Source organism: Cornus florida, unplaced genomic scaffold (genome assembly GCF_030987335.1).
Source record: "Cornus florida cultivar Cherokee Brave unplaced genomic scaffold, ASM3098733v1 CherokeeBrave_3.0.0_Hap2_Chr04, whole genome shotgun sequence".
Classification (NCBI taxonomy): domain Eukaryota; kingdom Viridiplantae; phylum Streptophyta; class Magnoliopsida; order Cornales; family Cornaceae; genus Cornus; species Cornus florida.
In genome coordinates, this window is record NW_026775574.1 from 91,708,824 (window position 1) to 91,780,912 (window position 72,089).

Consider the following 72,089-nt stretch of genomic DNA (forward strand, 5'->3'; position numbering starts at 1 on the left):
TTCAGGACATCTCTCTCTTGTTCAGTTTTTTCAAGCCGAGCCAGTACCTCGGTATTCTTGATGGCGAGAAGGTCGTTTTATTTATTAGCCACCTCCAGGCTATCAGAAAACTTACGAGCCCTGGCGTTCCCCATCTCCACCTGCTTCTGCATAGCCATCATTCCGAACAATGTCTGCATAGATGTACATTAATAACGGTTAAGCCAATAGTCAGGTCGGGCGAAGGCAAGACCAAATAATATGAGAGAATTCATGAGTTGGAAAATAAAAGTCACCTCCATAGCAGATTGGGGAAAGCGGCTGAACACATCCTTCTGGGATTGGCCCTTTGCCGCCTCAAGGTCTTTCGGAGTCCACATGCTCCTATAGTACGCCATGGCGGTCTGGCCATCCTTCAGCATGGTCTCGTTCGGTTTCACGAACGTCCCATCCGTTCGGGTGTACCGAGGGGCCCATGGCGGTAAGGTGGGGATAGAAGGGGGGCCTGAAGCAGAAGCAGAGGCACCAGCTGCAGTAGGCCCGGAGGGAGCAGGAGCTCTGATCGCACGATGCAAGAGAGCACCCGGCCCGGAGACCCGGGTCCTTCTTATGAGAGGTTCCTCCTCAGGATCGACTCCACTGTCAGGATGAGGCCTTTTGCCTCGTTCTTTGTCCCGAACGCCCCCCGCGGCAGCAGGAGTTGTGGTAGTTTGGGGAGACGCGCTCGGGTTGGCAGCAGGGGTGCTGACAACGGAGTTAATAGCCACTGTGCTCTGGATAGTGTCAGAGATGGTGGCTGAGGAAGAGGCTGATGCTGGAGAGGAGGTCGCCCCAGCAGCAGGAGTGGCTGGGGGAGTATTTTTCTTCCTGCCAAAAGAAGGAATCTGAAGCCTGCTCATGTTGTAGCCGAGTGATGAGAGCGCTAAGAGGTTGTCTGAAGTGAGGAGATCTGAGCAGGAATGAATATCGTTCAGAACGTATTTCTTCAAGTAATTACTCCTATCCCTGCAAACACTGTAGCTCAAGTCATCACAAGGTATTCCTAAGGAACGGCATAAGAAAGTACAAAAACGGGGAACGCATGTTTCGCAGGGGCAATCATGTTTATGAGATTTGAATTTCTTATAGGAGGAAACAGAACAGACACCAAAGGCGCTCGGGAATGGGTAACCCTCTGCAGCCGGCGAAGACCAAGCCCCACTAATGCCCACGATGCTATCCCTCCAACCCTTTTCAGATTTTATTGTGTCCGTACATATGGACATCTTCTCGAACGGGTAGAGGTGGTAGAAGGGTTCGTTAGTACGGATCTTACTGACCTTATAACACAGAAGAAGATCTATGAGGTCAAGGTCCAGATTTCTGTCACGCATCAACAGGAGCATAACGGATATGATTCTAAAGAAATTGGGGTTTACCTGCAGGGGGGATATCCCCAATCTATTGAAGACATAACTAAAGAAAGGGTGCAGAGGGAACCTAACGACATTCAATTGAAGGTTCGTGAATAAGACTTCGCCGGGCAGGAGGCCGGCACCGGTCATAATGTTAACGTCCTTAGGGCAAACCCTAACTTCGATGTTGTCAGGAAGTCTAAGTCTCATACGAAGAACATCCAGATCTACAACCATGGTGGAAGTGCTTGAAGGATCTAAAAGGGGGTAAATAGAAGCCTGCCGAAAGTAAAAAGGAACAAAACTAACCTCTGAGGACTGCAAGATCGCTGGAAGAATGACTCTTGAAGGATTTCACCAGAAAAAGCTTAGCACTGTTCTAAAAAGAGAGAGATTTGACTGATGATGGAGACGGTAAAAAGACGTGAAGTGGTATTCTAGAGCCTTATAAAGGCGAGGGGGGCCCGAGGGCCGAAGCGTCAGGAAGGCGAGAAATTCATCGAGCCCCGGAACATTGATTCTGGATCTGACCGTCCGTTCCCCCACGTGGTTTTCTCGAGCCGTCAACGTCATGATGAGACGCCATCAATAATTACCCCCTTATTAAATAAGGGGCAATTATGGGGGCAGTTGAGGAGGCCCAGGACGACATGGGCCGGATCTGACTTGCAAGCATGACATCCGGTCCGTACAGCTGGGTCGGCCCATAAAAAGACACTGCCATATGGGCCGAACGCGAATAAGCCCATCAAAGGTGACCAGGACTTATGGAGGAACAGGCCCAGATCCAGCAATCCGTCAATATTTGTAAATATCTTGTAAATATCTATAAATAGAAGAAGGAATGGAAAGAATGAGGGAATCTTTTTGTTGAAATGTAAGAATTCTAGAGAGAGAAAAGGAGTATGAATTTCTTGCATCTTCAATTGGCGGATTGCTGAATCTGGGCCTGTTCCTCCATAAGTCCTGGTCACCTTTGATGGGCTTATTCGCGTTCGGCCCATATGGCAGTGTCTTTTTATGGGCCGACCCAGCTGTACGGACCGGATGTCGTGCTTGCAAGTCAGATCCGGCCCATGTCGTCCTGGGCCTCCTCAGTAGAGTTTATGTAAACAAATCTAATAGACCTTTTTTTAAAAAAAAAAAGAAGAAGGGAGCTTATGACAACTCTAATGATTGGATTTTTGGTCGAGAAAGGAAGTTCTCACTCTAAATAAAAATAGACGTAATAGGATTACTCCATGGAATCTATCTGCAGTTTGCAGTTTGCAGTTTGGATCTTTATCTCAAAAAGCCCATCCAAAAGTTCATGGACCAAGTCCCCTTATACTAAAGGACCTTTTTTTTTGGGCCAATAATTTCACAGACGAGCCCAACTTCCTATCTTGTGGGCTACCAGGTATCTATCTCCAACTTTGGAAAAAAATAATAAAAAACTCAATTTAAAAATTAAAAAAAAAAAAAAAACTTATTTTTAGAGAACTCAAAAAAGTGTGATCTAAAAATAATTCTTTTTAATGACAAAGAAAACGTATCCTATTTTTTTCTAATTTATTTTGAATATGGTGATTCTGTGTTTCCAAAAGCAACTGTAGTCTTTTCTGTTCTTTTCTTTGTTTTTTTTTTTGGGCCAAACGAATTACAGTTTTAAAGAAAAAGTACAGTTGCTTTTGGAAACATAGAAACAAGCTTTGAATGACATAAAGTCAGTCTCGGATCTGAAATTTTTTTAGATAGCAAATGGGTTAACGGGTACAATCCATCTAAAAACCCAAATTTTCTCTCTCCTCGCTCACTTATTCTCTTTACCCTAACCCTAAAGCCAAACAAGCCGGCACTGCTTCTCCCTCAAACCCACCACCAATCCCTAGCCTCTCCGCCCCATAATTATTTCTCCTCGCTCACCCCAAATTCTCTCTCCACTCTCTTTCGCTCTCTACTCTCTTTCCTCAATCGAAACCAAAAACGCAAACGCTCGCAACGAGTTGACGACCTTCCTCGCAACCACATCCCCAAACACAAATGAGCAACGTTGATGACCTTCCTCGAGCCGTCGCCGACGATGACCACCACCCGCCACTTTAAACAGCTGCGTCGATCTCTACCTCCTCGAAGCATTCGAGAGATCCTATAACACCATCGAAGTCGTCGACCACGCTAAAGGTATTTGCCTGACCATGGAGGCCTCGCTAGGCAAATACCTTCCAGAGTGCTCCCTCGTGTGTGTAAAGCCCTAAAATCTTCATTATCTTCTTTGCTTCTTCAAGGGTTCGGGTTCTTCGGAAATACGCAGTCAGATCGTTATTTTCTCGCGCTAAAGACACAGAGCCATCGCCGGCGATAGCGAAGGAGACCGATGACAGCTTGAAGCAGGTTAGTCTCTCTCACCGTTTCTAGTTAGATCTCTCCCTTGAGGCTGAAACGAAACCCTAGATCTAGGTTTGCTCTTTCTACTGGTTCAAATGTTATGTGGTTGCCGAGTTAGGATTTTGTAACTCATTCAACACTCAGACCAGATCTGTTGACCAGATCTCTAGCACACTTCTTTTGTTGATCTTATGTAGCCTTGTAATATGCTGAATTGAAGAACAATTTTCAATTAGCCAGTATCCATATATATGTGTATCAGTTAATTTTACTACTGATATGGATAAATTATTTTATATATTTTTTACAAGATAATTAGATCCCGTTTAAAGTCAATTTTTATAGTCAATTGTCTGAGGTGGCAATAGCTACATGTTCATTAGATCTCGTATTTAAATTCCAATTTTCTTTTCATTGATCTTATTTTATTATTATTATTTTTTATCTTGTTTCCGGATACTTTTACTTTTGTATATCTAGTCCATTGAATAATCTAGTGTTTATGTATCAATTTAGGATTCAACCTTCATAGATGTGTGCATTTCCTTACCGGATTTGTTGATTAGGTGGCATGTTGGTTGCTTTGTTGATCATCTATTTGTCTTCAGAACTGTTTGCAGACTAATATTGTGCCTTGACCTTACACAAGATGATTATGTGTCTAATTTTTTAGATGGTAAAAGAAGGCCAATGCTCTTTTATAAGGGTTAGAAATCACATTATTGAGGAACTCATATTCATCGTCTTTTGTACTTATGTACACTTATTAACATATTATTGCTCAGCGATTACGTGATTATGGACCCTTAGCTAGACAAAGTATAAACAATATACATGTTATTAGCTAGCACTCAGATATTTTTGTAAATGTGTGTGTATATATATGTGTGTGAATAAAATAAACTAATAAATAATGCTTTAGTTTAAGGTTATTTGCAACGAGTTTTAATTTATTTTCTTCTATCCCACAATTTGAAATTTGAAAGTCGGGGTTTGACATCTATTCTCCATTTACTAAAAATTGATTTTTTTTTTTTTTTTTTCAAGTTAATTGACTATTCTTTGTATCTGCCCTTATTTATTTAATAAATGTGAGATTAAGTAGTTCAGATTGTTAGGCCCAATTTACTAAAAATTGATTGTTTTGTTTTTTTGAAGTTAATTGACTACCCTGAACTGTTTTCTATTCTTGTTTATTTATATGTGAGATCAAGTAGTTCGATTCTATAAGATTGTCTTAACCTACGTCTATTTTTTTAGATAGTAAAAGAAGGCCAATGCTCTTTTATAAGGGTTAGAAATGACATTATTGAGGAATTCAGATTCATAGTCTTCTGTACGAATTCAGATTCATCGTCTTCTGTACTTATGTACACTTTTGTTCGGCTTCTGTACTTATGTACACTTTTGTTCGGACTTATTTGAAATCATGTGAGTAAAGAATCAAAGAAAGTGAGGGGAAACTTGTAGAGATTGAGGACCTTTTCCGGGGATGTACACGAGCTCAGATTGTATATGCTCCAAATCTGAAATTTGCTGCACGCATTGCATTCGAACAAATGTTCAGAACTGAGAAGATTCCCATTCATGGTGGGTTTGGATTTAATCATTGTGTACGATTTTAGTAATATTGGACTGTTTAGTAATGTGAAGAATTTGAATAACCAGTGCAATCATGTAGTTAATATTTTAATGCAGTGTGTTTTTTTCTTCTAGAGTATCAAGCCCGAAGGGTTTTTTTTCAATGAATTGTTTCTGGTTTAGTTTCATGAAAATAATTAGGGCTGTAGTTAAATGTATGCTTCCAGCAGTTGTTGGCAGGGACATAACTCGACGGACATAACTCGAAGAAACTTTGTTCTGCGTTCCAGAGGCTGGATATTCCGAGCGTACGAGTAAATAAACACTTTTTGTAATCTGTGATCAAGCCCGACGCTGAAGATGGATTGCGTGGATATAAACACAGTATCTTGTGGAACTCCGAAAAATGTTGAAAAAAAAGGAGGCATGCCTATAATTTGAGGGCTGTCTAGGGGAGTGGGACACCCTTGAGAAAGGGTCTTTTTTTCAATGAATTGTTTCTGATTTAGTTTCATGAAAATGATTAGGGTTATAGTTAAATGTATGCTTCCAGCAGTTGTTGGTTCTGAGAGTACGAGTAAATGTTTTAGCATCTTAAAATTTCAATTATTTTCAAACAAGGATTTCATTTCAAATACTTAACCCTATGTTAGGGAGTATCAAATCGTTTAAACTATGGTTTGTATCGGTTATTTTTTTGAGTTCAATTAATCTATATCAGTTAGTTTATGCTGGTTTTGTTTTGAATATGTTACATCGCGACCAATACTGCTAATCATGATTTGTAACACGATTGATATTGCGAAACTATACTGCAACTAACACATCATCAATTTAAATATTAATAATTGAGTACATAATTTTCAAAACTAATTTTTGCAATTACAGGCATGACAATGAGAATGATCTAATCACCCAAAGTGAGAAGTAGTACCACATGGGTAAGCTTAATAAATACTACGTACAACCTTTCTATTGCCAATTTAAATCACTAGTTTATGCTAAATTTTTTTACTGATTTATAAATTAAAAAAAATATAAAAAATAAAAAATAAACGTGCCCTTTTTGACTCAATTTGTATAGCATATAATAGCAATATATTGTAAATAGTATATTCGGTTCCGTTTAGTAAAAAATGTACTTTACAAACATCACAACTATTACAGGTTGTTCCACTAAAAGAAATTCGAGTAAATTTTTCTTTACGTACATGGACAGCCGTGCCAACTCATTGAGAAACAATATTGTCGTAGGGGACACTAAAAGGAAGTATCTCTTTCATTTATGTGTCCGTAACTCAAAAATAAATTTCATTATTTTAGACTAAAACAAGTCTTGTGTAACACATTGCATATATGTAAAAAAAAAGTCATCCCCAACAAATTTTGAAATGGGATCAACATATCTAAAAAGATGCAATTGACACTTTTTAGTATTGGACAAGAATATAATTGTAACTAAAAATATATAATAGGTAATTAGCAAAAACATTGTATATATGTAAATGTTAAAATGTTAAGGATATATGTTGTTTCTTAATTGCCTAGCATTCTATCCTGTAAAAAACAATTGGTCTATTAGTTGATCTATAAAACTTGTCTTTCAATCTTAGCTGGATTTACAGATCAAACAAAATACTAAATGCATTGGTTGTGACCCTCTCATGCCTTTCTTTATGGAACTACTATAACACATTAAAATAAAATAAAATAACATATTCCGTTAATACAAATTGAGATTTAGTTATTAAGCAACGACCACTATATATTTCAATTGTAATATGCTTTTTATTTTTCGGTTATGTCTTTCAACTTCAAGTAGATATATGATACACTGTTATTTAAATGATGGATCCTACACAGATTTTTATTTTTATTTTTATTTTTTAATGACTTCCAATTATATAGATTACTACAATTTTAACTGAAAAATTTAAAAACTTCAAATAAAGAAGACCATTATCAAATGCAAGTGACTTCTATCCATGGCCATTGCTGAGCGTAGGGGTGGCAATTTGTGTTCGTGGGTCGTGTCGATGTAAAGGTATTATACTAAATAGGTAAACCAAAATCTAAACTATTTAATAATCGTGTCAAGAATCTCAATACGAACCCAACCCATTTATTAAACAGGTAATCGTGTTAACCCGTTTAATAACCTATTTATTAAAACGAGACATTTAATATTTAATTAAATACTAAATAATAGAAAAATATTGTCATAATTTACCAGATATTCAAAATAAAAAGAAAAATCATAAGGCATAGACAAGGTTTATGTTGCAATGACTTAACTGTTCATAGTAATTGGGTTTAAATAGGTAATATATTATATAGGTTATATTCATGATTATAACATGTTAAGTTAAATGGGTCTTAAACGGGTTACACGGGTTGAACCCTTCAACCCTAACCCGACACGGTTAAGTAAACGGGTTAATCGTGTAGGCCCTTTTATGACCCAAATTCGTTTATGCCAAACCCAAACCCTTTTAACTCGTGTCGTATTCATGTCGGGATGTCGTGTCGTGTCATAATTTGCCACCCCTAACTGAGAGAGGAAGATACGAGAAATAATTATCCAGTGTCATTATACAAAACATCTATATAAAAAAAATTTATAATTACCTGCAATTTAAATTTATGCAGCAAAGGTGATCCATTTATCAAGGTAGTCCAAACGAGAAGTTTTGAAAAATAATCTGCTACAAGTTGCAATGTCAAGTGCTTGAGCTTGCTAAATTCAGGAAGTTGTTCGAATGCTGCATTAGCCTGAAAAGCATGAGTTAATATTAATAAAAATTTTAAAAATTCACTACCTAGTGTTGGGGTTAAGTGTGATGTGGGGAGGATGGACTCGATCAAGATTCAAGACCTAACATTTGGTATAATTTTGTACAAAAAATATCTGCAGTCAGACTCAAACCAATTTTCTAGAGCTCTCTTTGCTATCGGGACTCAATCCATAGTAACATGGTTCCAAGTCCACCTCAAGCCTTTGAACTCTCTTTGCTATCGCGAACTCAATCCATCTATCAATCACACAACTAGAAGATCTATTCAAACAAAAAGAAACCCTAAGCTCATCTATGGTTGAACCACGATGCGACTCCGTGACTTTGTTCACCCAACTTATGTACCTACATCTTTCTACTTTCAGTAACTTTGGATTCGATTCAAGATCAAAAATTGTTTGTGAAGCATCAAAATTCCCAGAAGACAGAGAACTGAAACAGTAATTTCATCCGGCAGCCGACTGATCCCATCCTCAATGTAGTTCTGACTCTGATGAACCAAAATAATTTTAAAAATAAAAAAATGAAAAAGAATGCTTCTGCAAAAACAACATGCTAATCCAATTGGCGGAAAAAAAAAAAAAAAGAGAGACAGAGAGAGACCGAATATAAATTTTGAAAGATTTATATGCATATAAAATATAAAATATTGTACCTCGTGCTTTTGCGTTCTTTTACTCATAATTTCTAGCTAATAATCTCTGCATAGGCTACCCAAAAAAAACACAATTACCGATTAAAGGAGCTTGACAACTCTAAATTTAATAGAAATTTTTGTAAAGTAGAGTTTATGAAAACAAATCTAATAGACCTTTCAAAAAACTAAAACTAAAACTAAAACAAAGGAGCTTATGACAACTCTAAATTTAATAGAAATTTATGTAAAGAAGAAAAGAATTTATGAAAACAAATCTAATAGGAATTATTGTGAAGAAGAAAACACAGAAATCACGTCTAAAGCAGAAAAAGAGTTACCTCAAAGTGTGAGATTGAATATGAGCACTAGTTTCTTCATGGGACAAACAAAGATTGGATTTTTTGTTTTAAAGATTGGATTTTTGGTCGAGAAAGGAAGTTCTAACTCTAAATAAAAATAGACGCAATAGGATTACTCCATGGAATCTCTATCTGCAGTCCTGCAGTTTGGATCTTTTTCTTAAAAAGCCCATCCAAATGTTTATGGACCAAGCCCCCTCATGCTAAAGGACCATTTTGTTTGGGCCAATTATTTGACAGACGAGACCAACGTCCTATCTTGTGGGCTACCAGGTATCTATCTCCAACTTTGGAAAAAAATAATAAAAAACTCAATTTAAAAATTTTTAAAAAAAAAAACTTATATTCAGAGAACTCTAAAAACCGTGATCTAAAAATAATTCTTTTTAATGACAAAGAAAAAAATAATTCTTTTTAATTTTTTTTATTTAAAAATTAAAAAAAACTTAATTCTTTTTTTTTTGTTTTTTGTTTTTTTTTTTTTTTTTTGCGGCCAAACGAATTACAGTATTAAAGAAAAAGTAACCCTAACAAGCCGCCACTGCTTCTCCCTCAAACCCACCACCAATCCCTAACCTCTCCGCCCCATAATTATTTCTTCTCGCTCACCTCAAATTCTCTCTCCACTCACTTACGCTCTCTACTCTCTTTCCTCAATCGAAACCAAAAACGCAAACGCTCGCAACGAGTTGACGACCTTCCTCGCAACCACATCCCCAATCACAAATGAGCCTCCACCGACAACATTGATGACCTTCCTCGAGCCGTCGCCGACGATGGCCGTCGCCGACACTTTAAACAGCGGCGTCGATCTCTACCTCCTCGAAGCATTCGAGAGATCCTAGAACACCATCGAAGTCGTCGACCACGCTAAAGGTATTCGCCTTACGATGGAGGCCTCGCTAGGCAAATGCCTTCCAGAGTGCTCCCTCGTGTGTGTAAAGCCCTAAAATCTTCATTATCTTCTTTGCTTCTTCAAGGGTTATTCGGAAATACTCAGTCAGATCGTCATTTTCTCGCGCTAAAGACACAGAGCCATCGCCGGCGATAGCGAAGGAGACCGATGACAGCTTGAAGCAGGTTAGTCTCTCTCACCGTTTCTAGTTAGATCTCTCCCTTGAGGCTGAAACGAAACCCTAGATCTAGGTTTTCTCTTTCTACTGGTTCATATGTTATGTAGACCCCTCGATCCAGTGGGTTCTCCAAATTTTGTAACTCATTCAACACTCAGACCAGATCTCTATCACACTCCTTTTGTTGATCTTATGTAGCCTTGTAATATGCTGAATTGAACAGCAATTTTCAATTAGCCAGTATCCATATTTATGTGTATCAGTTAATTTTAATTTTACTACTGATATGGAAATACTTATTTTATATATTTTTTACAAGATAATTAGATCCCGATTAAAGTCAATTTTTATAGTCAATTGTCTGAGGTGGCAATAGCTACATGTTCATTAGATCTCGTATTTAAATTCCAATTTTCTTTTCATTGATCTTATTTTACCATTATTTTTTTTTATCTTGTTTCCGGATACTTTTGTACTTGTCTAGTCCATTGAATAATCTAGTGTTTATGTATCAATTTAGGATTCAACCTTCATAGATAAATTGTTGTGTGCATTTCCTTACTGAATGTGTTGAATAGGTTGCCCGTTGGTTGCTTTGATGATCATCTATTTGTCTTCGGAACTGTTTGCAGACTAATATTGTGCCTTGACCTTACACAAGATGATTATGTGTCTAATTTTTTTAGATAGAAAAAGAAGGCCAACCCTCATTTGTAAGGGTTAGGAATGAATTGGGGAACTCAGATTCATTGTCTTTTGTACTTATGTACACTTATTAACATATTATTGCTCACTAATAAATAAGGCTTTAGTTTAAGGTTATTTGCAATGAGTTTTAATTTATTTTCTTCTTATCCCACAATTTGGAATTTGAAAGTCGGGGTTTGACATCTATTCTACAAGATCGTTATGCTCCATTTACTAAATATTGATTGTTTTTTTTGTAAGTTAATTGACTGTTCTTTCTATCTGCCCTTATGTAATAAATGTGAGATCAAGTAGTTCTATTCTACAAAATTGTTATGCCCAATGCCCCAATTTACTAAAAATTGATTGTTTTTTTTTTGGAAGTTAATTGACTACCTGAACTGTTTTCTATTCTTGTTTATTTATATGTGAGATCAAGTAGTTCTATTCTATAAGATTGTCTTGAAGGCCAATACTCTTAGAAATGACATTATTGAGGAACTCAGATTCATCGTCTTTTGTACTTATGTACACTTATTAACATATTATTGCTCATCGATTGCGTGATTTTGGACCCTTAGCTAGACAAAATATGAACGATGTACATATTATTAACTAGTACCCAGATATTTTTGGAAATGTATATATATATATATGAATAAAATAAACTAAAAAATGAGGCTCAAGTTTAAAGTTATTTGCAATGATTTTTAATTTATTTTCTTCTTATTTTCCCACATTTTGGAATTTGAAAGTTAGGATTTGACATCTATTCTATAAGATTGTTATGCCCCATTCGCTAAAAATTGATTGTTTTTTTTTAATAAGTTAATTGAGTGTTCTATGTATCTGCCCTTATTTAATAAATGTGAGATCGAAGTAGTTCTATTCTACAAGATTGTTATGTCCCATTTACTAAAAATTGATTTTTTTTTTTTTTTTGTAAGTTAATAGACTACCCTAGATTGTTTTCTATTCTTGTTTATTTATATGTGAGATCAAGTAGTTTTATTCTATAAGATTGTTATGCCGCATTTATTAAAAATTGATTGTTTTTTTTTTATTTTATTATTATTATTTTTTTATGTTAATTGGCTGTTGGACTGTTTTCTATACTTGTTTCTCAGATAACATTATTGATACGTTGAATGAAATTAATATGTTGCTAGGGCATAACCTTTGCTTATAATGCTCTGATCAATTATTATTCTCAGCAGAATGGAACGAAAGAAGATGAATATGCTATCACTTTGTAAGCTATGCCGGTACATTGATCTCACCGATGAGATGAAGCGTCTGAAGGAGTTAAAGGATGAGCTTGAGATATGATCGATTTGAAATCCTATGAACAAAGAATCAAAGAAAGTGAGGGGAAACTTGTAGAGATTGGGGTCCTTTTCCGGGGATGTACGCTATCTTTGTTTCAACACCAGATGAGGACTTTTTCAGGGGACCTTTTCCGGGAAATGTTTCCCATCTCTGTTTCAACACCACATGAGCTCGCATATTCCCACCACCCCTCATGTGGATCAGCTCAAAGGCACACACCAACTCATGGTGTACATCCCCGGAAAAGGTCCTCAATCTCTACAAGTTTCCCCTCACTTTCTGTGATTCTTTGCTCACATGCTTTCAAATCAGTCCGAACACTTGCCAATTCCAAACGGGTCATCGCCTCCTTGATCTCAAACCCATCCCTAACAGGCGAATTTGGCATGTGTTCGGACTGATTTGAAAAGCATGTGAGCAAAGAATCAAAGAAAGTGGGGGAAACTTGTAGAGATTGAGGACCTTTTCCGGGGATGTACACCATCTCTGTTTCAACACCAGATGAGTTGGTGTGTGCCTCTGAGCTGATCCACATGAGGGGTGTGGGAGGTGGGAAGATGTGAGCTCAGATTGTATATGCTCCAAATCTGAAATTTGCTGTGCGCACTGCACTCGAACAAATGTCTAGCAGTGAGAAGATTCCCATTCATGGTGAGTTCGGATTTAATCATTGTGTACAATTTTAGTAATATTGGACTGTTTAGTAATATTGGTGGTATGAAAATTAGATCCAGATAAAGAGTAGTCACTACTCAAAATTTGAGGACAGTTAGAATAGGCAGCTAAATAAGAGTGCAATTTTTTGTATTGTCAAAAAGTTTTGGTAAAAAATAAAGAGGATTTGAGACCAGAGGATTATATCCATTGTTAGTACTAGGCTAGAATAAGAAAAAGTATAGCTGGATTACAGTTGTGGAGGGTAATCTACTTATATGATTAAAGATGGTATTACAGTTGTGATGGTTGTCAGAATTTGAATAAGCAGTGCAATCATGTAATTAATATTTTAATGCAGTGTGGTTTTTTTCTTGTAGGGTATCAAGCCCGACGCAGAAGATGGATTGTGCGGATGTAAACACTTTTTGTAATCTTGTAAACTCTCCAATGTGTGGTAATCTGTGTTGATCTTGTAAACTCTCCAATGTCTGGTATGGAACGCTGAAAAAATGTTAAAAACAGGTGGCATGCCTATAATTTGAGGGCTGTCTAAGGGAGTGGGACACCCTTCGTGAGAAAGGGGTCTTTTTTTCAATGAATTGTTTCTGATTTAGTTTCATGAAAATGGTAAGGGCTGTAGTTAAACGTATGCTTCCAGCAGTTGTTGGCAGGGACATAACTCAGAAGAAACTTTGTTCTGCATTTGATTTAGCCAGAGGCTGGATATTCTGAGCCTGCTAACTGAGCCCACAGCTTCAGATGGACGAGTAAATATTTTAGCATCTTAAAATTTCAATTATTTTCAAACAAGGATTTCATTTCAAATACCTTAAAGTTATGTTTGGGAGTATCAAATCGTTCAAACCATGGTTCGTTGTATGGTTTGGTAGGGGACATTTTTTCAAGTTCGATGTGTAACATTTATTGGTCAATTTATACGAATTTTGTTCGAATATGTTATTATGAACTATGGTTTTTAACGTGATGGATGTTGCGAAACATAATTCAAACTAACGCATCATCAATTTTTTTGACCTTTTGAAATTCAATTTCCAGATGTATTTGACTCTTGACAAAGTGTTGGACTGGCATGACAATGAGAATGATACGAAGAATAGTAAAACTGATGCAATTTAATTATTAATAATTGAGTATATAATTTTCAAAACTAATTTGCTAAATGCCAGTTTGTCAGTTGGCATGAGAATAATCACGAGGTCTGCCGATTTAGTTCAGGGATTTGTGTTTGTGTGTGTGTGTGTGTGTGTGTGTGTGTGGTAGAGAGACCGTGCGGTGTTAAATTGTTAATATAACTGCATGCATGTTTCACTACATATTGGATAAAAATATAAGGTTGTAAGTAAGTAAGTAAGTACGAAATGATAATATTTGTCTTAGAGCATGTAAGGATGTGGCCTAATAAAAGATTGATATGGGTTTAAAAATATGTAATATTTTTTTAAAAATTTGTAATATTTAAAAATAAAAAATTAAAAAATAATAATAATAAAAAAATTGAGTGAAGCCCATTTTCATATGTGATATGTTAATCCAACTAGTATGTATATGTATAAGAGATGCATATAAAGATGGATTATAGATTGAAGAGAATTTTATTTCAAAAACCCTAATCAGCGCCGCTGCTCGCCTCTCTTCTTCTTATTAGAATTGAATTAAGGTTGACTCATTAGAGTATTATAGAAAATGAAAAAAGAATTATAGATATCTTCTCTTATTCTTCCTCGCCGCTCGGTTAGAACTATAAGATTGTGATTGACGAGTATGAAATTTTTATTAGAAACTTTTTTTTGGGGCCAAATACGGTACCATAGAGAGGGGAGACTGCTTTGACGTGAGTAAAAAAAGAACACAAATGATATAATTATGAAGATGTTGATGTTGGGTAATGTAAATGAATAATTTTATATATGAAATATGAATTCTATCTTTGCTGAGCGTTTTATTGTCCCTTGTGAAATTCTAAAGGACAATTTGTTTCAAATTTTGTTATGGCCTGTTTGGTTAGTTAGAAATTGATGATAAAAAGTGAAAGAAAAAGAAAGTGAAGTGAAAAAAAAAAAAAAAAAAAAATTAAGTTTTATCAGGCATTTGGTTAGCATTAATTTTTTTAAAAGAAATTGATGATAAAAAGTAAAAAAAAGAAAAAAAAAAAAAAAAGGAAAGAGGGTGAAAAGAAAAATAATTTTACATACAAAACGTATCTTTATGGATTCGAATTCAATACTAAGTAATATATACTATGCAATAAATATAGTAATAAAATAACAAATACAATTGGTTAATAAATATATATGTGTGTGTGCGCGCGTGCCATTTATCTTTTTAGATAATTCACGCTAACCAAATTAACTCAGTAAAAACTAAAAAGTCCAATTATATATTTTTAGAGTGATTTATATATATATATATTTATTTATTTATTTATTTTTAACAAAAGTCAGGCGCAAATATGATTTTTTTTTATAAAAAGTTTAGAATGGTTCTTGTCTCGCCACAAACTGACACGGGTCCTACAACTTTCCTTTTCAACGTTTGATGACATTATTATACCTCTAAGGTGCGCAACACCAGATCGTTCAATAACCCTAGTATATATATATATATATGGCAAAAAAGCATAAAACCCCCTTCAAGTTTTAGAAATCAGCATTTTACCCATCTGAACTACAAAATTGAGCAAGTCAGTCCCTCAACTATCAGAAATGATCAGTTTCACCCCCTGACAGTCCTTTCCGGCTCATTTCCTGTACCGGCGTTGTACATTTACAAAAATGTCCATTATAATTAACATTTTAAAAAAAGCAAATAAGATTAAAATTGTGAAATACTATCAATATCCTCACAGTTATATACGACTTATATTGGTAAAGTTCCTAAGTGTAAACTCGAGATAGTGACCGAGTGGTTTTCAGTTCTTAGAGAAGAGAAGAGGAAAGGTCGTGATACTAGGGTTTGTGAGACTGCGGTGCTGGTGCTGGTGCGTATATCAGACCCTTATTCCCATTTGTAACAACCACAACAAATGATTAAAACTTCGGTACAACTCTAGACAGTTGATTGTTCGACAGTTAAACCTGCGTTAAGCCTGCCATTCTGGTTAGATATGCTGGAATCTCACTCGAGAATCTGTTGTTGGAGAGATCCAGAACTTCTAATCTAGTCAATTGAAAAAGATTAGGCGGGATGGGTCCTTCAAAGAGGTTGTGCTGAGATTCAAAGCAATTTGCAAAATTGTTGGCAGTGATGTGATATTCCCACGTAGCCCGCAAAGTTTCTATGCAAGCCTTGCTCTAAAGCATGCAAAAAACGTATGCGTCATAGGTTTTTTTATTTTTGAAAAATGAAGCAAATATATATATATATATATATATATATTTTGTTAAATGGGTAAGCTTATGAAGCAAATATATTGACAAAGAGCTATTTACAGAAAAGGGCCTTCGGCCCAAACCTAAACATGTTTGGGTAACAAAGCTTCCAATAAGCCCAAATAATTGAAAGCATAGTACAAGGCCAAGCTGAGTAAGGAATGACTCAAAATAATATAAAAGTCATTACAACTCTTAGTTTAAAAATTACAAATGAATTAAAATTTTACAATATTAGTATATAAATAAAAATTTATATTTTTTTAAAAATTTGACGTGTCAATATATTTGTGTCATGTGTATCTGTGTCCATATTACATAATACACATCTTATAATGCAATTGCATATTTATCGTGTTGTTGGTGTATAGAAATAAAAATAAAAAATATTTTCATTTTGTTTTTTCAATATATATATATATATATATATATATATATATATATATATACACACACACACACACACACACATATATATTTATTTAAAAGAGAGAAAATAAAATACCACTAGACCGGTGGTGTATAAAAATTACTAAAAAAAAATTCGAAGTTATTTTAGAATTTGGCTCAAATATTCTTTTGTTTTCAGTTTTGTGGCCAACGTGTTGAAAAAACTCATACCATTCGAAAAATTGATAGGTGGACGTTTCTTTTTAAAGTATTATATATGGATTTTTTTGTTTCTTCTTGTCCGCTGTTCACCGAATCCCAAAACTTCATATATATTCATTTTTCCCTTAAATTTCAAAACCTAAAAATGTTTTGAAAAATAAATAAATAAATAAAAATTCAACTTTGTAAATGAATCGAATAGGCACACAGTATAATATGGCACATCCACTCTTTGCGCACACAATATCAACGAGTTATCACTAAACACCAAATATTAAAGTTCAAACCATTATGAATTTAAAATTAACAGTTCTACTTTCAATAACAGCTTATAAAACATTAGGAGAATTTTTATTTATTACTTCAGCAAGTAACTCCACACTCACTCTACGTCCCTCAAATTTTTTCAAACAGCAGCTAATTCTCGGGGGACAAGAACCAAGCTCCGACGAAATAAACGAACTCAAACTCCGAGAAATCTACCTGTCCTTCCCCAGCTAGAAAAAGGCGCGGACTAGATGTTGTAGTAGTAATAGTTAGAGTCACGAAACTCTCTTAGAAGTACAAACAAATTGCCAATAATCAACTTATTATCTTAGAACTACGAACAAACTAAACATCAAGCAGCAACGAAATGTAGTTGAGCAAGATTAAATAATTTCCATTTTTATTCTTGAAGGTAGACTTTTTTGGAGTTCCATAGCACGCTGTTTTGCATTGTTTCTCCTTGGTTTCCTCAAACAGCCACGGGCTTGGTCTGCTAGCACGAATTGTACAATGACGATCAATTATAATCTTCTCCAATGTGACGGCATTCTTAATCAAGTAGTGGGCAAACTCGAGGTCAATAACTCGGCCAACAAACCCAGCCAATTCCACCTCCTTTAGGCTTTGATGGGGGCAATTGCCACCTTCAAGCATTTTTCTTTCATATCGCTTCTCACGAGGTCCCAAATATTCTATCTGTGAAACAGAAAAGTGGTGAATCATGCTCTTTTAAAATATGAGTAACGCTATTTAAACTTATTTGTCTAGCCGAGGAGTATAACCGAAGGAGATACATACATATATACATACATATATATATAATTGAATGTATGAAACTTTTAACACTACCAAAAGGCATAAAATAAAGACTTGGAATAGACATATATATATATATATATATATATATATATATATATATTTCCCTGCAGGTTTAGAAGAAATGGTAATGCACAAAAATAAGGCATTTCAAACTCAAGGAAATATACCAGCCAAATCAAAAGCTGTCCCAACGCATAGTGATACTCAACAACGAAAACAGGGGCATACCACGAAGTATTGATGGAACAGTTATGACATCCAAACAAGCACTTCATTAAAGATTAACAACTTACAATAATTAAATTTAGTTATAGCAGAGTGCTGATTTACATTAAAGCAGTATGTTAAAGTTTCCATGTACAAAAAAATTATGCTCCTCACACTAAAAATAGTGGTAAACGAGTCTATAAAGTCTTTCTTCAACCCCGCACCAAAAAAAGAGAGGAGATATTAGAAATGGAACTTCTGTGGCTGAAGTTTAACTATCGTACTAGAACTATCATTAATAATTTATCAGCATCTAGCCATTAGCAAAGAAACTTAATCAGTATTTAAAAAACTAGGATAATACCCTACATATTTGCTCAATCAAGTTGTAATCGAAATAGGACGTTGATTCCAGAATCCGAGCAAGGCTAAATTGATTTTAAAAATGTACCAAACACTTCACATAGTGTAATTACGTACATGGACAGCCGTGCCAACTCATTGAAAAACAATATTGTCGTAGGGGACACTAAAAGGAAGTATCTCTTTCATTTATGTGTCCGTAACTCAAAATTAAATTTCATTATTTTAAGACTAAAACAATTCTTGTGTACCACATTGCATATATGTAAAAAAAAAAGTCATCCCCAACAAATTTTGAAACAGGATCAACATATCTAAAAAGATGCAATTGACACTTTTTAGTATTGGACAAGAATATAATTGTAACTAAAAATATATAATAGGTAATTAGCAAAAACATTGCATATATGTAAATGTTAAGGATATATGTTGTTTCTTAATTGCCTAGCATTCTATCCAGTAAAAAAAAATTGGTCTATTAGTTGCTCTATAAAACTTGTCTTTCAATCTTAGCTAGATTTACAGATCAAACAAAACACTAAAGAACTACCCCACTCAACTTATCTTGCCCTGATTACATCCAATATGCATTGGTTGTGACCCTCTCGTGCCTTTCTTTATGGAACTGCTATAACAGATTAAAATAAAATAAAATAAAACAACATACTCCGTTAGTACAAATTGAGATTTAGTTACTAAGCAACGACCAATATATATTTCAATTGTAATATGCTTTTTATTTTTCGGTTATGTCTTTCAACTTCAAGTAGATATATGATACACTGTTATTTACATGATGGATCCTACACAGATTTTTATTTTTATTTTTATTTTTTAATGACTTCCAATTACATAGATTACTACAATTTTAACTGAAAAATTTAAAAACTTCATATAAAGAAGACCATTATCAAATGCAAGTGACTTCTATCCATGGCCATTGCTGAGACTGAGAGAGGAAGACACGAGAAATAATTATCCAGTGTCATTATACAAAACATCTATATAAAAAAAATTTATAATTACCTGCAATTTAAATTTATGCAGCAAAGGTGATCCATTTATCAAGGTAGTCCAAACGAGAAGTTTTGAAAAATAATCTGCTACAAGTTGCAATGTCAAGTGCTTGAGCTTGCTAAATTCAGGAAGTTGTTCGAATGCTGCATTAGCCTGAAAAGCATGAGTTAATATTAATAAAAATTTTAAAAATTCACTACCTAGTGTTGGGGTTAAGTGTGATGTGGGGAGGATGGACTCGATCAAGATTCAAGACCTAACATTTGGTATAATTTTGTACAAAAAATATCTGCAGTCAGACTCAAACCAATTTTCTAGAGCTCTCTTTGCTATCGGGACTCAATCCATAGTAACATGGTTCCAAGTCCACCTCAAGCCTTTGAACTCTCTTTGCTATCGCGAACTCAATCCATCTATCAATCACACAACTAGAAGATCTATTCAAACAAAAAGAAACCCTAAACTCATCTATGGTTGAACCACGATGCGACTCCGTGACTTTGTTCACCCAACTTATGTACCTACATCTTTCTACTTTCAGTAACTTTGGATTCGATTCAAGATCAAAAATTGTTTGTGAAGCATCAAAATTCCCAGAAGACAGAGAACTGAAACAGTAATTTCATCCGGCAGCCGACTGATCCCATCCTCAATGTAGTTCTGACTCTGATGAACCAAAATAATTTTAAAAATAAAAAAATGAAAAAGAATGCTTCTGCAAAAACAACATGCTAATCCAATTGGCGGAAAAAAAAAAAAAAAAGAGAGACAGAGAGAGACCGAATATAAATTTTGAAAGATTTATATGCATATAAAATATAAAATATTGTACCTCGTGCTTTTGCGTTCTTTTACTCATAATTTCTAGCTAATAATCTCTGCATAGGCTACCCAAAAAAAACACAATTACCGATTAAAGGAGCTTGACAACTCTAAATTTAATAGAAATTTTTGTAAAGTAGAGTTTATGAAAACAAATCTAATAGACCTTTCAAAAAACTAAAACTAAAACTAAAACAAAGGAGCTTATGACAACTCTAAATTTAATAGAAATTTATGTAAAGAAGAAAAGAATTTATGAAAACAAATCTAATAGGAATTATTGTGAAGAAGAAAACACAGAAATCACGTCTAAAGCAGAAGAAGAGTTACCACAAAGTGTGAGATTGAATATGAGCACTAGTTTCTTCATGGGACAAACAAAGATTGGATTTTTTGTTTTAAAGATTGGATTTTTGGTCGAGAAAGGAAGTTCTCACTCTAAATAAAAATAGACGCAATAGGATTACTCCATGGAATCTCTATCTGCAGTCCTGCAGTTTGGATCTTTTTCTTAAAAAGCCCATCCAAATGTTTATGGACCAAGCCCCCTCATGCTAAAGGACCATTTTGTTTGGGCCAATTATTTGACAGACGAGACCAACGTCCTATCTTGTGGGCTACCAGGTATCTATCTCCAACTTTGGAAAAAAATAATAAAAAACTCAATTTAAAAATTTTTAAAAAAAAAAACTTATATTCAGAGAACTCTAAAAACCGTGATCTAAAAATAATTCTTTTTAATGACAAAGAAAAAAATAATTCTTTTTAATTTTTTTTATTTAAAAATTAAAAAAAACTTAATTCTTTTTTTTTTGTTTTTTGTTTTTTTTTTTTTTTTTGCGGCCAAACGAATTACAGTATTAAAGAAAAAGTAACCCTAACAAGCCGCCACTGCTTCTCCCTCAAACCCACCACCAATCCCTAACCTCTCCGCCCCATAATTATTTCTTCTCGCTCACCTCAAATTCTCTCTCCACTCACTTACGCTCTCTACTCTCTTTCCTCAATCGAAACCAAAAACGCAAACGCTCGCAACGAGTTGACGACCTTCCTCGCAACCACATCCCCAATCACAAATGAGCCTCCACCGACAACATTGATGACCTTCCTCGAGCCGTCGCCGACGATGGCCGTCGCCGACACTTTAAACAGCGGCGTCGATCTCTACCTCCTCGAAGCATTCGAGAGATCCTAGAACACCATCGAAGTCGTCGACCACGCTAAAGGTATTCGCCTTACGATGGAGGCCTCGCTAGGCAAATGCCTTCCAGAGTGCTCCCTCGTGTGTGTAAAGCCCTAAAATCTTCATTATCTTCTTTGCTTCTTCAAGGGTTATTCGGAAATACTCAGTCAGATCGTCATTTTCTCGCGCTAAAGACACAGAGCCATCGCCGGCGATAGCGAAGGAGACCGATGACAGCTTGAAGCAGGTTAGTCTCTCCCACCGTTTCTAGTTAGATCTCTCCCTTGAGGCTGAAACGAAACCCTAGATCTAGGTTTTCTCTTTCTACTGGTTCATATGTTATGTAGACCCCTCGATCCAGTGGGTTCTCCAAATTTTGTAACTCATTCAACACTCAGACCAGATCTCTATCACACTCCTTTTGTTGATCTTATGTAGCCTTGTAATATGCTGAATTGAACAGCAATTTTCAATTAGCCAGTATCCATATTTATGTGTATCAGTTAATTTTAATTTTACTACTGATATGGAAATACTTATTTTATATATTTTTTACAAGATAATTAGATCCCGATTAAAGTCAATTTTTATAGTCAATTGTCTGAGGTGGCAATAGCTACATGTTCATTAGATCTCGTATTTAAATTCCAATTTTCTTTTCATTGATCTTATTTTACCATTATTTTTTTTTATCTTGTTTCCGGATACTTTTGTACTTGTCTAGTCCATTGAATAATCTAGTGTTTATGTATCAATTTAGGATTCAACCTTCATAGATAAATTGTTGTGTGCATTTCCTTACTGAATGTGTTGAATAGGTTGCACGTTGGTTGCTTTGATGATCATCTATTTGTCTTCGGAACTGTTTGCAGACTAATATTGTGCCTTGACCTTACACAAGATGATTATGTGTCTAATTTTTTTAGATAGAAAAAGAAGGCCAACCCTCATTTGTAAGGGTTAGGAATGAATTGGGGAACTCAGATTCATTGTCTTTTGTACTTATGTACACTTATTAACATATTATTGCTCACTAATAAATAAGGCTTTAGTTTAAGGTTATTTGCAATGAGTTTTAATTTATTTTCTTCTTATCCCACAATTTGGAATTTGAAAGTCGGGGTTTGACATCTATTCTACAAGATCGTTATGCTCCATTTACTAAATATTGATTGTTTTTTTTGTAAGTTAATTGACTGTTCTTTCTATCTGCCCTTATGTAATAAATGTGAGATCAAGTAGTTCTATTCTACAAAATTGTTATGCCCAATGCCCCAATTTACTAAAAATTGATTGTTTTTTTTTTGGAAGTTAATTGACTACCTGAACTGTTTTCTATTCTTGTTTATTTATATGTGAGATCAAGTAGTTCTATTCTATAAGATTGTCTTGAAGGCCAATACTCTTAGAAATGACATTATTGAGGAACTCAGATTCATCGTCTTTTGTACTTATGTACACTTATTAACATATTATTGCTCATCGATTGCGTGATTTTGGACCCTTAGCTAGACAAAATATGAACGATGTACATATTATTAACTAGTACCCAGATATTTTTGGAAATGTATATATATATATATGAATAAAATAAACTAAAAAATGAGGCTCAAGTTTAAAGTTATTTGCAATGATTTTTAATTTATTTTCTTCTTATTTTCCCACATTTTGGAATTTGAAAGTTAGGATTTGACATCTATTCTATAAGATTGTTATGCCCCATTCGCTAAAAATTGATTGTTTTTTTTTAATAAGTTAATTGAGTGTTCTATGTATCTGCCCTTATTTAATAAATGTGAGATCGAAGTAGTTCTATTCTACAAGATTGTTATGTCCCATTTACTAAAAATTGATTTTTTTTTTTTTTTGTAAGTTAATAGACTACCCTAGATTGTTTTCTATTCTTGTTTATTTATATGTGAGATCAAGTAGTTTTATTCTATAAGATTGTTATGCCGCATTTATTAAAAATTGATTGTTTTTTTTTTATTTTATTATTATTATTTTTTTATGTTAATTGGCTGTTGGACTGTTTTCTATACTTGTTTCTCAGATAACATTATTGATACGTTGAATGAAATTAATATGTTGCTAGGGCATAACCTTTGCTTATAATGCTCTGATCAATTATTATTCTCAGCAGAATGGAACGAAAGAAGATGAATATGCTATCACTTTGTAAGCTATGCCGGTACATTGATCTCACCGATGAGATGAAGCGTCTGAAGGAGTTAAAGGATGAGCTTGAGATATGATCGATTTGAAATCCTATGAACAAAGAATCAAAGAAAGTGAGGGGAAACTTGTAGAGATTGGGGTCCTTTTCCGGGGATGTACGCTATCTTTGTTTCAACACCAGATGAGGACTTTTTCAGGGGACCTTTTCCGGGAAATGTTTCCCATCTCTGTTTCAACACCACATGAGCTCGCATATTCCCACCACCCCTCATGTGGATCAGCTCAAAGGCACACACCAACTCATGGTGTACATCCCCGGAAAAGGTCCTCAATCTCTACAAGTTTCCCCTCACTTTCTGTGATTCTTTGCTCACATGCTTTCAAATCAGTCCGAACACTTGCCAATTCCAAACGGGTCATCGCCTACTTGATCTCAAACCCATCCCTAACAGGCGAATTTGGCATGTGTTCGGACTGATTTGAAAAGCATGTGAGCAAAGAATCAAAGAAAGTGGGGGAAACTTGTAGAGATTGAGGACCTTTTCCGGGGATGTACACCATCTCTGTTTCAACACCAGATGAGTTGGTGTGTGCCTCTGAGCTGATCCACATGAGGGGTGTGGGAGGTGGGAAGATGTGAGCTCAGATTGTATATGCTCCAAATCTGAAATTTGCTGTGCGCACTGCACTCGAACAAATGTCTAGCAGTGAGAAGATTCCCATTCATGGTGAGTTCGGATTTAATCATTGTGTACAATTTTAGTAATATTGGACTGTTTAGTAATATTGGTGGTATGAAAATTAGATCCAGATAAAGAGTAGTCACTACTCAAAATTTGAGGACAGTTAGAATAGGCAGCTAAATAAGAGTGCAATTTTTTGTATTGTCAAAAAGTTTTGGTAAAAAATAAAGAGGATTTGAGACCAGAGGATTATATCCATTGTTAGTACTAGGCTAGAATAAGAAAAAGTATAGCTGGATTACAGTTGTGGAGGGTAATCTACTTATATGATTAAAGATGGTATTACAGTTGTGATGGTTGTCAGAATTTGAATAAGCAGTGCAATCATGTAATTAATATTTTAATGCAGTGTGGTTTTTTTCTTGTAGAGTATCAAGCCCGACGCAGAAGATGGATTGTGCGGATGTAGACACTTTTTGTAATCTTGTAAACTCTCCAATGTGTGGTAATCTGTGTTGATCTTGTAAACTCTCCAATGTCTGGTATGGAACGCTGAAAAAATGTTAAAAACAGGTGGCATGCCTATAATTTGAGGGCTGTCTAAGGGAGTGGGACACCCTTCGTGAGAAAGGGGTCTTTTTTTCAATGAATTGTTTCTGATTTAGTTTCATGAAAATGGTAAGGGCTGTAGTTAAACGTATGCTTCCAGCAGTTGTTGGCAGGGACATAACTCGAAGAAACTTTGTTCTGCATTTGATTTAGCCAGAGGCTGGATATTCTGAGCCTGCTAACTGAGCCCACAGCTTCAGATGGACGAGTAAATATTTTAGCATCTTAAAATTTCAATTATTTTCAAACAAGGATTTCATTTCAAATACCTTAAAGCTATGTTTGGGAGTATCAAATCGTTCAAACCATGGTTCGTTGTATGGTTTGGTAGGGGACATTTTTTCAAGTTCGATGTGTAACATTTATTGGTCAATTTATACGAATTTTGTTCGAATATGTTATTATGAACTATGGTTTTTAACGTGATGGATGTTGCGAAACATAATTCAAACTAACGCATCATCAATTTCTTTACCTTCTGAAATTCAATTTCCAAATGTATTTGACTCTTGACAAAGTGTTGGACTGGCATGACAATGAGAATGATACGAAGAATAGTAAAATTGAAAGTCCATAGGTGATTTGTTATGCAATTTAATTATTAATAATTGAGTATATAATTTTCAAAACTAATTTGCTAAATGCCAGTTTGTTAGTTGGCATGAGAATAATCACGAGGTCTGCCGATTTAGTTCAGGGATTTGTGTTTGTGTGTGTGTGTGTGTGGTAGAGAGACCGTGCGGTGTTAAATTGTTAATATAACCGCATGCCTGTTTCACTACATATTGGATAAAAATATAAGGTTGTAAGTAAGTAAGTAAGTACGAAATGATAATATTTGTCTTAGAGCATGTAAGGATGTGGCCTAATAAAAGATTGATATGTGTTTAAAAATATGTAATATTTTTTAAAAAATTTGTAATATTTAAAAATAAAAAATTAAAAAATAATAATAATAAAAAAATTGAGTGAAGCCCATTTTCATATGTGATATGTTAATCCAACTAGTATGTATATGTATAAGAGATGCATATAAAGATGGATTATAGAATGAAGAGAATTTTATTTCAAAAACCCTAATCAGCGCCGCTGCTCGCCTCTCTTCTTCTTATTAGAATTGAATTAAGGTTGACTCATTAGAGTATTATAGAAAATGAAAAAAGAATTATAGATATCTTCTCTTATTCTTCCTCGCCGCTCGGTTAGAACTATAAGATTGTGATTGACGAGTATGAAATTTTTATTAGAAACTTTTTTTTGGGGCCAAATACGGTACCATAGAGAGGGGAGACCGCTTTGACGTGAGTAAAAAAAGAACACAAATGATATAATTATGAAGATGTTGATGTTGGGTAATGTAAATGAATAATTTTATATATGAAATATGAATTCTATCTTTGCTGAGCGTTTTATTGTCCCTTGTGAAATTCTAAAGGACAATTTGTTTCAAATTTTGTTATGGCCTGTTTGGTTAGTTAGAAATTGACGATAAAAAGTGAAAGAAAAAGGAAGTGAAGTGAAAAAAAAAAAAAAAAAAATTAAGTTTTATCAGGCATTTGGTTAGCATTAATTTTTTTAAAAGAAATTGATGATAAAAAGTTAAAAAAAAAAGAAGAAAAAAATAAAGAAAAAAGGAAAGAGAGTGAAAAGAAAAATAATTTTACATACAAAACGTATCTTTATGGATTCGAATTCAATACTAAGTAATATATACTATGCAATAAATATAGTAATAAAATAACAAATACAATTGGTTAATAAATATATATGTGTGTGTGTGCGCGTGCCATTTATCTTTTTAGATAATTCACGCTAACCAAATTAACTCAGTAAAAACTAAAAAGTCCAATTATATATTTTTAGAGTGATTTATATATATATATATATATATATATTTATTTATTTTTAACAAAAGTCAGGTGCAAATGTGATTTTTTTTTTTTTTAAAGTTTAGAATGGTTCTTGTCTCGCCACAAACTGACACGGGTCCTACAACTTTCCTTTTCAACGTTTGATGACATTATTATACCTCTAAGGTGCGCAACACCAGATCGTTCAATAACCCTAGTATATATATATATATATATATATATATATATATATATATATATATATATAAATATGGCAAAAAAGCATAAAACCCCCTTCAAGTTTTAGAAATCAGCATTTTACCCCTCTGAACTACAAAATCGAGCAAGTCAGTTCCTCAACTATCAGAAATGATCAGTTTCACCCCCTGACAGTCCTTTCCGGCTCATTTCCTGTACCGGCGTTGTACATTTACAAAAATGTCCATTATAATTAACATTTTAAAAAAAGCAAATAAAATTAAAATTGTGAAATACTATCAATATCCTCACAGTTATATACGACTTATATTGGTAAAGTTCCTAAGTGTAAACTCGAGATAGTGACCGAGTGGTTTTCAGTTCTTAGAGAAGAGAAAAGGAAAGGTCGTAATGCTAGGGTTTGTAAGACTGCGGTGTTGGTGCTGGTGCGTATATCAGACCCTTATTCCCATTTGTAACAACCACAACAAATGATTAAAACTTCGGTATAACTCTAGACAGTTGATTGTTCGACAGTTAAACCTGCGTTAAGCCTGCCATTCTGGTCAGATATGCTGGAATCTCACTCGAGAATCTGTTGTTGGAGAGATCCAGAACTTCTAATCTAGTCAATTGAAAAAGATTTGGCGGGATGGGTCCTTCAAAGAGGTTGTGCTGAGATTCAAAGCAATTTGCAAAATTGTTGGCAGTGATGTGATATTCCCACGTAGCCCGCAAAGTTTCTATGCAAGCCTTGCTCTAAAGCATGCAAAAAGCGTATGCGTCATAGGTTTTTTTATTTTTGAAAAATGAAGCAAATATATATATATATATATATATATATATATATATATATATATTGTTAAATGGGTAAGCTTATGAAGCAAATATATTGACAAAGAGCTATTTACAGAAAAGGGCCTTCGGCCCAATCCTAAACATGTTTGGGTAACAAAGCTTCCAATAAGCCCAAAACATGTTTGGGTAACAAAGCTTCAAATCAGTCCGAACACTTGCCAATTGGCCCGTTTAGAATTGGCAAGTGTTCGGACTGATTTAAAATCATGTGAGCAAAGAATCAAAGAAAGTGGGGGAAACTTGTAGAGATTGAGGACCTTTTCCGGGGATGTACACCATCTCTGTTTCAACACCAGATGAGTTGGTGTGTGCCTCTGAGCTGATCCGCACGAGGGGTGTGGGAGGTGGGAAGATGTGATCTATATGCTCCAAATCTGAAATTTACTGCGCGCACTGCACTCGAACAAATGTCCAGCAGTGAGAAGATTCCCATTCATGGTGAGTTCGGATTTAATCATTGTGTACAATTTTAGTAATATTGGACTGTTTAGTAATATTGGTGGTATGAAAAATTAGATCCAGATAGAGAGTAGTCACTACTCAAAATTTGAGGACAGTTAGAATAGGCAGCTAAATAAGAGTGCAATTTTTTGTATTGTCAAAAAGTTTTAAAGAGGATTTGAGACGAGGATAATATCCATTGTTAGTACTAGGCTAGATAAGAAAAAGTGTAGCTGATTATAGTTGTGGAGGGTAATCTACTTATATGATTAAAGATGGTATTACAGTTGTGATGGTTGTAAGAATTTGAATAACCAGTGCAATCATGTAATTAATATTCTAATGCAGTGTGTTTTTTCTTGTAGAGTATCAAGCCCAACGCAGAAGATGGATTGCGCGGATGTATACACTTTTTGTAATCTGTGTTGATCTTGTAAACTCTCCAATGTCTGGTATGGAACTCCGAAAAAATGTTAAAAACAGGTGGCATGCCTATAATTTGAGGGCTGTCTAAGGGAGTGAGACACCCTTAATGAGAAAGGGGTCTTTAGTTTCATGAAAATGGTAAGGGCTGTATTTAAACGTATGCTTCCAGCGGTTGTTGGCAGAGACATAACTCGAAGAAACTTTGTTCTGCATTTGATTTAGCCAGAGGCTGGATATTCTGTGAGCTTGCTAACTGAGCCCACAGCTTCAGATGGACGAGTAAATATTTTAGCATCTTAAAATTTCAATTATTTTCAAACAAGGATTTCATTTCAAAGACTTTAAAGCTATGTTTGGGAGTATCAAATCGTTCAAACCATGGTGGTCTGATCGGGAACATTTTTGAAGTTCGATATGCAACATGTATTGGTCAGTTTATATTGATTGTTCGAATATGTTACTACAAACTATGGTTTTTAACGCGATGGATGTTGCGAAACATAATTCAAACTAACGCATCATCAATTTCTTTACCTTGTGAAATTCAATTTCCAAATGTATTTGACTCTTGACAAAGTGTTGGACTAGGCATGACAATGAGAATGATATGAAGAATAGTAAAACTGAAAGTCCATAGGTGATTTGTTATGCAATTTAATTATTAATAATTGAGTATATAATTTTCAAAACTAATTTGCTAAATGCCAGTTTGTTAGTTGGCATGACAATGATCACGAGGTCTGCATATTTAGTTCAGGGATTTGTGTTTGTGTGTGTGTGTGTGGGGTAGAGAGACCGTGCTGTGTTAAATTGTTAATATAACCGCATGCATGTTTCACTACATATTTTTATTGTGCCAATTAACTAGTACATGGTATTTAAAGGCATTACCTCAAGTTAGAATTTGGATAAAAATATAAGGTTGTAAGTACGAAATGATAATATTTGTCTTAGAGCATGTAAGGATGTGGCCTAAGAAAAGATTGATATGTGTTTAAAAAATATGTAATATTTTTTTTTTAATTTTTAATATTTTAAAATAATAATAATAATAATTGAGTGAAGCCCATTTTCATATGTGATATGTTAATCCAACTAGTATGTATATGTATAAGAGATGCATATAAAGATGGATTATAGATTGAAGAGAATTTCATTTCAAAAACCCTAATCAGCCCCGCCACTGCTCGCCTCTCTTCTTCTTATTAGAATTGAATTAAGGTTGACTCATTAGAGTATTATAGAAAATGAAAAAAGAATTATAGATATCTTCTCTTATTCTTCATCGTCACTCCGTTAGAACTGTAAGATTGTGATTGACGAGTATGAAATTTTTATTAGAAACTTTTTTGGGGCCAAATACGGTACCATAGAGAGGGGAGACCGCTTTGACGAGGGTAAAAAAGGAACACAAATGATATAATTATGAAGATGTTGATGTTGGGTAATGTAAATGAATAATTTTATATATGAAATATGAATTCTATCTTTGCTGAGCGTTTTATTGTCCCTTGTGAAATTCTAAAGGACAATTTTTTCAAATTTCGTTATGGCCTGTTTGGTTAGTTAGAAATTGATGATAAAAAGTGAAAGAAAAAGGAAGTGAAGCGAAAAACAAAAAAAAAAAAAAAAAAGTTTTTATCAGGCATTTGGTTAGCATTAATTTTTTTAAAAGAAATTGATGATAAAAAGTTAAAAAAGAAAAAGAAAAAAAAGGAAAGAGAGTGAAAAGAAAAATAATTTTACATACAAAACGTATCTTTATGGATTCGAATTCAATACTAGGTAATATATACTATGCAATAAATATAGTAATAAAATAACAAATACAATTGGTTAATAAATATATATGTGTGTGTGCACGTGCGTGCCATTTATTTTCCTTTTTAGATAATTCACGCTAACCAAATTAACTCAGTAAAAACTAAAAGGTCCAATTATATATTTTTAGATCGATTTATATATATATATATATATATATATATATATACACACACACACACTAGGAAAAGGCACGTGCGATGCACGTGATAAATATTTTGTCACTTATAAAATTTTTATCTTCATATTGATTAATAAAAATTTATTTTATATTAATAAATAAATACTGAAATATTTTGAAATTGGTGATAGATTTTAAGTTTCGTAAATTAATAAATTCTTTTATGTTTTTATATTAATACTGAAATATGTATATTTTATTTTTTATTAAATAATATTTTTTATTTTAATAGTGAAATATTTGAGTTTTGCGAAGTAACAAATTTTTTTAGGTAATTTGTAATTTGAATTTTATTAGATAATTTGAAATTTAGTATAATTTTTAATTTACAATAGAAATTCAATTATATTAATTTTTAATTAAATTTTAAAATAGAAATTCAATTATACTAATTATATATTAGATTGAAATTGATATAAAAATTTATTATATGGAGTTTGTGATTTTTGGAAGACCCTAGGTTATATTTTATTTTTTTTTAAATATGTAATTTGTGGTAGAATTTTATAGAAATTATTTTATTTTATTTAGATATATCTTTGTAAAATTAGATTTTCTTTTATTAAAAAACTCATAAAAAATAGATAAATACAAGAGTTATATACTTATATGTGATAGAGTTCTCTTTTTGTATTAATTAATAAATATTTTTTATATTAAAAAATAAATACTGAAATGTTCAAATTCTTTAACATTTATATTTTATATATATGTATTATTATATTATTATATATTTTCTTTAAATATATCCTTGTCTAATGTAATAGAGTTATAGAAATTGTTTTATTTTTTAAAAATATATCCTTATTTAATTAGATTTTATTTTATTAGAAAACTCATAATAAATAGATAAATATATATGTTACATGTGATAGAGTTTTAAAGAAAATAAAATACTTAATTTGTGGTAAAGTTTTGGTAATTTATGTTAGAGTTTTATAAAAACTATTTAAATATATCCTTATCTAATGTGATAGAGTTTCTTTGTAAATAAAATTGATAATTTGTGTTAGAATTTTATATAAATTATTTATTTTCTTTAAATATATACATCCTTGTCTAATTAGATTTTTTTATTAAAAAACTCATAATAAAAGATAATTTGTGGTAGAGTTTTAGAAAAATTATTTTATTTTTTATACCAATTATTAAATATTTTTTATATTAATAATTCTTGTCTAGTTATATTATATTTTATTAAAAAATTCATAATAAATACATAAATAGGTAATTTTTATTAGAATTTTATATAAACTCTTTTTAAAAAATATTTTATTTTCTTTAAATATATCATTGTCTAATTAGATTTCCTTCATAAAAAAATTCACAATAAATAGATAAAAATAAGTTATATGTGATAGAATTTTAAAGAAAATAAAATAGATAATTTGTGGTAGAGTTTTATAGAAATTATTATTCTGAAAATCTATTTCTAGTAAATAAATAAATAGGTAATTTGTGTTACAGTTTAATAGAAATTCTTTAAAAAACACTTTTTATATCAACTAATAAATATTCTTTTATATTAATAATTCTTGTCTAATTAAATTTCATTTTATTTAAAAAAACTCATAATAAATAGATAAATAGGTAATTTGTATTAGAGTTTTATAAAAACTCTTTTCAAACCTCTTTTTATATTTATTAATTAATAAATATTTTTTTATCTTAATAATGCTTGTCTAATTAGATTTTCTTTTATTAAAAAAACTCATAATAAATAGATAAATAGGTAATTTGTGATATAGTTTTATAAAAACTCTTTTAAAAACTCTTTTTAGAACAATTAATAAATAATTATTTATATTAATAATACTTGTCTAATTAGATCTCCTTTTATTAAAAAACACGTAATAAATATATAAATAGAAAATTCGAGTTAAATTTTTTTAAAAACTCTTTAAATATTATATCTTTGTCTACTGTGATAGAGTTTTATTGAAAATATAATTTGTGATCTGTAGTAGAGTTTTAGAAAAATTATTTTATTTTATATATTAATTAATAAATATTTTTTATATTAATAATTATAGTCTAATTAGATTTTCTTTTATTAAAAAATTCATAATAATAAATAGGTTAATTTAAATTTTATTAGGTAGATTTTAGAGTTTTATAGAAGTTTTTTTCTATAAAAACTATTTTCATATCAATTAATGAATATTTTTTTATATAAATAAATAAATACTGAAATACTGAAACTCTTTCCACATTTAATAAATATTTTTTAAATAAATACTAAAACTTTAGATTTACTTTATTAAAAAATTCATAATAATAAATAGATAAATAGGTTAATTTGAATTTTATTTGGTAGATTTTAGAGTTTTATTAAGTTTCTTTTTTCTATTATTATTATTTTTTTTTATAAAAACTCTTTTCATATTAATTAATAAATATTTTTTATATAAATAAATAAATACTAAAATACTGAAACTCTTTGCACATTTAATATTTTTTTTTTCTTTAAATATATCCTTGTTTAATTAATTTTTAATTTTATTAAGAAACTCATAATAAAAGTGAATTTGTGATAGAGTTTTAGAAAAATTATTTTATTTTATATATCAATTAATAAGTATTTTTTATATTAATAATTCTTGTCTAATTCAATTTTCTTTTATTAAAAAATTCATGATAATAAATAGATAAATAGGTTAATTTAAATTTTATTAGATAGATTTTAGAGTTTGATAGAGTTTTTTTTTTTTTTTTAAAAATATTTTTCATATCAATTAATAAATATATTTTTTTATAAATAGATACTTAAATACTGAAACTCTTTGCACATTTAATAGTAGTATAGATAAAATCTTTTCTTATATTAATTAATAAATATTTTTTTATATAATTAAATAAATACTGAAACATACATATGAGAGTATTATAGAAAATATTTTTAAACTCTTTTTACATGAATTAATAAATATTTTTATATTTTAATAATTCCTATCTAATTAGATTAGCTTTTATTAAAAAAAAAACTCATAATAAAAGGTAATTTGTGGTGGAATTTTAGAAAAATTATTTTATTTTTGATATCAATTAAAAATATTTTTTATATTAGTAATTCTTGTCTACTAAGATTTTCTTTTATTAAGAAACTTATAATAAATAAATAGGTAATTTGTGTTAGAGTTTATTATAAACTCTTTTTATATCAATTAATAAATATTTTTTATTTTAATAATTATTGTCTAATTGCATTTAATTTCATTAAAAAACTAATAATGAATAGATAAATTGGTAATTTGTGTTAGAATTTTTTAAAAACTCTTTTAAAACCTCTTTTTGTATCAGTTAATAAATCATTTTTTATATTAATAATGCTTGTTTAATTAGGTTTCTTTTTATTAAAAAATTTATAATAAATAGATAAACAGGTAATTTGTGTTATAATTTTATAGAAACTCTGTTGATAGAGTTTTATGGAAAATAAAATAGGTAATTTGTAATAGAGTTTTATAGAAATTATTTTATTTTCTTTAAATATATACTTGTCTAATTAGATTTAATTTTATTAAGAAACTCATAGTAGAGTTCTATAAAATTTATTTTCTTTTATATATCAATTAATAAATATTTTTTATATTAATAATTTTTGTCTAATTAGATTTATTTTTTTAAAAAATTGATAATAATAAATAGATAAATGGGTGAACTTAAATTTTATTATGTAGATTTTAGTGTTTTATCATATTATTTAATTAATATTTTTTTACATAAATAAATACTGAAACTAGTTTCTGTATTTTACTCTGAAATTCAACTCTTTTTATATCAATTAATAAATATTTTTTTATATAAATAAATAAATACTAAAACTCTTTGGCAGGACTTCTGTATTTTACTCTAGAATTCTCAATTTCTGTATCCCTTCCTCCTTCCTCCATCCCTCTATTTATAAACTTCTTGGATGAATAGGATAATGACATGTATCCTTTTTGATAATGACATAATCATAACTAGGCCGGGCCGGTTATATTGTGATAATTATCCATAAAAAATAACTAAAGATAAGAGTTTTATATAGAATATGATTGATTTTTTTTGGTAATTTTTAAATTTTTATAAAAACTATAATTATCCATAAAAAAAAACTAAAAATAAGAGTTTTATATATAATGTGATTGGTTTTATTAGGTAAATTAGATTTTCTTTTATTAAAAAACTTGTAATAAATAAATAAATAGGTAATTGTGTTAGAGTTTAATATAAACTCTTTTAAAAACTCTTTTTATATCAATTAATAAATATTTTTTATTTTAATAATTCTTGTCTAATTAGATTTACTTTTATTAAAAAAACTCAAAATAAACAGTTAAATAAGTAATTTGTGTTTTAAAAACTCTTTAAAAACCTCATTTTGTATCAGTTAATAAATAATTTTTTATATTAATAATACTTGTCTAATTAGGTTTCATTTTATTAAAAAACTCATGATAAATTGATAAATTGGTAATTTGTGTTAGAGTTTTATACAAACTCTTTAAATATATCTTTGTTGATTGAGTTTTATTAATAATAAAATAGGTAATTTGTAATAGAGTTTTATTGAAATTATTTTATTTTCTTTAAATATATACTTGTCTAATTAGTTTTAATTTTATTAAAATACGCATAATAAAAGTTAATTTGTGGTAGAGTTTTATAAAAATTATTTTATTTTATATATCAATTAATAAATATTTTATATATTAATAAATCTTGTCTAATTAGATTTTCTTTTATTAAAAATGGATAATAATAAATAGATAAATAGGTTAATTTAAATTTTATTATGTAGATTTTACTGTTTTATAGATTTTTTTTTTTTTTTTTTTTTTTTTTTTTTTTTTTTTTTTAGTAAAAACTCTTTTCATATCATTTAATAAATATATTTTTTATATAAATAAATAATGAAACTCTTTACACATCTAATAATTATATAGTTAAAAACTCTTTTTATATCAATTAATAAATATTTTTTTATATAAATAAATAAATACTGAAAACTCTTGACAGAGTTTTTGTATTTTATTCTGAACTGAAATACTGAAACTCTTTGGCATAGTTTCTGTATTTTACTCTAGAATTATGGATTTCTAAAATTCTCAATTTCTGTACCCCTTCCTCCTTCCTCCATGCCTCTATTTATAGGCTTATTGGATGAATAGGATGATGCCATGTGTCATTTTCTGATAATGACATAATCATAATTGGGCTGAGCCGGTTATATTGTGATAATTATTTATAAAAAATAACTAAAAATAAGAGTTTTATATAGAATGTGATTGATTTTATTTGGTAATTTTTAGAGTTTTATAGAAATTATAATTATCCATAAAAAATAACTCAAAATAAGAGTTTTATATAGAATGTGATTGATTTTATTAGGTAATTTTTAAAGTTTTATAGAAACTATTTTTACAAAAACTATTTTTATATCAATTAATAAATATTTTTTTATATAAATAAATAAATACTGAAATACTGAAACACTGAAATAGTTTGCACATTTAATAATAATATAGATATAAATATATATATAGTATATATTTATTTATTTTTAACGAAAGTCAAGTGCAAATGTGAAATTTTATTTTATTTTATTTTTTTATTATTTTTTTTAAGTTTAGAATGGTTCTTGTTTCGCCACAAACTGACACGGGTCCTACAACTTTCCTTTTCAACGTTTGATGACATCAACGGTTACGAGACATCATTATACCTGTAAGGTGCGCAACACCAGATCGTTCAATAACCCTAGTATATATTTATATATAAATATGGCAAAAAAACATAAAACCCCCTTCAAGTTTCAGAAATCAACATTTTACCCCCCTGAACTACAAAATAGAGCAAGTCAGTCCCTCAACTATCTGAAATGATCAGTTTCACCCCTTGATAGTCCTTTCCGGCTCATTTTCGGTACCGGCATTGTACATTTACAAAAATGTCCATTATAATTAACATTTTAAAAAAAACAAATAAAATTAAAATTGTGAAATACTATCAACACCCTCACAGTTATATACGACTTATATTGGTAAAGTTCATAAGTGTAAACTCAAGATAGTGACAGAGTGGTTTTCAGTTCTTAGAGAAGAGAAGATGAAAGGTCGTGATGCTAGGGTTTGTGAGACTACTGGTGCTGGTGCTGGTGCGTATATCAGACCTTTATTCCCATTTGTAACAACCACAACAAATGATTGAAACTTCAGTACAACTCCAGACAGTTGATTGTTCGAGAGTAAAACCTGCGTTAAGCCTGCCATTCTAGTCAGATATGCTGGAATCTCACTCGAGAATCTGTTGTTGGAGAGATCCAGAACTTCTAATCTAGTCAATTGAAAAAGATTAGGCGGGATGGGTCCTTCAAAGAGGTTGTGCTGAAATTCAAAGCAATTTGCAAAATTGTTGGTAGTGATGTGATATTCCCACGTAGCCCGCAAAGTTTCTATGCAAGCCTTGCTCTAAAGCATGTAAAAAGCGTATGCTTCATAGTTTTTTTATTTTTGAAAAATGAAGCAAATATATATATATTTTGTTAAATGGGTAAGCTTATGAAGCAAATATATTGACAAAGAGCTATTTACAGAAAAGGGCCTTTGGCCCAAACCTAAACATGTTTGGGTAACAAAGCTTCCAATAAGCCCAAATAATTGAAAGCATAGTACAAGGCCAAGCTGAGTAAGGAATGACTCAAAATAATATAAAAGTCATTACAACTCTTAGTATAAAAATTACAAATGAATTAAAATTTTACAATATTAGTATATAAATAAAAATTCATATTTTTTTAAAAATTTGACGTGTCAATATATTCGTGTCATGCGTATCTGTGTCCAAACTACATAATACGCATCTTATAATGCAATTGCATATTTATCGTGTTGTTGGTGTATAGAAATAAAAATAAAAAATATTTTCAATTTTTTTTTTCAAAATATATATATATTTAAAAGAGAGAAATAAAATACCACTAGACCGGTGGTGTATAAAAATTACTAAAAAAAAAAATTCGAAGTTACTTTAGAATTTGGCTCAAAGATTCTCTTGTTTTCAGTTTTGTGGCCAATGTATTGAAAAAACTCATACCATTCAAAAAATTGCTAGGTGGACGTTTCTTTTTTAAATAATATATATGGATTTTTTTGTTTCTTCTTGTCCGCTGTTCACCGAATCCCAAAACTTCGTATATATTCATTTTTCCCTTAAATTTCAAAACCTAAAAATGTTTTGAAAATAAATAAATAAATAAAAATTCAACTTTGTAAATGAATCGAATAGCCACACAGTATAATAAGGCACGTCCACTCTTTGCGCACACAATATCAACGAGTTATCACTAAACAGTTTGCACACAATATCAACGAGTTATCACTAAACATCAAATATTAAAGTTCAAACCATTATGAATTTAAAATTAACATTTCTATTTTCAATAACAGCTTATAAAACATTTGGAGAATTTTTATTTATTTATTTATTACATCAGCAAGTAACTCCACACTCACTCTTTGTCCCTCAAATTTTATCAAATAGCAGCTAATTCTCAGGGGACAAGAACCAAGCTCCGACGAAATAAACGAACTCAAACTCTGAGAAATCTACCTGTCCTTCCCCAGCTAGAAAAAGGCGCGGACAAGATACAGTCATGAAACTCTCCTAGAAGTACAAACAAATTGCTAATAATCAACTTATTATCTTAGAACTACGAACAAACTAAACATCAAGCAGCAACGAAATGCAGTTGAGCAAGATTAAATAATTTCCATTTTTATTCTTGAAGGCAGACTTTTTTGGAGTTCCATAGCACGCTTTTTTGCATATTGTTTCTCCTTGGTTTCCTCAAACAGCCACGATCTTGGTCTGCTAGCACGAATTATACAATGACGATCAATTATAATCTTCTCCAATGTGACGGCATTCTTAATCAAGTAGTGGGCTAACTCGAGGTCAATAACTCGCCAACAAACCCAGCCAATTCCACCTCCTTTAGGCTTTGATGGGGGCAGTTGCCACCTTCAAGCATTTTTCTTTCATATCGCTTCTCACGAGGTCCCAAATTTTCTATCTATGAAACAGAAAAGTGATAAATCATGCTTGTTTAAAATATGAGTAACGCTATTTAGACTTATTTGTCTAGCAGAGGAGTATAACCGAGGGAGATATATATATATATTTCCCTGCAGGTTTAGAACACAGACTTGTAGCAATACTCTTAAAGTCTGTAAAAGAAATGGTAATGCACAAAAATAAGGCATTTCAAACTCAAGGAAATATACCAGCCAAATCAAAAGCTATCCCAACGCATAATGATACTCAACAACGAAAACAGGGCAGACCACGAAGTATTGATGGAACAGTTGTGACATCCAAACAAGCACTTCATTAAAGATTAACAACTTACAATAATTAAATTTAGTCATAGTAGAGTGCTGATTTACATTAAAGCAGTATGTTAAAGTTTCCATGTACAAAAAAATTTTGAAACGGGGTCAACATATCTAAAAAGACGCAATTATTAGTACATAAAGTAATCAATAATCAATGTTAAATATAGTCATATATAATAGATGCACTACACTCAAATTAACTCAACAAAGTCTTTTTCCCAACTATTTGGAGTCGGCTCATCCCAAATTTTCAATTTCGCTTTATTCAAAGTCATAACCTCAAACTCTCATTCAAGCTACACGTTATCAAATATTTCGTTAGTAATTCTATACATGCTCCCTTTGATCTTCCCCACGTTACCGTCAATGTGAATCATGTCATTCTTCTTAACTCACTCACTTAGTGGTCTTCTTCTTTGCACACGTCCAAACCCATTTATCTCTCATTTTGTCTTCAATTGGTGTTTTCAATCTTAGCTGGATTTACAGATCAAACAAAATACTAAATGAACTACGCCACTCAACTTATCTTGCGCTGATTACATCCAGTATGCATTGGTTGTGACCCTCCCTCTTGCCTTTCTTTATGGAACTACTATAACGGATTAAAATAAAATAAAATAACATACTTCGTTAATACAAATTGAGATTTAGTTATTAAGCAACGACCAATATATATTTCAATTGTAATATGCTTTTTATTTTTCGGTTATGTCTTTCAACTCCAAGTAGATATATGGTACACTGTAACTTACAAGATGGATCCTACACAGATTTTTATTTTTATTTTTTAATGACCTCCAATTATATACTACCTCCGTCCCTTATTAGTTGTCCATTTTTTGTTGTATAACTTTTTAAAGAGATATGCAATTAATGCATTGTTCCCTTTTTAAAGTACTAAATTGTCCTTCAAACATTAAATATATATAATACTAAAGTTTGAAATTTTTAAAAAAGATAAAGGACAATGATGAAAATATAATGAAAAGATGCTTTTACTTTTTAAAAAGGACAATTAATTTGGGACATGCAAAAAGAGAAAAATGGATTACTAATACGGAACGGAAGAGTAGATTAATACAATTTTAACTGTAAAAATTTAAAAACTTCATATAAAGAAGACCATTATCCAATGCAACTGACTTCTATTCATGGCCATTGCTGAGAGAGGAAGACATGAGAAATAAAAAAAGAGAGAGACCGAATATAAATTTTGAAAGATTTATATATGCATATAAAATATTGTACCTTGTGCTTTTTCGTGCATTTAGAGATCGGCCTCGTCGTTTTCCTCATTAGACCTGATGTTACATTTGTTTTTGCGTTCTTTTACTCATAATTTATAGCTAATAATCTCTGTATAGGCTACCCAAAACAACACAATTACCGAGTAAAGGAGCTTGACAACTCTAAATTTAATAGAAATTTTTGTAAAGTAGAGTTTATGAAAACAAATCTAATAGACCTTTAAAAAAAAAGAAAAAAAGAAGGGAGCTTATGGCAACTCTAATGATTGGATTTTTGGTCGAGAAAGGAAGTTCTCACTCTAAATAAAAATAGACGTAATAGGATTACTCCATGGAATCTATCTGCAGTTTGCAGTTTGGATCTTTATCTCAAAAAGCCCATCCGAAAGTTTATGGACCAAGCCCCTTTATACTAAAGGACCATTTTGTTTGGGCCAATAATTTCACAGACGAGCCCAACGTCCTATCTTGTGGGCTACCAGGTATCTATCTCCAACTTTGGAAAAAAATAATAAAAAACTCAATTTAAAAATTAAAAAAAAAAAAAACTTATTTTTAGAGAACTCAAAAAACTGTGATCTAAAAATAATTCTTTTTAATGACAAAGAAAACGTATCCTATTTTTTTCTAATTTATTTTGAATATGGTGATTCTGTGTTTCCAAAAGCAACTGTAGTCTTTTCTTTTCTTTTCTTTGTTTTTTTTTTTTTGGGCCAAACGAATTACAGTTTTAAAGAAAAAGTACAGTTGCTTTTGGAAACATAGAAACAAGCTTTGAATGACATAAAGTCAGTCTCGGATCTGAAATTTTTTTAGATAGCAAATGGGTTAACGGGTACAATCCATCTAAAAACCCAAATTTTCTCTCTCCTCGCTCACTTATTCTCTTTACCCTAACCCTAAAGCCAAACAAGCCGGCACTGCTTCTCCCTCAAACCCACCACCAATCCCTAGCCTCTCCGCCCCATAATTATTTCTCCTCGCTCACCCCAAATTCTCTCTCCACTCTCTTTCGCTCTCTACTCTCTTTCCTCAATCGAAACCAAAAACGCAAACGCTCGCAACGAGTTGACGACCTTCCTCGCAACCACATCCCCAAACACAAATGAGCAACGTTGATGACCTTCCTCGAGCCGTCGCCGACGATGACCACCACCCGCCACTTTAAACAGCTGCGTCGATCTCTACCTCCTCGAAGCATTCGAGAGATCCTATAACACCATCGAAGTTGTCGACCACGCTAAAGGTATTTGCCTTACGATGGAGGCCTCGCTAGGCAAATACCTTCCAGAGTGCTCCCTCGTGTGTGTAAAGCCCTAAAATCTTCATTATCTTCTTTGCTTCTTCAAGGGTTCGGGTTCTTCGGAAATACGCAGTCAGATCGTTATTTTCTCGCCCTAAAGACACAGAGCCATCGCCGGCGATAGCGAAGGGGACCGATGACAGCTTGAAGCAGGTTAGTCTCTCTCACAGTTTGTAGTTAGATCTCTCCCTTGAGGCTGAAACGAAACCCTAGATCTAGGTTTGCTCTTTCTACCGGCTCAAATGTTATGTGGTTGCCGAGTTAGGATTTTGTAACTCATTCAACACTCAGACCAGATCTGTTGACCAGATCTCTAGCACACTTCTTTTGTTGATCTTATGTAGCCTTGTAATATGCTGAATTGAAGAACAATTTTCAATTAGCCAGTATCCATATATATGTGTATCAGTTAATTTTACTACTGATATGGATAAATTATTTTATATATTTTTTACAAGATAATTAGATCCCGTTTAAAGTCAATTTTTATAGTCAATTGTCTGAGGTGGCAATAGCTACATGTTCATTAGATCTCGTATTTAAATTCCAATTTTCTTTTCATTGATCTTATTTTATTATTATTATTTTTTATCTTGTTTCCGGATACTTTTGTATATCTAGTCCATTGAATAATCTAGTGTTTATGTATCAATTTAGGATTCAACCTTCATAGATGTGTGCATTTCCTTACCGGATTTGTTGATTAGGTGGCATGTTGGTTGCTTTGTGGATCATCTATTTGTCTTCAGAACTGTTTGCAGACTAATATTGTGCCTTGACCTTACACAAGATGATTATGTGTCTAATTTTTTAGATGATAAAAGAAGGCCAATGCTCTTTTATAAGGGTTAGAAATCACATTATTGAGGAACTCATATTCATCGTCTTTTGTACTTATGTACACTTATTAACATATTATTGCTCAGCGATTGCGTGATTATGGACCCTTAGCTAGACAAAGTATAAACAATATACATGTTATTAGCTATCACTCAGATATTTTTGTAAATGTGTGTGTATATATATATATGTGTGTGAATAAAATAAACTAATAAATAATGCTTTAGTTTAAGGTTATTTGCAATGAGTTTTAATTTATTTTCTTCTTATCCCACAATTTGGAATTTGAAAGTCGGGGTTTGACATCTATTCTATAAGATCATTATGCCCCATTTACTAAAAATTGATTGTTTTTTTTTTTTTTTTAAGTTAATTGACTATTCTTTTTATCTGCCCTTATTTAATAAATGTGAGATTAAGTAGTTCAGATTGTTAGGCCCAATTTACTAAAAATTGATTGTGTTTTTTTTTTGGAAGTTAATTGACTACCTGAACGGTTTTCTATTCTTGTTTATTTATATGTGAGATCAAGTAGTTCTATTCTATAAGATTGTCTTAACCTTACGTCTATTTTTTTAGATGGTAAAAGAAGGCCAATGCTCTTTTATAAGGGTTAGAAATGACATTATTGGGGAATTCAGATTCATCGTCTTCGGTACTTATGTACACTTTTGTTCGGACTGATTTGAAATCATGTGAGCAAAGAATCAAAGAAAGTGAGGGGAAACTTGTAGAGATTGAGGACCTTTTCTGGGGACTCTGAGCTGATCCACACGAGGGGTGTGGGAGGTGGGAAGATGCGAGCTCAGATTGTATATGCTCCAAATCTGAATTTGCTGCACGCATTGCACTCAAACAAATGTCCAGAACTGAGAAGATTCCCATTCATGGTGAGTTTGGATTTAATCATTGTATACGATTTTAGTAATATCGGACTGTTTAGTAATATTGGTGATTAAAGATGGTATTACCGTTGTGGTGGTTGTAAGAATTTGAATAACCAGTGCAATCATGGTAGTTAATATTTTAATGCAGTGTGTGTTTTTTTCTTCTAGAGTATCAAGCCTGACGCTGAAGATGGATTGCGTGGATATAAACACTATCTGTAATCTGTGCCTGATCTTGTAAACTCTTCAATGTCTGGTATGGAATTCCGAAAAATGTTGAAAAAAAGGTGGCATGCCTATAATTTGAGGGCTGTCTAGGGAGTGGGACACCCTTCATGAGAAAGGGTCTTTTTTTCAATGAATTGTTTCTCATTTATTTTCATGAAAATGATTAGGGCTGTAGTTAAATGTATGCTTCCAGCCGTTGTTGGCAGGGACATAACTCGAAGGACATAACTCGAAGAAACTTTGTGCTGCGATTTAGCCAGAGGCTGGATATTCCGAGCGTACGAGTAAATAAACACTTTTTGTGATCTGTGATCAAGCCCGACGTTGAAGATGGATTGCATGGATATAAACACAATATCTTGTAAACTCGGCCGTGCCTATAATTTGAGGGCTGTGATCAAGCCCGACGCTGGAGATGGATTGCGTGGATATAAACACAGTATCTTGTAAACTGGTATGGAACTCCGAAAAATGTTGAAAAAAAGGAGGCATGCCTATAATTTGAGGGCTCTCTAAGGGAGTGGGACACCCTTCATGAGAAAGGGTCTTGTTTTTCAATGAATTGTTTCTGATTTGGTTTCATGAAAATGATAGGGGTTGTAGTTAAATGTATGCTTCCAGCAGTTGTTGGTTCTGAGAGTACGAGTAAATGTTTTAGCATCTTAAAATTTCAATTATTTTCAAACAAGGATTTCATTTCAAATACTTAACCCTATGTTAGGGAGTATCAAATCGTTCAGACTATGGTTTGCCGCGGTGATATGTTTTTGAGCTCGATACGTAATCTGTATCGGTTATTTTTTCGAGTTAGATATGTAATTTGTATCGATCAGTTTATACTGGTTTTGTTTCGAATATGTTACATCGCGATCAATACTGCGAACCGTGGTTTGTAACGCGACCAATACTGCGAACCATGGTTTGTAACGCTATTGATATTGCGAAACGATACTGCAAACGCTATTGATATTGCGAAACGATACTGCAACTAACGCATCATCAATTTCTTTACTTTGTGAAAGTCAATTTCCAGATGTATTTGACAAAGCGTTGGACAAGGCATGACAATGAGAATGATCTGTAGAATGGTAGAACTGAAAGTCCATAGTTGATATGTTATGTTATTTAATTATTAATAATTGAGTACATAATTTTCAAAACTAATTTGCTAAATGCCAGTTTGTCAGTTGGCATGAGAATAATCACGAGGTCTGTAGATTTAGTTCAGGCATTTGTGTGTGTGATAGAGAGACCGCAAACTAATTTTCTTATACCCTATAAATTATACTTTTTTTATTTTTCACCTTAAATTATAAAAATTATATAAAATTGAAGTGAATCATTGTCTTAGCTGGAGATCAAGTTAAAGATAAGTGCTGTGTTAAATTGTTAATATAACTGCATGCATGTTTCACTACATATTTTTATTGTGCCAATTAACTAGTGCATGGTATTTAAAGGCATTACCTCATGTTAGAATTTGGATAAAAATATAAGGTTGCAAGTACGAAATGACAATATTTGTCTTAAAGCAAGTAAGGACGTGGCCTAAGAAAAGATTGATACGTGTTTAAAAAATATGTAATATTTAAAAAAAAAAAAAAAAAAATTGAGTGAAGCCCATTTTTCATGTGTGATATGTTAATCCAACTAGTATGCGTGTGTATAAGAGATGCATATAAAGATGGATTATAGATTGAAGAGAATTTCATTTCAAAAACCCTAATCAGCGCCGCCACTGCCCTCCTCTCTTCTTCTTATTAGAATTGAATTAAGGTTGACTCATTAGAGTATTATAGAAAATGGAATAAGAATTATAGATATCTTCTCTTGTTCTTCATCGCCACTCCGTTAGAACTATAAGATTGTGATTGACGAGTATGAAATTTTTATTAGAAACTTTTTTTGGGGGCCAAAATACGGTACCATAGAGAGGGCAGACGGCTCTGACGAGGGTAAAAAAGGAACACAAATGATATAATTATGAAGATGTTAATGTTCGATAACGTAAATGAATAATTTTATATATGAAATATGAATTCTATCTTTGCTGTATGTTAAAAACGAGTCTGATTAACTTTTAATTTAGGACAAATGTCAGCATTTTATTGTCCCTTGTGAAATTCTAAAGGACAATTTTTTCAAATTTGGCCTGTTTGGTTAGTTAGAAATTGATGATAGAAAGTGAAAGGAAAAAAAAATAAAGTGAAAGAAAAGAAAATTAAGTTTTTATCAGGGCATTTGGTTAGCATTAATTTTTTTTTAATAGAAATTGATGATAGAAAGTTAAAGAAAAAGAAAGAGAGTGAAAAAAAAAATAATTTTACATGCTAAATGTATCTTTATGGATTCGGATTCAATACTAAGTAATATATACCATGCAATAAATATAGTAATAAAATAACAAATACAGATGGTTAATAAATAAATATATATATATATATATATATATATATATATTTATTTATTTATCTATATCTATATCTATACTATTATTAAATGTACAAAGAGTTTAGTGTTTCAGTATTTATTTATTAATATAAATTTATAAACAAAAAATTACGTAAAAATTATTTAAAGATTTTAATTCAAATTACAAATTACCTAATAAAGTTCATTTTTCTTATTCCACATTGGTTTTAAGTAATAAGTATTACATAGAAGTCTCTTATAAAACTATTGACCTAAAAAAATAATAATCACACATTTATTAGCCTTTTAGTTAAGATCAAGTGTAGTACTAAATTTTTTTTGGTCGACCTTTTGATTAACCTTTCTTGGTCTTTTGGCTAAGATCAAGTGTGTACTACTTTCTTGGCTAGCACTAAATTTTTTTGGGTCGGCCTTTTGGCTAACCTTTCTTGGTCTTTTGGCTAAGATCAAATGTAGTTCTACTTTCTCGGCCTTTTGACTTTCAGTATTTATTTATTAATATAAAAAAAGAGTTTTTATAAATAAAAAAATATCCTAAAAATTATTTAAAGATTTTAATTCAAATTACAAATTACCTAATAAAATTTATAAAAATTAATTTAAAGAGTTTAATTCAAATTACAAATTACCTAATAAAATTCATTTTTCTTGTCATACATTGGTTTTAAATAAAAATGATTACATGAAAGTCTCTTATAAAACTATAGACTTAAAGAAATAATAATCACACTTTTCTCGACCTTTTGGCTTAATTACATCTTTCTTGACCTTTTGGCTAAGATCAAGTGTAGTACTAAATTTTTTTGAGTCGGCCTTTTCGCTAACCTTTCTTAGTCTTTTGGCTAAAATCAAGTGTAGTACTATTTTCTCGGCCTTTTGGCTTTCAGTATTTATTTATTAATATAAAAAAAGGTTTTTATAAACAAAAAATTACCTAAAAAGTATTTAAAGAGTTTAATTCAAATTACAAATTACCTATTAAAATTCATTTTTATTGTCCCACATTGATTTTAAGTAAAAAAGATTACATGGAAGCCTCTTATAAAACTATAGACCTAAAGAAATAATAATCACACCTTTCTCAGCTTTTTGACTAAGATCAAGTGTAGTACTAAATTTTTTTGGGTCGGCCTTTTGGCTAACCTTTCCATTCGATTATCCTACTTAGTTAATTTAGAATTAATCATCACAATTCGATTATCCTACTTTCAAGTCAATTTAGAATTTAAGAAATCTGTTGACAAACTTATTTTACACAAGTTTCTTGGGTATGACACCCTTACAAGTAAACTTTATTTGTAAAGATTCGTGCACTTGTGAATGGTACATATAAATCTCACAACAGTGCGTTTGATATGGACAAGTAAGTTAGAAACAGATCATATGCATGATAGATTTGATAGCTACTCTAAAGGCACTAGGATGGATTATTTTACGATCTCAATGATAAAAGTTGATTGTTTACACTTACTATTTATCTATAGGATGGTCATATTATGAATCGCATACCTAGTAACATAATAGTGTTAGAGGAGATGGTAGGAGTACCAGTTGTACCACATATGAACACACTTATTATAAAGATTAAGAATCATAGATGAATTCCCTATTGATGCGTAAGCATCATCTAGTACACAGATTCCTACATCGGTACATTGATGTAGTGGGAGTATTATCATCCAATTCGATATAATCATATTTTTAGTTGAGACTTTTATGGACATCCCTGTTAAATATGAGTTAGACCTAGTAAGCTACACGGAAGCGTGAACCGATATAGATACAAATGGTTTTGGTAAGTTGTTATGAAATCAGAGTTGGAATCTATATATTCTAATAAAATCTGGGATCCTGTAGAACTTTTTAGTAGAGTGATACCTATGGAAGGCAAGTTAATTTACAAGAGCATACCAAAAGATTTCTTAGTGAATGAACCATCTGTGTACAGGGTAATGTCATTATTTTTCTAATTCTATATATATTGATGACATCCTACTCATTTAGAATGACGTGGAAGCTTTGTCATTTTTAAAGAGGTAGTTGATCAATTACTTTGGAATGAAGGATCTTCAAAATGTAAGCTATATTCCTAGGATCAAGTTTTTACAAGATCGAGTTAAAAGGAAAATAGGCTTATCTTAACAATTTTACATTGATAAACTTTAAACTAGGTTTGGTAAGCAAAACTGAAAGAACGAGTTCTTGTTTTATAGACATGGATTGCTCTCTCTAGTAAGTAGTTTTCCAAGACTAGTAGAGGAGATTGAGCAAATAAGACTGAAATATTATGCTTCGGCATGTGGGAGTATCATTTATGCCATAGTCTATACCAAACAGGACATTTGCTATATTGTACGGATAGTCAGTAGATATCAGTCTAATCCCGAATTTGATAACTGGTCTGTTGTGAAATATATCATAAAGTATTTTAGGAGAACCAATAATCTCATACTCATTTATGGATGTGATGATGTGGTTCTAGTCGGGTATACTAATTCTGATTTAAAATCAGATGCAGATACTATAAGGTCCATGACTTAGTATATGTTCACTCAATGGAAGGGAAATCAGTTAGTAGATTATTAAGTAGATTTCAACTGCTGACTCAAACCTGAAAATGGAGTACATTACAACCTTAAAGGCAGCAAAGGAAGCCTTTTAGTTTGATCTCACTGATTTAGAGGTTGTGGAGCATACTAGCTCACCTATCGAGTTATATTGCGACAATAGTGCAGAAGTAGTCCAAACCAATGACCTAAGGTTCCATAGAGGAACAAGGTACACTGAGAGGAAGTATCATGTCCTACATGATATTGTCCGGTAAGAAAATGTACTCGTGGTTAGAACATTGTATTGGAACACAACTTTGTTGATCCATTAACAAATGTGTCATCGATCAATAGTTTTGATCGTCACCTGGATAACATGGAAGTTAGATGCGATTCGAATTGGTTATGAGGGCAAGTGGGAGCTGTTGGGATTTAAACGCCCTAGCATAGCAAATTCCTATTTGGATTAAAGTGACATATGTTCCTAACATATCTGAAATATTTATACTTTATACAATTGGTGAATTCAATGTATTATGTTTCGATTCATTATGGAATTGATAGTGTCCACTTGATTACAAAAGATATTTATATATGTATGTGATGGCGATCAATACATGCACATAAATAGTAATTATAAATAGTTCATAGTCGGTAATTATGGATGGACTCATTATTAACTAAGACTTGAACTGGATCCGCGTTAGGTTGAGATATATTGCGAGAGCCGTCGTATGCAATTGCTTCTTATTACTATCATGACATTTAACTCTTAAGCATGAGAGAAGTATATACTCTCTTACTAATTAATAATTACTTTGATTTGTTCGGCGGAATCTTCAGAATCTTTAGACCGGTACTTTGAGTAAATATGTAATTAATAGTTAAAGGGTTATATTTTCAATATTTGCATCATTGTTACTTGTTTTTATTTTGTATTGATTATGGTTGATCATAAAGTAAATTCGAAGGCCTTCGTGTGTTTTTAGACAAAATGATTTATTATATATATATTTATTTAAATTATTATTTTTGTCAAATAAATATTTTATTGTGATCAAATCAGAAATAATCAAAGGTATCAAAATAAATATATTAATTTAGTAGTCAGATTGATGGCTTTATTTATTCGATAACTAATTATGCATAGAGGGGTCAAAATGCAATATTGACTTAGTGGTTATTTATTATTTAATTGGAATTCAATTAATTTCTTTTAGTAGAGTAAAAATTAATGTATGAATTAATTGAATTGGATCCATGGACCGGACCAATTATTAATTCATTGTAGTCAATAAAATAATAAGTCTAAAGGATTCTCATTCATAGCCCAACTTGATATTGGAGACCCATTAGATTTGAGATATCACGTTATTTTTAGAAATTGAGAAAAATATAATGTCTTCAATTATTATTTTTATTTTGCCTATATATATATGGGGTCTATGTATACTTTAGGAGACGCCTTTGTGCAAAAATTTTTAGAAGACAATAAAATATTTCTCTCTAGGATTTTAGGGTTCGTGTTCTCATCTAATGGAGGCTCCCACAAACTAAGCTTTCCAAAGTCATTCATGGAGGCTTATGGGTGATTCTTAAAGGCAACATCATTACCAACAAGATGGAAATCCATGGAAGGGGTATTTAGAAAAAGGGATCTACAATAAGTGAGAACATTTACTTTAGAAGAGAGATTTAAGGTTTATTCAAACCTTGATGTAAGTTTTATATCCTTAAATTAAATAGATCATTATGTTTTTTATGTATAAAATTTATTACTACACATAAATCAAGATCTTTATTTAAAAATTCCTCGTAAAGTTTTAAAAACTTTCGTTTTCTCAATAGAACTATCTGTAAATAAGGTGCAGATGTGGATCATCCTTCAACTTTCATTAATTTTTTTTAATACAATATTAACTATAAAATACTATAGACATATATATATATATATATATATATATATATATATATATATATTATATTATATATTTATGATATGATTCAGCAAATATATTATATAATATATATAAGATTAACTTTTGGGATTGGCAAGTGGGAAAAGGATGGACACATGTAAAGTTGATTGATGTCAATATATGGCCTCTAGCAGTTAAACGTGTGAACAAGTAAAACTGATTTGACTTTCTGGAGATAGTACATTTAGTACAATACGTTAAAACTCTGCCACCCTGTATGTAACCACGTTGACATTCACGTTAGTTGTAACTTTTCAACCTCGCAGAGAATGTTCGTTCATATATTCCAACACTTTACACATTATTCTTAGCCTCATGGGATGGGAGAATTCAGCTATGTATATAACAAGGAGTTGTAGTGAAGGAACCTAAAGTTAGAATGTCTCTTAAATGAAATGCTCTGGATAGACTTGGCTTCAAAGTGAGTTTTGTGTGAGCCCTACGATGAAACCTCATCAATTCAGATAATCATTCTCAAAGTTGAAGGAGAGAAATGATCGTTCGTCTTTCATCCACGTGGGAGACTATTTATGAGGTTGAGACTTCCAAACCGCATAAATCTACTTTGAGCTGCCATGAAAGAGACGGAACAGGAGGGATTGTCTCAGTGAAAGGCAAATATTCCTACCTCCATCATTAATTTCCTTAATTTGGTTAGTCTACTCTTTCTCCTTTATTCAATCTCCATCTCAGGTCCCTCGTATTTGTGTGTTGAAAATATCTCTATTATTATTATTATTATTATTATTATTATATTCTATTGTGTTACAGCTAAATTATACTTTACATTTTACCTTTCTTCTGTATTCCTATATTGGCACTCTTCATTGTTCCATTGTAGTGTAGTGTAGTGTAGGGCCCAAATTTTGATGCTGCAAGTAGGGTTCATAGATAATTATGCTGTATTCCTTTCTTATTCTTTCATTTCCAAATTCAACTTTTCTCTTCTTTACTGTTTCCATCTTTATCTTTAGGAAGCTTGAAGCTGATGCAAATAATACATTCACTCATGCTTCTTCTTTACTCTTTCAGTAAGCTATCTATTAACATGCTTTTGGCCCATTAATCAAGCTCATTTCCTTAATTTGGTTCCCCACTTCGTTTTCACTTTTTCTTTATTCCTCTTTTAACTTCCCACCTATTTTCCCAATCAACACCATCACTTTCTGCATCAGGAGGAATGAATCAATAAAATTTGTTATAGACTCTAATAAATCTGTCTGTGCCCGTGTTGTTATTTTTATTTGATTTGTTGTTCTGTTTTTGTTTTGTGTTTGTTTACAATCAAATGGAGAAAGGATCAAGTTTCATAAAATGATAATACTACTAGATCAAATTAGAGCTGTCTTTTGAGGTTGAAACTTTTGAAAGACCAAGTATAATTATGATTTAGATTTTGCTTTAAAAAAATAATGAAAAAGAAAAGGAAACTTGGAGTCAATAAAATATCAAATTATCTAAAAAATCTAAAATAGAAAATATAGCTAAAAAATTCAAAAGTTCAGGTTTTGAATTGTGTGAAATTGAAGCATTTGAAATTCATGAGAAAATTGGAGTAAAAGAGAATAATCCAAACATGAAGCATTTGCTTCCAACTAAAACATGTTAGGACATAATCTGAACAAATTATATGGTTCATCTGTTTAACTTTTTGAAAGACAAGAATAACTTTTCTCAAGAAAAAATAAAATTGTTTTAACTTTTTTGTTTTCGTTCTCTATTAAAATCTTTTATTCTAAAATGTATCCTCAAAGATAGGTATCCATTCACTTCCAAAAGAAAGGAATCACTCTAATTGACAATAAGAATAGGGTCCTTTTGCTTTTTACAGAACACAACATGAAGTGATGAATCAAAGCAAAGCAAAATGACTTGTATTTATTGAAATTCATATTGAGATTGGGGAGCCAAGCCATCTAAACCTTCTGTCTTTATTGTTATCTGAGAGAGAGAAAAAAGAGGAGAGAATGGCAGAGAGTGCAGTTACCTTTCTGATCAACCAGATGACACCGCTCCTTCAAGAGAGGCCAAACTTCTAGGAGGAATTCGGGAAGAAGTTGAGTTCATCAAAAATGAGTTGGAGAAGATGAAAGCTTTTCTGAAGGTTGCTGATGCAAATGAAGAGCTTGACCCAGAGCTTGAAGTATGGGTTAACCAAGTGAGGGAAGTTGCTTATGACACTGAAGATGCTCTTGATGAAGTCATCCTTCGCCTTGCTCATCATCACGGGGCTATGGTTTTCTTCGCAAGATTTCCTGTTCTATTAAGAACTTGAAAGCTCGCCATCGGATTGGTTCTGAGATACGTAAAATAAAGTCCACAGTCGAATATATACGTAAAATAAAGATACCTTTATGGATTTCGTATCTCAGAGCGTGGATCAAGCTCCACCATCGTCAACAACACATTGTATGATCGCCGAGGTGATGCACTTCTACTGGAAGAGGCTGAGCTTGTTGGCATGGATGGGCCCAAGAAACAGTTGATTGGGTGGCTTCTGGAGGACAGTCCAAGACTCAAAGTAGTTTCAGTGGTGGGGATGGGGGGTATGGGAAAAACCACCCTAGTAAAGAAAGTCTATGATGATGTGGAGGTGAAGAATCATTTCCGATGCCATGCTTGGATCACTGTTTCTCAATCATTTGATCTCAGAGAGCTTCTCAAAGACTTAATTCGAAGACTCTTCAATGAAGCCAACAAACCGGTCCCTCAAGAATTGGAACCCATGGACATCAACAACTTGAAAGCGGAAATCAAAGTTTTCCTTCAACAGAGAAGGTATGTGCTTGTTTTAGATGATGTATGGCAAATACATGCATGGGATTCTTTTAAATATGCATTCCCTGACAACAATAGTGGCAGCCGAATACTGCTCACGACTCGCATTGTTGGTGTAGCTTCTACGTCTTGTGTAGAATTTCCTGATCACATTTATACTATGAAACCATTGTCCCAAGAAGAGTCTAGGACTCTTTTCTGTAGGAAGACATTCCAAGGCAACTGCTGCCCTCCATATTTAGAGGAAGTCTCACGACGTATCTTAGAAAAGTGCAAGGGCTTGCCACTTGCAGTTGTGGCAATTAGTGGTGTTTTGGCTACCAAAGACACAAGTACATCCCATGAATGGGAATTGTTTCATCATAGCCTTGGCGCTCAGTCAGAAGGCCACGACAAACTTGAGAGTATGAAAAAGATACTCTCTCTCAGTTACTATGATTTGCCTTTCTATCTAAAAATATGTTTCTTGTATTTGGGTTTATTTCCTGAGGATTACAAGATTGAGCGCAAGAGAGTGATTCGACTGTGGATCGAAGAAGGATTTGTGGAAGTGAGAGTGGGAAGGACAATGGAAGAAGTTGCTGAAGTCTATCTCAATGAGCTTATTAATAGAAGCTTGGTCCAAGTGGCAGAGATAGATGGTGTTGGAAGGATTAGAGAATGTCGCATCCATGACCATTTTCGTGAAGTAATTACTTCAAAGTTGAGAGAACAAAACATTGCTGCCATGGTAAGCAAAGAAAGCACAACATGGCCGGAAAAAGTTCGGCGCCTATCAATTCAGTAAACCTTGGCAAACTTGCAGCATACAAATCGTTTTCCTCAACTCCGTTCCTTGCTCACGTTCTCAGTTGAAGAACCTATATCCAAGTGGTTGATGCCTATATTGTTCAATGGTGGGGTTAGGTTGTTGAAGGTTTTGGACTTGTGGGGTACTTCTTTAAAGATACTTCCAAATGAAGTTGGCAAACTATTTCATCTAAGGTATTTAAGCTTGAGGAGAACACAGGTTAAAACGCTTCCGAAATCCATAGGTAAGCTTAAAAACCTTGAAACTTTGGATCTCAAAGGCACCTATGTAACTGAGTTGCCTGTTCAGATCTCAAAGCTCCAGCGTCTTCATCATCTCTTGGTGTACTGCTACGGTACTAGAAAATATGGCTTTAAAGCAATAGTGGGAATAGAAGGTTTGTCTTCCTTACAAAAACTTTGTTATATTGAAACGAACCATGATAATGGTAGAGTTGTAATGGGAGAGCTAGGGAGACTGACCCAGCTGACGAGATTGGGGATTACAGAGTTGAGAAGGGAGGATGGGAAGGCTTTGTGCTCCTCTCTTGAAAAGATGAGTAACCTTCAAGCATTGGACTTAGATTCTGTAGAAACGGAAGAAATTGTTGATATTCAACACTTGTCTTCTCCTCCTCGGTCTCTTCAACGGCTCTATTTGTGGGGACATTTAGAAAATTTTCCGCATTGGATAACCTCTCTTCATAACTTGATGAGATTGCGGCTTGGGTATAGCAAGTTAAGGGATGATCCATTGCAATCCCTTCAAGATTTGCCCAATCTGATAGAAATTGTACTTGTTAAGGCTTACCAAGGGGAGAAACTGTGTATCAAAGCGACAGGGTTTCAGAAGCTTAAGATATTCGAGCTTTACAAATTAGAAGGATTGAGGTGGGTGAGAATGGAGAAGTGATCATTGCCTCATCTTGAAAAGTTGATTATTAGGAACTATAATTTGGTGGAAGAGGTACCCACTGGCATTGAAAATCTAACTAACCTTAAATCCCTAAACCTCTTTGGTGTGTCAGATAAATTAAATAGGAATAATTACGTATAAATGGGGTTAGGGTTCCGTATTTACTCAGAGGCGGAGTCAAAGTTCCATATTTTCCTAAAATGGATCGCTGACGTGGCACATGGATTATTACTGTTCAAGAAATGTTTTGCCAAAAATGCCCTTATCACTATTTCAGCACATTTACTTATTGCCCCCATTTAATTTAGTCACCCAAATTGTTGCCCTAAAATACACACACAGTCGTGCATCACATATCCATCTCACATCAGCGCCCCCTCTCTCTCTAACCAACGAAGCAAGACCAGGCAACCCATCTCGGCACACACCATCACCGAACATGGAGCCCTAACCCTCCTTCATCTCATTCGTGAAGAGCCCCTCTCTTTCTTTCTCCCCCCCCTCCTCTGTGTAACAGGATTAAAGCATCCTTGGTTGAGCCCTAACCCTCATTCAAGCCCTCTCTCTTTCCCCCTCTGTAACAGCGAAGCACTTCTCCACGTCTAACCGTCATTGGTGTGCCCTCTGTCTCTGCCCCTCTCTATAACCCAGCGAAGCATTTCTCCACTTCTGCCATTCATTTATTGTTGTTCTTGAACTGAAGTAAGTACTCTCTCTCTCTCTCATACACACACACGTTTATTTTTTAGATGATTATGGCCCTGATTTAGTGGTATAATTTTTTTTTTTTTTTTCCAATTGGATGTCTGATTTTCATCTAGGTTATGTTTATATGTATTCTCCTCTTATAATTTCTATTATGCAATCATATATATATATAATTTCTATTCTGCAATCAAGATTGTTGTTGCTCTGTTTGTTGTATATGTTTGAAATGTGCGTAACAAAATGTTGCACAAATTTGGGCTAATTATAAGGGCTCATTTAAAAAATTATAAGGTAGTTCCTCCCCTGCACATGAATTATAATTTTTACATCTAACATTTTAAAATCCATTCTAATTACGTTGGTTTTAGCCTGCCTCTTTGTCTACTACCAAAAGGACATGAAAAAACAATATATAATTGGAGAAGAAGAATTCAATAATCTCAAATTTTCAATCAGTTTTTTAGTCAACTAATATAAATGAACACCAAAATCTATGTCACAGGTATATGTTGACGGGTATAACAGACAATACAGTTTAGGTATAACAAGAAAGATGTCTGTAACAAGAAGACATGGAGAAGAAAACAATGAGAGAAAAGACAATGAAGAAGATAACAAGAGGAAAAAAACCTGGTAGATTAATAAATAATCTCCTATTGTGTACAGAATCACAACACTTACTCCAAAAACAAATATATATATATATATATATATATATATATATATATATATATAATATTGTGAGTTGAGTTGAGAATTTCACTTGACAGAGCTTTGATGTCAAATAAATAAAGAAAGATAGGTTTCATAAATGAGGAGTGAAGAGGTTAAGGGAACACTGACAATATTTCTTTGTATTTTGCTCTGTTTTGAAAAGGCCACATGAGAGAGCTCTCTCTCTCTCTCTCTTTGAGGTGGATCTGTTTTTTTTGGTCCAAAACTCTGGCACTACAATCAAACCAAAGACACCACCTTTATGTGAAGGTGAATACGGATACTACTTCTCTTTGCACGAGGGAAGGAATCAGAATCAAAATCAAAATAAAATTAAAAACAGCTAATGGGTGATATAAAGTTTTCAATTCCTAGCAGATAAGTGCAGTACTACTAAAGTCTCTTTTAAGAGATAAGCATTAAAACATGGTAGAGTTTATAGATTTTTGTAGGGATTGCTTTATTAAATCTGCCTATGCTCTTTTAGCTGCATTATATATATTTCTCGCAATCGAGATATACATGGTTTTACCCCACTAATTCTCGGAGCTCCCAAAGAATTATTTGTACTCATGAAAGCGTAGTCTCAAAGAATTATTTGTACTTATGAGGAATCTAATTTTAAATCTGGTGCTTCATGTACTTTTATTTTTTGATTTTCAATTGTATCCAAACATCTTATTTTTTTATATTTCCATTAAAATGGTATCTCTCTTTGATTTTGGATCATGTGTGTGATTATGAAATTATGTGTTGATTTGTAAGGTTGCTTTCAGCTTTGGACAAAAATAAAATGAAATGCTCTTTGAATTATCGACTCTCAATTAACTATGTTGGCAGCCTATTGCAATCGATTAGAATGATTAATAAATTCTTAAAATTTTGTTTCTTGTGAGGGAGGGTCTAATTTTGTAATTTTGCTTTAATGGTATTTGATAGTAACAGAAAAATTCAGTAAGTTAATATTTATATTTGGTTTTATACTAAGTCGCATAAAGTGTTAGATAGAGCGCAAAAGCAACAAAATTAAATTACAAACAAATCGTGAGAATGGGAGCTAGATTTACACCTGTTAAAAAGAATTGTATGACCTAGATTTTAACACAAACACACTTGTCATAGGCTAGCTACACCTATTGTAACTTCTGCGGCTAGCTATTGGTCACTGTTGGTGTTTGTTTGAGTGTGTTTGGATCATAAAAAAACAAACATATTTCAGCCACTACATGAATAGCTTCCCAATGAGATTGAGGAAAAACTTCAAGACAAAATGGCTGAGCTAAATCTAGTTTATGATTATGTTAAGTGCTGTTAGGAGGAGATTGAAACAGCACTGGACCGTCAATAAGCACATCAATCTTAAGAATCATAGTGTGAACTATACTCTAATACAGGTCCATAGAACACGTGTGCCATTAGGGGAGAGAAAACCCTAACGTACCTCGATTTGGAAGGAGAAAGAGAAGGAATGAGAGAAATGGTATAATAATACTTGTTTAACCTTCCAAAAAAAAAAACCTTTAGGAGTCATCCAAACCAACATGAATTTGTTCTAATTTTTACAAGAGTTGGGCTGAAATATTTAAACATAACACGACTTTGTCATATATATGTATGTTTATACATGATTTTAACACACACACACTGGCCATAGGCCTAAATACCACACATTAACTAGTACATAATGGAACACATACACAAAACTAGTAGTAATCATGATGCAACTAATAAGCTCCATATGATCAAAGTAGTTTCACGGCTTATTTATCATTAAGCAGTAGTTGCCATGGACTGATATAGATATATATTCAAAGCATATAATTTTAAATTTTTAAGCTCATTACATCAACAAACTATCAAGACTTTCATTTTATTTTTGTCCAAATCTGAAAGCAACCTTACAAATCAACACATAATTTAATAACCACACACATGATCCAAAATCAAAGAGAGATACCATTTTAATGGAAATATCAAAATTTAGTTAAAACCATTAATACTGACCATGGTTATATCCATTTGAAATTTTAAATTCACATTGTCAGTTACAACCAATACACACCACAATATTGCTCGATAGCTATGAGTAGTATCAATTCACTCCGTTAGAAAATAATATCTATGTAAAATCAGCTATATCTGTATCCTCCTACAAAAAGAGTCAGAATTTATCAATTTTTTACTATTATTTTTTACATGGAAATTGAATCTTTATTTGGAAGCGACATGAGATACCACTCAAGCTGAGTCGCTTGGATGGGGAATGGTGGTAATAGAAGTGGAAAAAGTAAGTAATACAAAAAATAAAAAATGGTTCCTATTAGAAAGAATTCTGAAACTTAACAATTTGTTCAATTTTAAGATAACCAGACTATTTACGGGAATCTTCCATGCCCACATAGTCAGAGGGCCAAAGAAGAATGATTTTATTTGTTTTGGTAGCTTTTTTCATTCAAGCTATATATTCAAGGCTCTTTGATGACTGCAGACTAAATCCTCAGCAGAACCTAGGAATTTAGGAGTTAAAATTCAAAGCCACCAACACATAGGTAGTCCAATTAGTTTTTATGTATAATTAATTATTATAACTCAATTTAGATCAAGAATTATTCAAGATTGTTGCCTCTTTCTCAAATGGCATGTAGAGTATACCTCTGTGTAATATGTCTTTAGGCATCTACGCACATGATAGAATTGATGCAAAAGCTAGCAAACTCTATAAATGAGGCTTTTTTAATATATGTATTTAGCATTAATTTATCAAAAAAATGTATTTAGTATTAATTTATTATTCCAACATTCCCTTGTACTTGTCTTCCCCATTTTCAAGACTTACACATATAAATTATGTGTGTGAAAAATATTCAACACTCTGCTCTCTCTCTATTTAACTCTCAATTTTTTATTTTCAATTTATATTGTCTCATTTAACTCTCTATTCATCTCATAATCTCCCTCATCTTGTATATATGTTTGTTGTACACATAGTGATACAATTATCTAGTAATCAATGGCATTGATTTTGTGGTTGTATTTTGATTTGAAAAAAGGTCTGTAGTGTGTGTTTAGGAAAAGTTTAATCTTGACACCGCCTATCCCTATTGAGGGAATTAGTAGTGTTTCGCTGTAAATAGATCTCTAAATTACATTATATAATTATGATATTTAATTGTTTTATATTTCATTATTTTTTGAACTTCATATTTAGTTTTTTTTTTTTTTTTTAAACTAATGAGTCAATTTTCGAAGCAGTTGGACAAATGGATGAGAGACAAATTATATGCTATTGTCGATTTGATGGGAAAATTGACAAAAATGAGAATGGGGAAATTATATACATCGGCGGTGTCACAGACCCTTTTATGATAACAACAACAACAACATACGAATCATTTATAAATGAGTTACAACAACGTTCATCTTCAAACATGAGTGGTAAAGTCATATATTATACCACCGAATCTAACAAGAATGAACTTTTGAGGATGACGGGAGAATCTGGATTTAGAGTGATGCTTGTAGTGAGTGGTCCCATGCTAAATGTGTATATGGAAGATGCAGAGCCTGTAATTGCATCATGCACAATTCCTACTGATCATAGTGAGAGGTAAGACACATATATTTAAAGTAATACATTGATGTATGCGCTGCATAGGTTATGTGATTTTTAATATACCTTTTTATCCACTTGTAGACAATTTGTTGAAGCCACATCGCCAATTGGTCTTCTACAAAGTGTTGCGTCAACATCTTCATTTCCTCCGATAAATGCGCATCGGGATTCTTTCCGACACATTGATGACATTCTTTGCGTGGATTAGCTTTTTGACAGCCCAAATGATTTCAAAGATGCACTCGTTTTGTTTGGTCTTCGTAATCATTTTCGGTTCAAGTACTTGGACAATAGCAGAAAATATTATAGAGTTGTGTGCGAGGTTAATAATTGTCCATGGAAATTATCAGCTGGTTGTGAAGGAAGTGGTGATATAGTGAGAATCAAGCGGTTTAATAATGTTCACACTCACACTGCTCAAGACATTTTAGATTATAAAGCCATTTTTTGGTCGAAGGAAATGGGTCGAGCTATTGTGAACAAGGTTAGGGACAATCCTAAATGCACCCCCAAGACTATTTCCACAGACATAAACGGTGAATTTTCTGCTAAAATGACTTACATGCAATCGTGGAGAGCTAAGGAGTGTGCACGTCATATCATTGAGGGAAATCCCAAGGATAGCTATATTTTAGTCCCGTGGTTGTGTGAACGAATAGCAGAATATATTCCTGGGACAATTACATCGTGGGAGTGCACGGATGATAGGAGATTTAAGCGAGTGTTTGTAGCTTATGGGTGCTCCATACGAGGTTTCATCAACTATTGCAGGCCCATGTTAGCAATCGATGCTTGCCACTTGAGTGGCAATTATAAAAGAATAATGCTTGGTGCAACGGGGTTCGATGCGAATGATGGCTTGTGGCCTTTGGCGTATGCTGTTGTTTCTTCTGAGAATGATGATGATTGGCATTGGTTCTTGAGCAAGGTGAAAGAGATTCTAGGTGGTCGCATTGTGACAATCTTAACCGACAGGCATCCGAGCCTAATAAGTTGTATTAGAGATATTTTTAGCTCCCAGTACCATTCATGGTGTCTTCGTCACCTAACGGCTAATTTTTCTACATCCATTCTTGGGAGACAAAGTTTAGGATTGAGGGCTTCGGGTAAAGAGCATGCGAAAAAATTACTCGATAAAATTGCATATGCTCGAACTGTAGATGAGTATAAGAATGCATTGGCTGTCATGCGGGTATTTCGAGGGGAGTTATGCGATTGGGTTTTGGCGAATTCACCTGAACATTGGTCAAATGCTATGTTTACTTCCAAGCGTTGGGATAAATTATACACCAATCAAGTAGAGTCCTTCAATGCATGGGTGAAAGAAGAGAGGGTTTTTTCAATCACAAGGCTGATGGATACACACATGCAAAGACTCAGCAAATTTTTATACCAAAAGAGTTTGGACGTTCAGAAGTGGACTATCCCGGTTGGGGATCGTATTGAGGAGAAAATCAAAAAAGAGCAAGAGTTAGCTCTTGGTTTTCAGTCGATGTGTGTTTCGCCTACTGAGTGTACAATATATGATCGAGACAGAAAACCATTCAGGGTGGTATTTGGCAGTGAAAATTCTTGTAGTTGTTTGAAGTGGACCATGAGTGGGATTCCTTGTTCGCATGCATGCTATGCCATCCATGAATTATCTTTAAATATTTATGAGATGGTTGATCCATGGTTTAGGGTTGAAACACAACAAAAACTATGTGAACATCTCATGTCTTCTGTCCCCATGCATGATATGCCGAATCCAGCTGCTGTTGCTGCTGCTGACGGTGAAGGTGCTTCCCATCTTAGGCCTCCTGCGGTAACACGTCCCCCTGGACAACCTCGTATTAAATGAATCGAATCACAATTTCAAAATGTAAGGTCGTTACACTGTTCGCGATGCGGCGAGAATGGTCATAATCGTCGAAAGTGCAAGGCTCCTGTACCTGGATAGAATAGTTATATAATTGCTAATTCTGGTGGAGTTATTTTGTAAGGTGTTAAGGCCTTAAATATGGAATTATTTTGTAATTACTATTAATTCCTTGGAGCTCCCCTACTGCATTAGTATAACTATGTTGTGATAGTATTTCTAACTTATTTAGAAAACATTTCTAAGTATGATGTAACTTATTCTAAGTTGAATCTGTATTATTCGTCTGGTGGTTTATTTTGGTATTGAAATTATTTTCCTGGGTCCTCGTATGAGTCTCATATGGAGTGTTATTTAAAAATCATAGGTGTGTGAGTTTTCTGGCAGCTGGAGGGTCGTGAAAGCAAGGAGGTTATGGGATTATGTGACAATGGACGGGCTTACATGTTACATGCTTACGGAAGGCTAGGAAAATAACATCATATTAAAGTCATTATGACTTGTTTCCTCACTATTAATTCCTTGGAGCTCCCCTACTGCATTATGACTGTTATTTCAACCACAATTTACCTCGTGAGTCTCTCTCTTCCTCACTTTCTTTGTGTCTCAAAAATTATATGAACATTGTGTTTACATTATCAACATTGTTTGACAGATGAGGATGAATGGATAAATCAGTACAAAGGAAGAGTGTTCAGTTTAAACGACAAGCCTGTGGTGCACAAAATTTGGCTGCCGAATGAGGAATACCCCAGATTGGCAATGTCTAGAGCCTTTGGGGACTACTTTATTAAGGATTTTGGACTTATATCCGTCCCTGAAGTGAGGTGTTGTCACATATAACCAGCAGAGACCAATTTGTTGTGTTGCGAACCGATGAGGTATGTATGGCACTTTTTGGTATTTATCACTTGTTCTTTTTTATACAATGACAAAGAAAAAGACTTGTTTGTTTCTCTATTAAATGTCCAAAAGATCACGTGAACGAATACGTTTCAAACTCACGAGCATAATTGACAATAATCACTTCAAATTATGTGATATCAGTTATTATTAATGAGTTTACAGGTTTTTGTTTTGGCTCAAATTGATTGGATTTTGAAATTAGTATGGATTTTTGAAGTTAATCTTAACATGCTGTGATCCTTGTTTTGTAAGCAGAATTTTTCCTATCTTTTCCTTCAAACCTTATTTAATCGGTAAGAAAATTTATTGATTTAAATTGATAGAAGAAAAATTGTGTGTTTAAGCTTCCAATGGACTTGGTTTCATGCAAATTGTTTGAGAATTTCTTTTTTATTGATTTTTCAAAGGGAAGTATGTATTTCTGGGAAAAATTGTTTCAAATAGATTTTTGGGCTTCCTTCTGATTTTTTGTGGTCCAAATAGTCCAATCATGTTTGATAGAATAAAAAAATAAAGAAACAATAATAAAAAGGATTTTGCTATAATCTTAGTTGACTACTGTTACCCCATTTATTTATTTATTTTGTTTAGAGTCTTGCTTTTGGTTACTAGCGCCTAATAAAAAAGTTGTCTGCTCATATGTCCCCTATTTTTGAGTTTTTTCATTTAACCATCTCCACTTGTACAATATTTTGGTGTTACATTTTGTTTAATTGATTTGCATGTACTTCAAATGTAGTCTTCCCGCTAGGGGCTGGGAAGAGATAACAACGGGAGCGTCGATTGCATGGCTATCAAGTACATCAAATTTGTAAGTTATATGGTCTTTATGTTCGATAAAAATCTTTTATGATTGCACATTTGTAATGCTTTTTATACTCATACTTGGGGGGGTCACATGCCTTTAAGTGACCAATTTTATGGTGTATCTTGAACTTTATTACCTTATTGCTACATTGGCCCATGTGGAGGCCATTTTTTTTTTCTTGTTTTAAAATGTTGAAAGCATGGGAGTATGGGATCATCGTATGTGGAGGTTTTGATTGATTGTTGTGGAGGAGAAGTTGTTGATATGTTGTTTAATGAGTTAATGCAAGTTCTCACGTTCTTCGTACATGTTGATATGTGGAGGTTTTGCTAATTTTCTCTTAAACCCAACTCATTCATCAACGCTCTCTTGCTCTCTCTCTCTAGTCTTGTTCATCGTTTTGCTAGGATTTCTACTCTGTTTTTATACAATTTTGATCCATATATATATATATATATATATATATATATATATATATATATATATGCTGTTCTTAAAACATCAATTTTGGATTCAGGAATTGGACACAAAAATGTCGCGATTCCCTCTCTTCGATTAGAAACTTCGAAGGCAAAATTTGTGCAAAAAAGTATGTGTTTCCATCTGCTTGTGTGTGTTTATGTATGTTCGCCAACCAATTGATATTTTCGGCTTTCTGTTTCGTTGCAATGAATTCAAGAAAATGAGAAAAGTTTAAATTCTTTTAGCTTTTGTATCGAATTCCTTTTGATTTTCTTTCTTTTGTTTGTCTTCGTGAATTTGTTGGACTTTTGGATTTACTGTGAACTACGGTTTCTTCGTCTACTGTTTGAATGTTTCTTTTTTTTAGATGATATCTAGTGTTGTTTCAATATCTTTAGATTTTTGTGGTTGATGTTCCCATTAATTTCTTGGATTTTGATTTTTTTTCACGTAAGGGTTTCTTTAGCATATTTGGATGGTTTATTGTCTACGAATATGAGTTTAAGGAATTTAGGGTTTATTTGTTCAACTTGTATAGATTCTGCACGACTAGAATTTTTGACATCATAAGATAATTTTTTAAGTCATAGTCCTGTAGGTTTCTTGGTTTGGATTTCCATGGGATTCAACATGAAGATTCAGGGAAAACACACTCAATATGTTTTTGTTTCTATTTGTATAAATTTGGATTTACGTAGTTCTTTCTTTATTAAGAGAAATAGACCCAATAAAGTTTAAATAATCAATAGGTCCCATAATCTCTTGAGAGAGGTGCAATGAGATTGTGATCAAAGACACATCAAAAGAAGAAGTGAATTCAAATATATTTGATAATGAAGCAATAGGTATAGCCATTTTAGGGCTTTCCTTTCACAATTCCTCATTGGGGGGATCCACAACACTTCTCCCTTTTCCCCTTATAACTTCCTCCCACTAATTCGAATTAGGTCTAGCCGTCCTCCTTCATTCTCCATTTTTGTGTATGCTTAGTAGTGGGCTTAGAAGAGCAAGATTGGGTAGAATGACCAAAAGATTCACAATCTAACATCTGTGACTTCTCATATAGCTTCCTCTCTATATATACCAGTCTCGAACCTTGACCAGTGGGTTTATAATTCAAACCATAAGCCAACAGGCTATAAGGTGAATCGGTAAGCATTTTCATTTCTCCAGTTGTTAGGTTTCTAAGTGAGGAAAAGAGATAATAATGTAATATTATCATATGTCCTATTGTCTTGGATTACAAAGAATTTTTACTCGAAAGGAACCAAAATAGTTGTAGAAGACAGTAACGATAGTTTCAGGTTTTGTTTTTGTGTTCCATATAAAGAAAATATTACATTTCAAAATATACTCTCTTTATTTATTTAATTTTTTTTTTTAATATCTTTGCCTGCCTTCTTTTGTCATCGCAATAGGCTTCACACTAATCTTGCTCCTGGGTTTTAAACTCTATGGCTGATTTTTTCCTGTCATTTTGCCTTTATATATATATATATATATATATAGGTTTTATTGAAAATTCACACTAATCTTGTTCTTTTGGGATGGCAGCTGGATAGGTTTCTTCCCAACCGATCTGCAATGGATTTTGATTTTGCACATTACATGCTCAACGGTGGGATGGTAAGAAAGGAAAGCCCAACACCATGCTCTCCAGCCAAAGAAGCTTACAGGAAGAGGATCCTTGCTTTTAAGAACAACTCTAGGAGATAGATTCCCCAAGTGGGTTTTCTTTCTTTCCTTTTTCTTCTGCTTGTTGCTAAGCTCTCATTCTGATTTGTGTTTTGGATTGATTGCTTTCTTGTTGACATGTGTTTGTTTGGTAATTTAACAGTCTCCAGAAAGGATTCTTGTTGTTTCTGAGCTCCTAGATGAGTTTTATTTGAATTTACTGGATTGGAGTAGCAGTAACATTGTCGCTGCCGCTCTTGGGAATTCAGTATATTTGTGGAATGCTGCTAATGGCGCTACTTCTGCACTTGTTGTGATTGATGAGGAAATTGGGCATGTGACAAGTGTCAGATGGGCGCCGGATGGAGTACATCTTGCTGTTGGTTTAAGTAATTCCCACATCCAGCTGTTGGACCCTTCATCTTGTCGGATGGTAAGAGTTTTCTTTTAATTATGCTTTCGTTTTTTCTATTTTATTGATCATTTATGCTTTTGTTTCTTTGAACAGATTATTGTAAGTAATTAGATGAGGCATGGTGAAAAGTTGGCATTCTTTTTTAATGTTGTTCTGTTAAAAAAAGATGACAAGCATTTTTGACTAGTTGTAAGAAACCCTGGTCAATAAAGAAAAATTTTATTACAAAAAATGAGATGATAAACAATAAGATTCAAAACAAATTCTCGCTGAAAGAAAATTTAAATCAGAGAGGAAAAAGCCTAAAAATAAAGAATAGAGGCACTCACACCCCGAGTGGTTGGAGGAACGAAACGTTCAACTGAATAACTACAAACCAGGAACTCTGCTCTTTGATATTTCATGAACTCATGTTTTCCATGATATGTAGGTGCTAAGAAGAAATTGGGCTTCTGTCAGTTTCTCTAACTGCATTTTGTGTGGAAAAAGAAAAACTTAAAGAAAAACATGGGTTTAAATGCAACACAAGATGCATTTTTATATCCCATTTAAGTTCTGATAAAGTTGGTAGTTTCTTTTACCTTTTATTTAGTTTGGAAGAGAACAAAGTCCAGTTTAGTGGTGAAGTGCAAGGTTGAATGAGGCATGTATCATTGAAGATTTTATTATATTGATATAATGCATAGAGTGAACTACTATGAAGGATTATGGCTTGTATAGTTGGCCTATATTTTAGAAAACAAATATTAGAACTAAGAGTATTATATTCTTTATTTGGAGTGAAATGAAATGTATTTATTGCAAATTGTCACATTTCTCATGATCTAGGCATTAGATTTGATTTTTCTGGTGCCACCTCTCCATCCTGTACTCTAATTTTCTTGGTTTTTCTGAACAGCTGAGGACTTTGCAAGACGGGCATAGTTCAAGGGTTGGTTCTCTTGATTGGAACAATCACACACTATATTAGAAAACTGTATTAGAAAATTAAAAGAAACCAAAAACTGTCTTGGTATGGATGATGGCTTTAGGATACTGCTGAAGAAAATACTAAAAAAAAAAAAAAAAAAAAAACTGTGTTGGTGTAGGAGTGATCCCGAAGTAGGGTTATTAAAGAAATTAAAGACTCAAAAGGTGATGTTTAACTGGTTAATCTTGAAATATAGTTGCAGTTTCTTTGTCCAGTTCTTTTATGATCCTGTTTTCTTACCCCTTGCTGAAAATATCCTATACTGGATCTTGGTTCCCTTTACTATTTAGTCTATTACTACTTACATATCTTGTTCACTGATAATCAAGTTAAATTATACTTGTACTTGAGAATCCAATATAATTAATTGGTCTTTCTGGGTGTATACCAAAATTTACATGAAAATACAAAACCTTTGGAATTAAATTAGGCGGGTCACGGGGATTTAGACCTCCATTACCCAAATTAATTGCATGGGAAAGCAGTATTGTTTATCAGGAGTAGGCGGAATTAAGTTGCCAAATGCCCAAATTAGCACTAGGCTCTCTTATCTTGGTTTTGTTTATTTATGTATGTTATTTTGTTCGTACGTTTTGGTAGTAGTTTCTTCGCTACATTTTGTTTGTCAATGATGATGATATCTATTTGATTCATAAATGACAATCTTGTTCTTTCCTTTTTGTGATTAGCATACTGAATTTGAGACTTGTGTGATGCAGCTACTTGCTTGGATTTTGTACCATGGACAATGAGGTGATTTTTTGACAAGTGCAGACTGAAAATCAAGTGCTAGAAGGTTTATAAATTTGGTAAATAGCAGTGCTAGGAAATTGATGATATTCTTGACAAATGGATTTTGTTCCTGTTTTGGAACATTGATGAATGGTGAATTGTTTTGGAACTTTAGTAAATGATGAATTTTTTTAATGTACAATGAATTTTTTGTTGTAGTGATAGGCAGACACCATTCATGCACAACTTGAAAAAGTGATGGATGAAATAATTTAAAGATTATCCAAATGATATAAATAATTTATAGGAGGAAATCTATTTAAAAAATAAATTAACATTATAATAGTTTTGTTAAAATAAAGACATTAGATTAGTAAATTGTAATTACAAATAGGGATGTCAATACTCTGCCTCATGACAACAATGGCACTATTTATAACTTTTTCAAACACTAAGGCTTTTTCTTGATGATGTGACCATACCTCTTTATCTGCCATGGTGTAAGGCTGTTTTACATTATTTGGCTTTTTGTTCAATCACATGGCTAGACATAGAATGGGACTCTTACTGAATAAATCAGCTCTTGTAGATAAACAAAAGCAACCCACTTTCATATCTTATCATCACATGGCTAAAGTTAAAAATAGTGGTGCTAGGTGCATGAACTATTATGCAAGACACCCCACTTCCTGCCAAAGAGAGAGAGGTGTAAGTCCCTTTTGTCAAATCATCACATGGGTAAAACTCATTCACATGTCTGTGAATTGGGCTTTGTAAATAGACATATGGCATATGCACAAAGCCATAACATTAGCACTAGTAAATCTCAAGGACTGAGTTTTTTTGAGCAATAACGGGGAGGTGGAATTCATACAAAATACTGCATAAAATAAATAAAAAATACATACATTTCATATACATACTGCATAAAATTTAACTCAACTACTAAGTTTTTTTTAGCAATAACGGGGAGGTGGATTTACAAAGTCATCATCCCCTGTATCTGAATAATCTGACAACTCTGAAGCAACTTATAAGTCTGGATCATTAGTAATGGCTTGAATAACTTCAATTGGATCCTTATGCATCTTCTTTGCAATGGAAATGCTCTCATTCCTGCAACATCTGACATATAGATTTTTTAATAGCTTTGATCAAATATGAGAAAAAATAAAGATACTACATAATGAAAGTGCACTTAGAAATCTATTTAAAAAATAAATTAACATTATAATAGTTTTGTTAAAATAAAAACTTTAGATTAGTAAATTGTAATTACAAATACGGATGTCAATACTCTACCTCATGACAACAATGCCACTATTTATAACTTTTTCAGACACTAAGGCTTTTTCTTGATGATGTGACCATTCATCTTTATCTGCCATGGTGTAAGGCCACTTCAAATTATTTGGCTTTTTTTTCAATCACATGGCTAGTCACAGAATATGACTCTCACTGAAAAAATCAGCTCTTGTAGATACACAAAACCAATCCACTTTCTCATCTTATCATCACATGGGTAAAGTTAAAAATAGTGGTGTTAGGTGTATAACACGACAACTATTATGAAGACACCCCTATCATGCCAAAGAGAGAGATGTGTAAGTCCCTTTTGTCAAATCATGATATGGGTAAAATTCATTCACATGTCTGTGAATTGGGCTCTATAAATAGACATATGGCATATGCACAAAACCATAACATTAGCACTAGTAAATCTCAGTTGTTGATCTATGGACCGAAAGTATATAGAACGAAAGTACTCGTTAAGAGATGCATGGATTGAAAGTAGTTGTTTTACATTCTCAATCGTTCTCAAAACTATTCCATTTATAACTCCTCACATCGATTGTTCATTTTTTTTTATGTAAAACTAACCTGGCATGTAATCGTCGTCACCTCCATCGAGATTTGGTGTGTATTTATTTTTCAATGTGTTCAAGTGTGTATTTATTTTTCCCTCAATAAACATTTTGATTGTGTTTTTACAAATGTACCCTGTATTTATTTTGCTATTATTTGGCTTCTATTCATTATAACATTATAAGTTATTCCATTTTTAACTCCTCATATTTGAAACTATTCCATTTTTAACTCCTCACGACACTTCGTGAGGCCATGAGACCCCTCCGACGTATAGGATTTTGCTGCTTGCCATTGTCTTCAACCAGCAAATGTTCTTCCTTCATATATAAGAAAATACTAGGAAATCTCCTCAGTATATATAATAAGATACTAGGAAATTTTCGAACTCTAGTGAATTGTCTTCCATAAATTCATGCTAACCCTTGTAAAAATATTTTGTGTTATTAACCTCTCTCACTTCAACCCGCTACGATTTGCTTGCATAACTCCTAATTATAGACTTGGAAGGTAAAACTCTATCAAATTGCTTAAGGAACGCTGGTGGAAGTTGCAGTCGTTGAGAGCTCCGTTCCGGGAGAAAAACTTTGAAGAACTATGGACACTAATCAGGTAAGGAGAACTTTTTGCAAAGTACTATTTCATAATGGAACTGGCTTAAAAGCAGCTTCTTTACCTATTAGGGAGAGAATAATTATTTTTAGGATATCTTATAGAATAATAATAAAAAAAATTAGCTTCTGTGTAATGTTTTAAGTGATGTTGGAGTATATTTTGTATTACTCATTCCCTCAAGTTAGATAGATTGGAATAAAGTTTGTACTCTTTATGGCACTAATGGATTTATTTATGGATGTAATGTGCAACCTAATTAGCGGTGTGGGTTATAATACCATTTTCAATTGCAAAAATAAATCCCTTTTGCGAAGGTAACACTTTTTTTCCAAAGGTACCACATTTTTGAACTGAAGGTACCACTTTTTGGCGTCAAGGTACCACGTTTTCTCTAAACACTTATTCATGGCGCTAATGGAGCTATTTATGGATGTAATGTGCAAGAAAATTAGCGGTGTGGGGTGCAATACCATTTTCAATTGTAAAAATAAGTCTCTTTTGCGAAGGTACCACTTTTTCCCTAAAGAGACCACGTTTTTGAACTGAAGGTACTTCTTTTTGGCGTCAGGGTACCATATTTTCTCTAAACACTTATTCATGGTGCTAATGGATTTATTTATGGATGTAATGTGCAACCTAATTAGCGGTGTGGGGTATAACCATTTTCAATTGCAAAAATAAATCTCTTTTGCAAAGGTACCACTTTTTTTCCAAAGGTACCATGTTATTGAACTAAAGGTACCACTTTTTGGCGTCAAGGTACCATGTTTTCTCTAAACACTTATTCATGGCGCTAATGGAGCTATTTATGGATGTAATGTGCAACTTAATTAGAAATGCAGGGTGTAATACCATTTTCAATTGCAAAAATAAGTCCCTTTTGCGGAGGTACCATTTTTTTCCAAAGGTACCACGTTTTTGAACTGAAGGTACCACTTTTTGGAAAAAAGGTACCACGTTTTCTCTAAACATTTATTCATGGCGCTAACGGGAGCTATTTATGGGTGTAATGTGCAACTTAATTAGCGCTGTGGGGTGTAATACCATTTTCAATTGCAAAAATAAGTCCCTTTTGCGAAGGTACCACGTTTTTGAACTGAAGGTACTTCTTTTTGGCGTCAGGGTACCACATTTTCTCTAAACACTTATTCATGGCGCTAATGGATTTATTTATGGATGTAATGTGCAACCTAATTAGCGGTGTGGGGTATAACCATTTTCAATTGCAAAAATAAATCTCTTTTGCTAAGGTATCACTTTTTTTCCAAAGGTACCATGTTATTGAACTAAAGGTACCACTTTTTGGCGTCAAGGTACTATGTTTTCTCTAAACACTTATTCATGGCGCTAATGGAGTTGTTTATGGATGTAATGTGCAACTTAATTAGCGTTTTGGGGTGTTATACCATTTTCAATTGCAACAATAAGTCCCTTTTGCGAAGATACCACTTTTTCCCCAAAGGGACCACATTTTTGAACTGATGGTACTTCTTTTTGGCGTCAAGATACCACGTTTTCTCTAAACACTTATTCATGGCGCTAATGGATTTATTTATGGATGTAATGTGCAACCTATTTAGCGGTGTGGGGTATAATACCATTTTCAACTGCAAAAATAAATTCCTTTTGCGAA

General features: G+C 32.6%; 3 protein-coding genes and 6 long non-coding RNA genes across 9 annotated transcripts; 7 read left to right on the forward strand and 2 right to left on the reverse strand.

Annotated features, from left to right (window-relative positions):
- Nucleotides 1-2,717: 2,717 nt before the first annotated feature.
- On the forward strand, nucleotides 2,718-5,485 carry LOC132303912 (uncharacterized). Its single transcript, XR_009481433.1, has 2 exons — nucleotides 2,718-3,746; nucleotides 5,001-5,485. It is a non-coding gene; the product is annotated as an uncharacterized LOC132303912 (long non-coding RNA).
- A 2,467-nt stretch (nucleotides 5,486-7,952) lies between these two features.
- On the reverse strand, nucleotides 7,953-9,189 carry LOC132303914 (uncharacterized). Its single transcript, XR_009481435.1, has 3 exons — nucleotides 9,092-9,189; nucleotides 8,772-8,826; nucleotides 7,953-8,093 (listed from the first exon to the last, which is right to left on the reverse strand). It is a non-coding gene; the product is annotated as an uncharacterized LOC132303914 (long non-coding RNA).
- A 446-nt stretch (nucleotides 9,190-9,635) lies between these two features.
- LOC132303913 (uncharacterized) lies at nucleotides 9,636-13,507 on the forward strand. The gene is made up of 3 exons (XR_009481434.1): nucleotides 9,636-10,192; nucleotides 12,090-12,852; nucleotides 13,236-13,507. It is a non-coding gene; the product is annotated as an uncharacterized LOC132303913 (long non-coding RNA).
- Nucleotides 13,508-17,149: 3,642 nt separating this feature from the next.
- Nucleotides 17,150-21,208, reverse strand: LOC132303915 (uncharacterized). The gene is made up of 4 exons (XM_059801372.1): nucleotides 20,685-21,208; nucleotides 20,365-20,419; nucleotides 19,542-19,685; nucleotides 17,150-17,822 (listed from the first exon to the last, which is right to left on the reverse strand). The coding sequence occupies exons 2-4, from the start codon at nucleotides 20,389-20,391 to the stop codon at nucleotides 17,472-17,474; spliced, it is 522 nt and encodes a 173-aa protein (XP_059657355.1). The 5' UTR covers nucleotides 20,392-20,419; nucleotides 20,685-21,208; the 3' UTR covers nucleotides 17,150-17,471.
- Nucleotides 21,209-21,242: 34 nt separating this feature from the next.
- On the forward strand, nucleotides 21,243-25,150 carry LOC132303916 (uncharacterized). Its single transcript, XR_009481436.1, has 3 exons — nucleotides 21,243-21,784; nucleotides 23,681-24,443; nucleotides 24,827-25,150. It is a non-coding gene; the product is annotated as an uncharacterized LOC132303916 (long non-coding RNA).
- Nucleotides 25,151-41,303: 16,153 nt separating this feature from the next.
- LOC132303917 (uncharacterized) lies at nucleotides 41,304-44,376 on the forward strand. The gene is made up of 3 exons (XR_009481437.1): nucleotides 41,304-41,869; nucleotides 43,136-43,446; nucleotides 43,612-44,376. It is a non-coding gene; the product is annotated as an uncharacterized LOC132303917 (long non-coding RNA).
- Nucleotides 44,377-52,350: 7,974 nt separating this feature from the next.
- LOC132303918 (disease resistance protein RPM1-like) lies at nucleotides 52,351-56,500 on the forward strand. The gene has a single exon (XM_059801373.1). The coding sequence runs from the start codon at nucleotides 53,094-53,096 to the stop codon at nucleotides 54,195-54,197; it is 1,104 nt and encodes a 367-aa protein (XP_059657356.1). The 5' UTR covers nucleotides 52,351-53,093; the 3' UTR covers nucleotides 54,198-56,500.
- A 3,297-nt stretch (nucleotides 56,501-59,797) lies between these two features.
- LOC132305352 (uncharacterized) lies at nucleotides 59,798-61,990 on the forward strand. Its single transcript, XM_059803007.1, has 2 exons — nucleotides 59,798-60,144; nucleotides 60,370-61,990. The coding sequence occupies exons 1-2, from the start codon at nucleotides 59,798-59,800 to the stop codon at nucleotides 61,988-61,990; spliced, it is 1,968 nt and encodes a 655-aa protein (XP_059658990.1).
- A 241-nt stretch (nucleotides 61,991-62,231) lies between these two features.
- LOC132303919 (uncharacterized) lies at nucleotides 62,232-68,142 on the forward strand. Its single transcript, XR_009481438.1, has 6 exons — nucleotides 62,232-62,581; nucleotides 62,664-62,889; nucleotides 63,654-63,725; nucleotides 65,739-65,909; nucleotides 66,022-66,291; nucleotides 67,963-68,142. It is a non-coding gene; the product is annotated as an uncharacterized LOC132303919 (long non-coding RNA).
- The last annotated feature ends 3,947 nt before the right edge of the window (nucleotides 68,143-72,089 follow it).

Excerpts from the sequence above, each read along its gene's own strand:
- LOC132303915 (XM_059801372.1), bottom strand. The coding sequence starts at position 20,391 with ATGAGTAAAAGAACGCAAAAGCACGAG. Across the intron at positions 19,686-20,364 it reads AAAGAACGCAAAAGCACGAG|GCTAATGCAGCATTCGAACA; the intron begins GTACAATATTTT and ends CATGCTTTTCAG. Across the intron at positions 17,823-19,541 it reads TGCATAAATTTAAATTGCAG|ATAGAATATTTGGGACCTCG; the intron begins GTAATTATAAAT and ends TCTGTTTCACAG.
- LOC132303918 (XM_059801373.1), top strand. The coding sequence starts at position 53,094 with ATGGATGGGCCCAAGAAACAGTTGATTGGGTGGCTTCTGGAGGACAGT.
- LOC132305352 (XM_059803007.1), top strand. The coding sequence starts at position 59,798 with ATGGATGAGAGACAAATTATATGCTATTGTCGATTTGATGGGAAAATT. Across the intron at positions 60,145-60,369 it reads CCTACTGATCATAGTGAGAG|CCCAAATGATTTCAAAGATG; the intron begins GTAAGACACATA and ends GCTTTTTGACAG.